Source organism: Triticum urartu, chromosome 7A, assembly GCF_056163025.1.
Source record: "Triticum urartu cultivar PI428250 chromosome 7A, HENAU_Tu73, whole genome shotgun sequence".
NCBI lineage: Eukaryota > Viridiplantae > Streptophyta > Magnoliopsida > Poales > Poaceae > Triticum > Triticum urartu.
The window spans coordinates 233,066,308-233,138,396 of NC_141879.1; the positions used below are offsets into that span (position 1 = coordinate 233,066,308).

The 72,089-nt window shown below is 44.7% G+C and overlaps 3 protein-coding genes across 4 annotated transcripts; 1 reads left to right on the forward strand and 2 right to left on the reverse strand.

The window, feature by feature from the left end:
• Positions 1-14,395: 14,395 nt before the first annotated feature.
• LOC125520669 (nuclear transcription factor Y subunit C-6) lies at positions 14,396-15,386 on the forward strand. Its single transcript, XM_048685634.2, has one exon. The coding sequence runs from the start codon at positions 14,539-14,541 to the stop codon at positions 15,136-15,138; it is 600 nt and encodes a 199-aa protein (XP_048541591.1). The 5' UTR covers positions 14,396-14,538; the 3' UTR covers positions 15,139-15,386.
• A 2,581-nt stretch (positions 15,387-17,967) lies between these two features.
• On the reverse strand, positions 17,968-19,260 carry LOC125520668 (RNA polymerase II elongation factor). Its single transcript, XM_048685633.2, has 2 exons — positions 18,411-19,260; positions 17,968-18,223 (listed from the first exon to the last, which is right to left on the reverse strand). The coding sequence occupies exon 1, from the start codon at positions 19,118-19,120 to the stop codon at positions 18,434-18,436; it is 687 nt and encodes a 228-aa protein (XP_048541590.1). The 5' UTR covers positions 19,121-19,260; the 3' UTR covers positions 17,968-18,223; positions 18,411-18,433.
• A 4,097-nt stretch (positions 19,261-23,357) lies between these two features.
• Positions 23,358-32,633, reverse strand: PAA1 (P-type ATP-ase 1). Of its 2 annotated transcripts, XM_048690244.2 has the most exons (17): positions 32,049-32,633; positions 31,237-31,290; positions 30,940-31,093; positions 30,441-30,515; positions 30,064-30,341; positions 29,611-29,841; positions 29,048-29,146; positions 28,774-28,923; positions 27,878-28,024; positions 26,715-26,765; positions 26,465-26,637; positions 26,029-26,161; positions 25,577-25,674; positions 25,142-25,379; positions 24,320-24,523; positions 24,108-24,188; positions 23,358-23,939 (listed from the first exon to the last, which is right to left on the reverse strand). In XM_048690244.2, the coding sequence occupies exons 1-17, from the start codon at positions 32,475-32,477 to the stop codon at positions 23,691-23,693; spliced, it is 2,844 nt and encodes a 947-aa protein (XP_048546201.1). In that variant the 5' UTR covers positions 32,478-32,633; the 3' UTR covers positions 23,358-23,690. The 2 variants fall into 2 exon arrangements, with proteins under 2 accessions (XP_048546201.1, XP_087394254.1); XM_087538128.1 differs by lacking the exon at positions 32,049-32,633 and having other exon boundaries at positions 31,196-31,290.
• Between the last annotated feature and the right edge of the window lie 39,456 nt (positions 32,634-72,089).

Below are 72,089 nucleotides of genomic sequence, written 5' to 3' on the forward strand. Positions count from 1 at the left end.
AGGTTCTAGTTATCTACAATCGGACATTAACAAATTCCCATCTGCCCATAACCGCGGGCACGGCTTTCGAAAGTTCAAATCCCTGCAGGGGAGTCCCAACTTAGCCCATGACAAGCTCTCACGGTCAACGAAGGAATAGACCTCCTCCCAAGACGTTCCGATCAGACTCGGTATCTCGGTTCTTCAAGACACTTCGACAGGTTAAAACAAGACCAGCAACACCGCCTGAATGTGCCGACAAATCCCGATAGGAGCTGCACATATCTCTTTCTTAGGGCACAATCGGATAAGCAATCCGTACAACTAAAACCAGCCCTCAAGTTCCCCCGAGGTGGCGCTGCAAGGGGCTCTAGGTTGGACCAACACTCAGAGGAGCACTGGCCCGGGGGGGGGGTTTAAAATAAGATGACCCTCGGGCTCCGGAAACCCAAGGGAAAAAGAGGCTAGGTGGCAAATGGTAAAACCAAGGTTGGGCATTGCTGGAAAATCTTTAATCAAGGCGAACTATCAAGGGGTTCCCATTATAACCCAACCGCGTAAGGAACGCAAAATCCGGGAACATAACACCGATATGACGAAAACTAGGGCGGCAAGAGTGGAACAAAACATTGGGCGAGAGGCCGAGCCTTCCACCCTTTACCAAGTATATAGATGCATTAAGATAACATAGCAATATAATGATATCCCAACAAGTAAATAAAAGTTCCAACAAGGAACGGCCTTCAATCTTCACCTGCAACTAACAACGCTATAAGAGGGGCTGAGCAAAGCGGTAACATAGCCAATCAACGGTTTGCTAGGACATGGTGGGTTAGAGGTTTGACATGGCAAATTTTGGAGGCTTTAAAGCAAGTGGTAGGCATCGTAGCATTGGCATAGCAAAAGAGCGAGCAAACTAGCATAGCAAAGATAGTAGTGATTTCGAGGGTATGATCATCTTGCATGCACAGTTGTCAGAGTTGACTAGATCCTCGAAAGCAAACTCAACGGGCTCCTCGATAGCAAACTCATCTCCCGGCTCTACCCAAACAAGACAAACAAGCAACAAGGACACAATCAACCACGTGCAAGGATCAAACAATATGATGCAATGATGATATGCTATGCGGGATGCGATGCGGGATGCATATGCAAGATATGACAGGAAATGCAAGAACCTGGCCTCAACTTGGAAATCCAATTATGCCACTTGAAAGAAGAGATGAAATTGCTTGAAAACGATATAAAGAACGCCGGAATCGGAGTTACGGTTTGGAAATGGCAAGCGATTCAAAAATGACACTGGTCTGTCATTTACAGCAAGTAGCCATCTAAATGCAACAAAATGAACATGCTACAGCACCCAAACATGATAACAAAATACATGGCAGGGATGCATTAAAGATGCTTAACAAAAGTCTAGCACTGAGCTATGGCCAAATCATCCATTAACAGGTTCAAACAAGCATGGCAAAAATGCATATGGCAAACAGATTTCAGACTTAGTGAAATTAACACTTGTCTGGAATTTCAGATCAGGTAGCACTCTTCGGAGCAACAAAACTACATGCTACAGGACATGAACATGGAAAAGTAAAGCATGGCATGGAGCTACTCAAAGAGCTTAACAGAAGTCCCTTAGTGACCTTGAGCCAAAAGGGATCAGAAAATACAATTGCAAGCATGTGAACATAGCAAAAACATAATCAGATCACAGACTTAGTGAAAACTGGAGCATGCTGAAAACAGATATCAAGTAGGCATGTTTACGAGCTCGATGCACTCACTACGGAGCAAGTCATGACAAGCTAAGCATACACCCATCAATAATACACAAAATGCAAGCTAGACATGGCAAGATCAATAGCATAGCATGCACGGATCAACTACAACATCATCGGCAAAATTGCAAACAAGTTGACAATCTGCCCAGATTCACAAAGTAGCAAAAGTAGAACTCGATTGAATCAAGCTAGGGTGCTCCATAAATGCAAACAAAGACATGTATGGATAGAGCACTACAAGAATAACAAAACATCCTTACTGATCATCCTCAAAAGAGGCACGGATCACTAGGAAACAACATGAACATATGGCCATATGAGATAAACAGCTCAAGGACTTGGTGGAAATGCTAAGTCCCTGAAATCAGAATTACCAAGAGCCTCACTTTGCAAGCTTGTGCTAGTCACCACACACATCACAAAAATACATGGGTTGCACCTCTGGAAAGATGACAAAACCCTTAACAAAACATATGTAGAACTCATGGTCATAACATGCACACAATAATCATGGCAAAAATGGCAAAAAGCTAAATGGAGCAGCAGATTTGACAAATATCTCAAGTAGCCCTCTTCCAACAGCATTTCAGGCATCAAGATGAACTCAAATGAAAATGATGCAATGGAATGAAATGATTTACTCTCTGAGATGAACATTTTGATATGCTATATGCATGAATCGGAGCTACGGACGCAAAGTTACGAGGCTATGAACATCAGCACATGGATCTGGAATTTTCGGGACTTAGAAGAATTTTTACCTCCGGATCTAGGGTTTGACCCGGGCACGCAAAACGAGGTTCGTCGGATCCCTCGCTGGAGAAGCTAGATCTCGCCGGAGGAGAGGGCTCGTCGGCCGGAGAGGGAGGAGGCGGCGAGGGACGGTGAGGTGGCGGTGGTCGGCGCCGAAGAGGGAGGCGCGAGCGGTGGCCGGGCCGGGCGACGGGCGGCGGCGCGCACGCTCCGGCCGGGCGGCGGCGGATGGGCGAAGGCGGCGCGGGCGGCCGGTGGCGAAGGGGGCGGCGGCGCGAGCGGGCGCAGGGCGCGGCCCGGACGCGCGGAGGAGGGGGCCGGCCTCGGGCCGAACGGGCCAGCGGCGGCGGCGGGTGCCACTTGGCGCGCTGCGGTTGGGCAGCGGCGAGGCGGCGGACACGTCCATCGGCGGCAATTTTGTCCGGCTGCGCGCGGAGGATTTTTTTTAGGGTTAGAGGAGGAGGGGATCCGGGATTTTCGAGGAGGACCTTTATATAGGCATAGAGGGAGCTAGGAGAGTCCAAATGAGGTGCGGTTTTTGGCCACGCGATCGTGATCGAACGCTCTAGATGATGGAGAAGGGTTAAGTGGGTTTTGGGCCAAATTGGAGGGGTTTTGGGCTACAACACACACGAGGCCTTTTTGGTCCCTCGGTTAACCGTTGGAGTATCAAACGAAGTCCAAATGGTACGAAACTTGACAGGCGGTCTACCGATAGTAAACCAAGGCCGCTTGGCAAGTCTCGGTTCAATCCGGAAATGTTTAATCCCCACACACGAAAGAAAGCTAGAAATGACCACCGGAGGAGAACGAAGCGCCGGAATGCAAAACGGACAACGGGGAAAATGCTCGAATGCATGAGACGAACACGTATGCAAATGCAATGCACATGATGACATGATATGAGATGCATGACAACGACAACAACACACGGAGACAAAGACCCGAACCCGAGAAAATAAAATAACTTAACGCCGGAAACGGCAAGAGTTGGAGTACAAATTGGGAAAGTTACATCCGGGGTGTTACAACACTCCACCACTACAAAAGGATCTCGTCCCGAGATCTAGGACTGAAAGAACGCCGGGTACTCAGAACGGAGGTGATCCTCGCGTTCCCAGGTAGCTTCACGGTCGGAATGGTGTGACCACTTGACTTTGAGAAATTTGATTGACTTGTTGCGAGTCTTGCGTTCCGTCTCTTCAAGAATAGCAACTGGGTGCTCGCGATAAGAGAGATCTTCTTGGAGCTCAATGTCCTCGAAGTTGATGGTGCGGTCAGGAGTCTTGAAGCATTTTCGGAGCTGAGAGACATGGAACACGTCATGAACATTTGCAAAGTTTGAAGGAAGCTCGAGTTGATAGGGGAGGTCGCCTCTCTTGCTGACAATCTTGAAAGGTCCCACGTATCTGGGGGCAAGCTTCCCTTTGATACCGAAGCGACGAGTACCTTTCATAGGAGAGACGCGGAGATAAACATGATCTCCGATCTCGAAAGCCAAATCATGGTGCTTACTGTCATAGTAGCTCTTCTGACGGGATTGGGCTGCTTTGAGGTTATCACGAATGACTTTGCACATTTCCTCTGCCTCTGTGATTAAGTCATTACCCAAAAGCTGACGTTCACCGGTTTCACACCAGTTGAGAGGGGTACGGCACTTCCTGCCATACAGAATTTCGAATGGGGCCTTGCCCGAACTTGCTTGAAAACTGTTGTTGTAGGAGAATTCAGCATAAGGAAGACAATCCTCCCACTTCATGCCAAAGGAGATCACACAAGCCCTGAGCATATCCTCAAGAATCTGGTTGACACGCTCGACTTGACCGCTAGTTTGAGGATGGAAAGCTGTGCTGAAGCGGATGTTGGTGCCCATGGCCTTCTGAAAAGAATCCCAAAACTTGGATGTAAAGATGCTGCCACGATCTGAAGAGATCACTTGAGGAATACCATGCAGAGAGACAATACGAGAGGTATAGAGTTCCGCCAATTGAGCTGCAGTGATTGACTCTTTGATAGGCAGAAAGTGAGCCACTTTGGTGAGTTTATCGATGACAACGAATATAGCATCATTGCCACGCTTGGACTTTGGAAACCCAGTCACGAAGTCCATTTCAATGTGGTCAAACTTCCATTATAGAATGGCAAGAGGTTGGAGGAGACCTGCTGGCCTTTGGTGTTCTGCCTTCACTCTTCTGCAGACATCACATTCGTTCACGAATTGAGCAATCTCGCGCTTCATTCGAGTCCACCAATAAGCTTGCTTGAGGTCCTGATACATCTTCGTACTCCCAGGGTGGATGGAGAGGAGAGAATTGTGAGCCTCGTTCATGATCACTTTACGGAGGTCACCTTTGGGTACAACAATACGATCCTCGAAGAAGAGAGTGTCCTTGTCATCAAGGCGGTAGCACTTGTACTTGGGTTGACTCTTGGCAATCCCAATCTTCACCTTTTTCACCACAGCATCAAGAAGCTGGGCTTGGTGAATCTGGTCTTCTAAGGTAGGAGAGACTTGAAGGTTGGCGAGGAAACCTTGAGGAACAACTTGCAGATTAAGTTTGCGGAAAGCTTCACAAAGCTCGGGTTGGTAAGGCTTAAGAATCAGACTGTTGCAGTAAGCCTTTCTGCTCAATGCGTCAGCAATCACATTGGCCTTGCCTGGAGTATACTCGATACTCGGATTATACTCTTGAATCATTTTGACCCATCGAGTTTGCCTGAGGTTGAGATTAGGCTGAGTGAAGATGTACTTGAGACTCTTGTGATCAGTGAAAATGTCCACTTTTCTTCCCAATAGAAGATGTCTCCAAGTCAAAAGAGCATGCACAACTGCCGCCAACTCGAGATCATGAGTGGGGTAGTTCTTCTCGTTAGGCTTCAATTGGCGAGAGGTATAAGCAACAACTTTCTTCTCTTGCATCAAAACTGTGCCAAGACCTTGGAGAGAGGCATCACAAAAGACCTCGTATGGCTTGGATTCATCAGGCGGAGTCAGAACTGGAGCAGAGATCAATTTCTCTTTCAAAGTGTTGAAAGCAATGTCACACTCCGGAGACCAAACGTATTTGACGTGCTTCTGGAGAAGATTTGAGAGAGGCTTCGCGATCTTAGAAAAGTTTTCAACGAATCTTCGGCAATAGCTTGCGAGACCGAGGAAGCTACGGAGTTGCTTCACATTCTGAGGAGGTTCCCAATTCACAATTGCAGATACCTTCTCAGGATTTACGGCAATACCCTTGACAGAGATGATATGACCAAGATAAAGAACCTCATCGAGCCAAAATTCACACTTGGAGAACTTGGCGTAGAACTGATGTTCCCTGAGCTTATCAAGAACCAAACGCAAGTGCTTGGCATGATCTTCCTTGTTCTTGGAGAAAACCAGAATGTTGTCGAGATAGACCAAAATGAAGTCATTGGTGTAGGCATTGAAGATGAAGTTCATCATGCGAGAGAACGTCGGAGGAGCGTTAACGAGACCAAAAGACATGACAGTGTATTCATATGAACCATAGCTTGTCCTGAAAGCCGTCTTGGGATATCTTGCTCACGGATTCGAATCTGATGATAACCCATATGGAGATCAAGCTTGGAGAATACTTGGGCAACTTTGAGTTGTTCGAACAGCTCGTTGATGTTAGGAAGTGGGTATTTGTTCTTGATGGTTTTCTTGTTCAATGGACGGTAATCAACACAAAGTCGGTCCGTTCCATCCTTCTTCTTCACAAAAAGAACACCACAACCCCACGGAGAAGAACTAGGCCGGATGAGACCCATTTTCTCTTGAATATCGAGTTGCTTCTTCAGCTCCTTCAACTCTTCAGGTCCGAGCTTGTAAGGACGCTTGCACACAGGTTCTGTGCCAGGCTCAAGATCAATAACGAATTCAACTGGCCGGTGCGGAGGCATTCCTGGAAGCTCTTCTAGAAAGACGTCTTGATATTCGCAAACAACTGGAATTTGAGATATAGCATCCAATTCACCCTTCTCATTGAGAGAAAACAGACGGATAGTATTATCCCGAGCGGCAAAGACAATTACATCCTCAGACGAATGAGTCAATTGAATCTGCCTGGCTGCACAATCAAGCTGAGCCTTGTGCTTAGAGAGCCAATCCATTCCGAGAATAAGATCAATATCCGAGTCACCAAGAACATTTGGAGAGGACAAGAACTTATAGTCACCCAAAGTGATTGTAACATCCGGAACGCATACTCGAGATGTCATTTGACGGGCCGGAGAGACAATAGCCAACGGTTTCGACAACACTTGAGTAACAAAATCATGCTTAGATGCAAAAGGTCTCGAGATGAAACAATGTGATGCACCAGTGTCAAAAAGAACTCTTGCGGGAATATCATTAATAGGAAGGTTACCCATGATGACATCTGATGAATCCTCTGCCTGAGCTGCATTCATCAAGTTGACCTTGGCGTGCTTGGGGTTATGCTTGACCACAGCTGTACTTGCCGATCTGACTGGAGGAGGAGGAGGAAGATGCCTCTGGTTGAAACACTTGTTGGCATAGTGACCCTTCTGTTGGCACTTGTTGCACGTGACCTTTGAAAGCGGACGGTGATATGGAGCACTCAATCTTGGAGCTTGAGACAAAGTCTTGTTCTGAAAGCCAGGGTTGGGTGGGTGGGAAGAACCACTGCCACCTTTGCTCTTCTGCTGATACGGCTGACGGAACGGAGGAGGAGGAAGCCAATACTTCTGCTGCTTGGCCACTTGAGTAGAGGAAGAAGGAGTAACATCTCTGACTCGCTTCTTGGAAGCATCACACCTCAACTGAGCAGCCTCTTGCTTCAATGCCATGTTGTAGAACTCATCGTATCTCAAAGGCTCAAAGAGAACAAGAGCTAGCTGAATTTCTTCTCTGAGACCACCCCTGAACTGATAAATCATGCTCTTCTCATCAGGGACATCCTGCTTAGCAAAGCGGGCGAGCTTCTGAAACAACTTGTTGTAGTCATAGACAGACAAAGAGCCTTGCTTCAGGTTGCGGAATTCCTCACGCTTGCTTTCAACCACGCTCTGAGGAATATGATGAGCTCGGAAATCTCGACGGAATTCATCCCAAGTGATAACACGTCCACCTCTGGAGTCCTTGTACTGCTGGAACCATTATGCAGCTTGATCTTTGAGTTGGAAGGAAGCGAACTTGACAAAGTCCTCAGGCCTGACGTTACTGCACTCGAAATGCTTGCACAGATCCACAAGCCAATCGTCAGCATCGGTTGCCTCAACACAATTGCTGAAAGTCTTTGGCCCGTTAGCAAGGAACTGGTTGAGTGAAGCAAAGTGATTCTGATTGTTGCCTTGATTCCCTTGGTTGCCTTGATTGCGCTCTTGGAGAATTTGCATGATCAACTGTGTGTTTGCATTGGTTGCGGCCATCACAGCTTGCCATGCCTCCGGAGGAGGTGGAGGTGGTGGCGGATTAGGATTCAGAGTCGTGCGCGTTGGAGGAGCCATCCTGAAGAGGTTGACATCCATTAGCACATTGATAGACAAATATTGAAGCTGAATCCAACGGAATGAAAATTGCAACATAAAGTCTTCACATCCGAACAAAATGAACGAATGTAATCCTCTTGAAATGGTCACATATCCATAAATTGAGAAGCCACGTAGAATTAAGGTAGAGAAATAAATCAACAAGGTATGGATCAAGAACGAATACTCGGGAAGAAATCCCCATCTCAAACCAATATCCGTGGAAGAAGAACTAGAGCTACTAGAATTCCCACCTATGAAACTCTCGAACCTTTCCGGTTATGCAATCAGGTGTTGGGGATACAGGGGAAGCATAATATCTCACCCAAACTAGCAAATCCTACATCCAGCTGTATCCATCCTTCAACACATAACCAAGAAACCTTCGGAAACCATCTACCTCAACCTTCGAAAAGCATCCGTTATACAAGTTATGGCGATACTCCCAAACTCCCGCCCCAGTAATGGGTGGCGTCGAGGTTATCTCACCAATGAACTGCATAAAAGAGATTTTCGATGTCGGCGTACTAAACTCAGGTATTCTAGAACTGCAACGATAAAATTATGACGACAACACCTCAGAGCTCAACTCCTCGGGACACTTCCACAAAACCCCTGACAGGAGGCACCAAGACAATGTTCTCATCATAACACCATCGGAACGATTCCAAGATACCCGTGTGATCCTAAAAAAAATTTAGTGAAATTTGAGAAGAGGAGAGTCAAAAATCTACGTCAGGATGCCTTACCAGAGCGATGAGGAGACTGGGAAGTAAAAAGAATTCCTAAACTCTCCGATATATAATTCCTAAATGACTCAAAACATTTTTTTAGACACAACTCGGCCGCTAAAAACGATCAAGCAATGGGGCTCCTAAGGTTGGGGAAGGCTCTGATTACCAACTTGTAACGCCCCGGACACACCCGCCGGTGGTCGTTACTCCTGGCGGGATCTAGACTGGCCCCACAGATCAATACTAGTCTTTTCTGCGCACTTTGTCCTCACTCGTGCGCACCCGGGAGCAACTTCCCGGTCGGTCACCCATCCTGACACTACTCCAAGTTGAGGTGTGGTCGTTACTCCTGGCGGGATCTAGACTGGCCCCACAGATCAATACTAGTCTTTTCTGCTGGTGTGACCGACCGGGAAGTTGCTCCCGGGTGCGCACGAGTGAGGACAAAGTGCGCAGAAAAGACTAGTATTGATCTATGGGGCCAGTCTAGATCCCGCCAGGAGTAACGACCATCGGCGGGTGTGTCCGGGGCGTTACACTATCATAGATCCGAAGGCAAGACATTCGTTGCTAAGAATGGATCCTTTCTAGAGAAGGAGTTTCTCTCAAAAGAATTGAGTGGGAGGAAAGTAGAACTTGATGAGGTAATTGTACCTTCTCCCGAATTGGAAAGTAGTTCATCACAGAAATCAGTTCCGGTGATTCCTACACCAATTAGTGAGGAAGCTAATGATGATGATCATGAAACTTCTGATCAAGTTACTACCGAACCTCGTAGGTCAATCAGAGTAAGATCTGCACCAGAGTGGTACGGTAATCATGTTCTGGAGGTCATGTTACTTGACCATGACGAACGTACGAACTATGAGGAAGCGATGATGAGTCTAGATTCCATGAAATGGCTTGAGGCCATGAAATCTGAGATGGGGTCCATGTATGAGAACAAAGTGTGGACTTTGGTTGACTTGCCCGATGATCGGCAAGCAATAGAAAATAAATGGATCTTCAAGAAGAAGACTGACGCTGACAGTAATGTTACTATCTAGAAAGCTCGACTTGTTGCGAAAGGTTTTTGAAAAGTTCAAGGAGTTGGCTACGATGAGACCTTCTCACCCATAGCGATGCTTAAGTCTTTCCGAATCATGTTAGCAATTTCCGCATTTTATGATTATGAAATTTGGCACCTGGATGTCAAAACTGCATTCCTTAATGGATATCTTAAAGAAGAGTTGTATATGATGCAACCAGAAGGTTTTGTCGATCCTAAAGGTGCTAACAAAGTGTGCAAGCTCAAGCGATCCATTTATGGACTGGTGCAAGCCTCTTAGAGTTGGAATATACGCTTTGATAGTGTGATCAAAGCATATGGTTTTATACAGACTTTTGGAGAAGCCTGTATTTACAAGAAAGTGAGTGGGAGCTCTATAGCATTTCTGATATTATATGTGGATGACATATTGTTGATTGGAAATGATACTGAATTTCTAAATAGCATAAAAGGATACTTGAATAAGAATTTTTCAATGAAAGACCTCGGTGAAGCTGCTTATATATTGGGCATCAAGATCCATAGAGATAGATCAAGACGCCTAATTGGACTTTCACAAAGCACATACCTTGATAAAGTTTTGAAGAAGTTCAAAATGGACCAGTCAAAGAAAGGGTTCGTGCCTATGTTGCAAGGTGTGAAGTTGAGTCAGACTCAATGCCCGACCACTACAGAGGATAGAGAGAAAATGAAAGTCATTCCCTATGCCTCAGCCATAGGTTCTATCATGTATACAATGCTATGTACCAGACCTGATGTGTGCCTTGCTATTAGTTTAGCAGGGAGGTACCAAAGTAATCCAGGAGTGGATCACTGGACAGCGGTCAAGAGCATCCTGAAATACCTAAAAAGGACTAAGGATATGTTTCTCGTTTATGGAGGTGACAAAGAGCTCGTCGTAAACGGTTACGTCGATGCAAGCTTTGACACTGATCCGGATGACTCTAAGTCACAAACTAGATACGTATTTATATTGAATGGTGGAGCTATCAGTTGGTGCAGTTCCAAGTAGAGCGTTGTGGCGGGATCTACGTGTGAAGCGGAGTACATAGCTGCTTCGGAAGCAGCAAATGAAGGAGTCTGGATGAAGTAGTTCATATCCGATCTAGGTGTAATACCTAGTGCATCAGGTCCAATGAAAATCTTTTGTGACAATACTGGAGCAATTGCCTTGGCGAAGGAATCCAGATTTCACAAGAGAACGAAACACGTCAAGAGACGCTTCAATTCCATCCGCGATCAAGTCAAGGAGGGAGACATAGAGATTTGCAAGATACATACGGATTTGAATGTTGCAGACCCGTTGACTAAGCCTGCCTCACGAGAAAAACATGATCAGCACCAAGACTCCATCGGTGTTAGAATCATTACAATGTAATCTAGATTATTGACTCTAGTGCAAGTGGGAGACTGAAGGAAATATGCCCTAGAGGCAATAATAAAGTTGTTATTTATACTTCCTTATATCATGATAAATGTTTATTATTCATGCTAGAATTGTATTAATCGTAAACTTAGTACATGTGTGAATACATAGACAAACAAAGTGTCCCTAGTATGCCTCTTGTAGACTAGCTCGTTAATCAAAGATGGTCAAGTTTCCTGACCACAGACATGTGTTGTCATTTGATGAACGGGATCACATCATTAGAGAATGATGTGATGGACAAGACCCATCTGTTAGCTTAGCATAATGATCATTTAGTTTTATTGCTATTGCTTTCATCATGACTTATACATGTTCCTCTGACTATGAGATTATGCAACTCCCAAATACCAGAGGAACACCTTGTGTGCTATCAAACGTCACAACGTAACTGGGTGATTATAAAGATGCTCTATAGATATCTCCGATGGTATTTGATTGAGTTGGCATAGATCGAGATTAGGATTTGTCACTCCGTGTATCGGAGAGGTATCTCTGGGCCCTCTCGGTAATGCACATCACTATGAGCCTTGCAAGCAATGTGTCTAAAGATTTAGTCACGGGATGATGCATTACGGAATGAGTAAAGAGACTTGCCGGTAACGAGATTGAAATAGGTATGATGATACCGACGATCGAATCTCGAGTAAGTAACATACCGATGACAAAGGGAACAACGTATGTTGTTATGCGGTTTGACCGATAAAGATCTTCGTAGAATATGTAGGAGCCAATATGAGCATCCAGGTTCCGCTATTGGTTATTGACCGGAGATGTGTCTCGGTCATGTCTACATAGTTCTCGAACCCGTAGGGTCCGCACGCTTAATGTTCAATGACGATTTGTATTATGAGTTATGTGATTTGATGAACCGAAATTTGTCCGAAGTCCCGGATGAGATCACGGACATGGCGAGGAGTCTCGAAATGGTCAAGACATAAAGATTGATATATTGGAAGGTTATGTTTGGACACCGGAATGGTTTCGGAAAGGTTCGGGCATTTTCTGGAGTACTGGGAGATACCGGACCCCCACCCCCCGGGAGTTAATGGGCCTTCATGGGCCCTAGTGGAGAGAGGAGGCGTCGGCCAGGTGGTGGCGCCCCCCCCCCAAGCCCGAACCGAATTGGACTAGGGTTGGGGGGCAGCCCCCTTTCCTTCTCTCCTCTTCCTCATTCCCTCCTTCTCTTAGTGGGAATAGGAAAGGGGGGCCGAATCCTACTTGGACCGGGAGTCCAAGTAGGACTCCCCCCCTTGGCACGCCCCCTCTAGGGCGGCCTCCTCTTCCCCCCTCCTTTATATACGTGGGAGGGTGGCACCCCAAAGGCACACCAAGTCTTCTCTTAGTCGTGTGCGGTGCCCTCCTCCACAGTTACACGCCTCGGTCATATCGTCGTAGTGCTTAGGCGAAGCCCTGCACCGGTAACTTCATCATCACCATCGCCACGCCGTTGTGCTGACAGAACTCTCCCTCGTCCTCAACTGGATCAAGAGATCGAGGGACGTCATCAAGCTGAACGTGTGCTGAACGCGGAGGTGCCGTACATTCGGTGCTTGGGCCGGTTGGATCGCGAAGATGTTCGACTACATCAACTGTGTTACTGAACGCTTCCGCTTTCGGTCTACGAGGGTACGTGGACACACTCTCCCCACTCGTTGCTATACTTCTCCTAGATAGATTTTGCTTGATCGTAGAATTTTTTTTGAAATACTACGTTCCCCAACAAATCCACATTCATAGGTCCCCTTCGTAGCTTTTCCAATTCTTTTTAAGTTTTTTAATTCTCTGTTTCGGTCCTCTCAAAGTCTCCCTGTCCCAATTATGCAAATCTGTCTGTACCGCTCGAGTACGATCAGTGAGGCTTGGCCCAATACCCATATTTTTTTTGCCTTTTCCCATGTTGTACGGATAGTTTCTATAATCGTCTCCTCTTTGAGCCATCGTGCTTCAAACTGTCTCACTAGTCCCCTTGGGCTATTAAAAATATTGCCGTCATAATACTCTGTATCCAGGACGAGTGGGCGATGATCGGAATGAACATGTTCCTCGTTAATAATTGCAGCCTGAGGGAATTTATTCGCTCATTCCACATTGCACACCGCATGGTCGAGCCTCTCCCCAGTATCGCCTCTCCTCCAAGTGAAAGGATCACCAATGCATCCCATATCTTCAAGACCGCACTCCGCTAGACAATTACAAAAATCTCTCATATAGCATTCGGTCTCGCATTACCACCCTCCTTTTCTGATGAGAGTAAAATTTCATTGAAATCCCCTAGTATCACCCAGGGGTGATTTCCCATATTATGTAAATTTCGAATATTGTCCCAAGATAACTTGCGCTCTCTCCAACCCGGGTGGCCATAAAAACCCGTAAACTGCCAATATACATTATCATTATCATTCATAAAAATAATATCAATAAAATGAGACGACACATAGTTCAAAACAACTTTATTCAACTTATTATAAAACAAGACTAGGCCACCATCCCGACCATCACTCTCCACTACAATCATCAACTCAAAAGATAGAAAACGACGCAGCTCATCGGCCTTACATTTATTCAAGTGTGATTCAGAGAGAAAAATCAAGCCTGCTTTCATCCGCCCTTGGAGTTCCAAGAGCTCACGAACTGCCGTGGGGGAGAGCATACCACGACAGTTCCATCCTAGGATCCTCATTTGGCCCGGCGGCCCCCCTCCTTGGAGGCCGCCTATGCGCCATCATCTCCAACCGACTCCCTCCTCTGCTGTATGTAAGCATCTTCCTCCTTTTTCTCGTTCGCTACATGTGTAATAACCTCATCCCCATCCTTCCTAGTTTCAACTCTACCCATACAAATTCTCTTAAAGGAAACACTCATCTCACCATACAACATACGTTCTAGTTTTCCATCTCTCTCTCAAAAGAAAAGTTTAAATCACTACCCGTTGGTGTCAAGATAGACTAAATTACCAACATTTTGACCCGAAGGCATCTAGGTGACGCTCGCTGTCATCTTAGTCAGCGTTAATGCGATGTTGACACCAGATATTTAACCCTGTACTGACGCCACGGCCCCTACCACTCCTTGAAAATGAAATGGCGAGCCGTCGTTAGCCCGCCACGCAGACACGCACACACACGCACGGCCTCGTCTTAATCTCGAGATTAAACCGGAAAGCAAACTCTAATAAATCCTCCACCCCCGGATCGACAGCCTCTGCATCGGCAGGCAGCAGCAAAACAACAGCCCAATCGAGGGTCACTCCACACCACACCACCACTCTCTTCCCCCAATCCCCCGCTCCTCCTCCCCGAAACCCTAGCTGGAATGGAGGCCAAATCCACCACCCCTCCGCCGCCGGGCCCCGTGCTGGGCGCGCCCGTCGGCTACCCGCCGGCCACCGTCTACCCGGCCGCCCCGCCCCCCGGCTACCCGCACGCGCCGGCCCTCTACGCGCCCCAGCCGCCCCCCGCCGCCGTCGCCGCCGCGTCGCAGCAGACCGCCGCGCAGCAGCAGCAGCAGCTGCAGGTGTTCTGGGCGGAGCAGTACCGCGAGATCGAGGCCACCACCGACTTCAAGAACCACAACCTGCCCCTCGCCCGCATCAAGAAGATCATGAAGGCCGACGAGGACGTCCGCATGATCGCCGCCGAGGCGCCCGTCGTCTTCGCCCGGGCCTGCGAGATGTTCATCCTCGAGCTCACCCACCGCGGCTGGGCGCACGCCGAGGAGAACAAGCGCCGCACGCTGCAGAAGTCCGACATCGCCGCCGCCATCGCCCGCACCGAGGTCTTCGACTTCCTGGTGGACATCGTGCCGCGGGACGAGGCCAAGGACGCCGAGGCGGCCGTCGCCGCCGGGATGCCCCACCCCGCCGCCGGCATGCCCGCCGCCGACATGGGGTACTACTACGTCCCGCAGCAGTAACGCCTGCAGTATGTTACAGCGGACTTAAGTTGCATCTAAGATTGTGCTGTTGATTTAGTGCTCTCCTATGTTTGTTTGTTCACCGCTGAATAATTAAGATGTTGTCATCATTTGAGGGGCCTCCTCTATGTTATAAGTGATTCGATCCAAGAAGAATCGGTGTAGGTTCTTCTGATCGAGGCAGGCCGTATGATGCTCATGCATGTCTAACTGATAAGATAATTTATCTCGTGGCATTTCTCTGATTACTTTTGTTCATCGTAATTTGCAGTGAAATGGTTTGATTGATGTATAATCCATGTAACTATTAGTTGTATTTTAGGCATTTAGGTTGCACAATCAAATATTACAACAACTATGGGCCAAGTGTTCGTATAACTTCTAGCTTTTATGTGCATGTTTAATTGGTACAACCTTTGCTATATATTCAGATAATTCAGATACATGCTTCTTTGGTAAGTGGATACTACCAAGGGCGTAACACCGTTCCCTGTATGATGTAAAATTTAGTCATGCATATGTGACTGTCTCTGATGTCATATGGCCGTAGGGACTGAAATTGAAGTTTTGATAGTTCAATGTGATTCTTGTTGTTATTTGCAAAACCAGTAACACATCATAGGAATGGGGAATTTGCAATGCAAACTCCTGACATTTTCTTTGGTTTAACAATATATACATTCCTTTATTCTCTTTGAGGTCCTAATTCCTCAAGGCACTTTGGTTAAAGATGGATTAGTTATGAGTAACTTTTTTTAAACTAGAAAAATATAATGTTTTAGATACCAAATAGCTTTGCGTGTTCATTCTCTTATACTACTCCTTTCGTTTCTAAATATAAGTCTTTTTAGAGTTTTCAATACGAGTTACATACGGATGTATAAAGTATAGACATATTTTGAAATGTAGATTCACTCATTTTGCTCTGTATGTAGTCTATATTGGAATCTCTAAAAAGACTTATATTTAGGAATGGAGGGAGTATTATGTTGGGCTCAGTATGGTATCCAGCGACTGTGAATTGGACTACTTGTGCTGCAGCCTGCAGCGACATTTAAGTTAACTGCCCAGTTAACTACTACTCGGCACTTGACCAAATCAAATACCCCCTTTGTGGCCAATTAACTGGGCCAGTCGATTAATCGATCTGGCAGCTGATTAAAGGCTGAAATTTCAGATGGACCGATTAACTGGCAGAGGAAGATGTGTATGTTGTTGTGATGCTACTGGTTGGCTATCTGCATTGCTGCTATGTCCTCTCCTCTGTGTAGACTACTACCACTGCAAGTGTTGCATCTTTGAAAATAAATTCGGATGATATGGGGTGGCCTAGGGTATATAAGATATCAAGATATGCACTCCTTCTGATCCATAATAATATAGAGAATGAACAACTAATGTTGATTGAAGGGAGTAGCAAACTTTGGGAAATGATTGTTTGCCAAAGACAATTTTGCTGTGCATCAGATTTGTTCTGTTGTGGAGTTATTGAAGCTTGCTTGCTTTTGCTCGGAAAATATATGCTAAAATCAGAATTTTGAAGTTGGATTGCAGGGGGAATTGTGTGTCACGGATTTCTTTACCAAATGGCTCTTTCAGTCTTTGCTTTAGAAAACTGATTACATTTGCAGATGTCATGTTTTGTACAGAGATTCAATCTACTTCATATGCCTGAAGAAGGATAGCATCAATCTGACTATTTGTTTAGTGCTTCATATGCCTGAACCAAAGGATTGCATCAACCTGACTATATTTTCTTTAAGTTTGACATGCATAAATGGAAACGACCTTTTTTTCTTTTCGGGTGTTAAAAACAACAGTTGAAGAACTGAAGAAGTAAAAGAGCCCCAACAGTGGACAAACTTTTCATACTAGCCGTGAAGTCAGAATGGCCAAATTAGCATTTCACTCTGCGTTGCAGCTAATACTGATGAATCATTCAAAGAAGCTTCGAACTGTTACAAAGAGTCACAAGCTTTAAACCCTTTCAACATCTCTGGGGAGAGAAAATTAATGTGGATTATCTCTAATCATCAAGCAGAGAAACAGTGATCTGCACGATGCAAACAAGACTTATGTTCTTGTTTCGTCCGAATCAGCTCACCACGAAGCTTTGTGACCTTGAAATTAGGAAAGCAGAATTTGTCACGGATCAAGAACAACGTTTTAGGCACCGAGCATTTCAATCATCAAAAATCTTTGTATGCACTCCCTTGCCACTCTGGGTGGTCTGATGTTAGAAGTTAGAACAACAATCCGGTTTGGTATAGATTGTGAAGAAAGTATCGGGTGTGAACCATGTTATGGTGAAGATTATGTTGAAACCATGTTTAAAAGTTAAACAAAATTGTACCCGAAAAAATACAGATGCTAGGAGGGTGATGTTCTAGAAGTATGCAAAATTTCAAGGTTCGGTCCTAAATCATTCTGTAGATATGTGAAAATATAAATTCATCAATAATATAAACGTTTTCTGTGTGATTTTTGCGCAGTTTTCACAGGTTTCCACTCCAAGTTGGTTTCCCCAAAATATTTTCTCTAGATAGTCTGCGATGACTCCTAGGATTCCAGTAACGGTGTGCAGGCTAGAATCAGCACACCAAGAAAAAGCCTACAAATGCATATAATAGTGTAATGACGCAATCACGGTGACAATAAGCTTCGACAACAGAACAACCACAACGAGTGCACAGATCATCCAACATATTCTTTCATAGTTTTGTAATCATCAAAACAACAGGTTTGCAGGGAGAATTGGGTTGTCCCTTGCCGGTTCAACCATAACAATGTATAAATCCGTAGTTCCGTAGTTGAAGAGCACATGGAGACTTTCAACCATACAATGTACTCCCTCTGTAAATTAATATAAAAACGTTTAGATCACTATAAGCTGCTATGAATGGGTCATACAAATAAGCTTTGAATCGTTACAAAGAGTACATCTGGGGGCGGAGAAAAAAATGTTGGAAATTCTCTGATCATCGGAGCACAAGCAGTGTTCTGTCTATGCAAATAACACCATGAAGCCTGCGGCGCTAGAAGCACATCGTTTCCTCCGAATCAATTCACCAGGAAGCCTACGACCCTAGAATTAGAGAAGCATTATTTTGTTGTAGATCAGAACAAATTTCAAGCGCCGAAAATTTCAGTCATAACAAATCTGCTGGCGTGGGGATTAGTCATGAATTTTCAGAAGATCTGATCCACAGGGAGTAAACAGGAGGGTTTTTTTTTTTTTTTTGCGGGTCACACAGGAGGTAAATTCAACTCACTGAAAACTCGAATCGGCTGTGTCCTAGGCGCACAGGATGAGCTTGCCGGAGGGCAAGGCTACGGCGGCGACGGCGAGGAGGCAGGCGGTGACGACGTTCCGGTAGCACCACCGGAGCGGGCCCCACGCCCCCGCGCCCTCGACGCTGGCGCAGTTGGTCCTCGTCACCCCGCACTGCGGCTCCTTGGACAGGTCGAAGGACGCGCCCTTCATGCGCAGCTCCTGCACGCACCGCGCGAGGGCCCGGGCGTCGCCGCGCTCCCGCCGCAGCCGCCGCGCCGCGCGCCAGTAGGCGCAGACGCGGAGCTGCACGGCCGCGGCGAGCGCGAGGGAGGCGGCCAGCGAGAGGGACGACGGCGCCCACCACCTCCTGCAGGCGCGCGACGGGGCGCCGCCCGCAACGGAGGCGGCGAAGAGGAGCGCGAGGGAGAGGCCGTGGAGGGCGAGGAAGGCCGCGCAGAGGTAGAAGGCGTCCCGGCGCGCCGCGTCCATGACCGCCTCGAGCGCGCACGCGCGGCGGTTCAGGCGGGACTCCTCCCGCTGCCACAGCTTGAGCAGCAGCAGGTGGCCGCCGCTGTCGGCGATCTCGCCCAGCGGGTGGTGCCCCGACGCCGCCTTGCCGGGGAAAGCGCCGCTGGCTGGCTCCGCTCCGTCGCCGGTGACCGGGATCTCCACGACGTGGGCGTCGTTTCTGGTGGGCTCCGCCGCCATTGGAAGTTGCGTTCTGAATTGGAAGGTTTCGAGTTGATGTGAGATCGGGCTCGGGAGGCAGAAATGGAAAGGGGGGGAGTAGGAGCGTGATGATCCGGTGTTGGGTAGTCGCGCTCGCGCGGCTTAAGGAAGGAAGGGAAGGGGTGGTGTGCGTCCAACGGTCGGGTACTTTAGTGAGGCAGGCAACGGTCGAATTTTCGCTGGGCCTCACGGTGATGGCCCATTCACATCATCAATGAGATCCTCATTTTTGTCTCAAAAAAAAATCAATGAGATCCTCATTTTGCTAAAACAAAAATCAATGAGATCCTAAAAAAGTTAGAAAACTCAAATAAAAAATCATCCATGATTATTAAGTAAAAGACAATATCGGCGATGGTTGTTGTTCTGGTGCGCTGGTCCTATAGGACCTTAGTACGACGACTTCCTGACTGTCTACTACAACAAGGTCTGTCCGGCTCCGATGAGGGAGGGGCGATGACGGCGGCGCGCCTTCGGCTCGCTTCAATGCTTGTAGTCGTCACTAGGTGATCTATGGACCTGGATGTATTTTTTACTTCTGGTGTTCTTTGTACTATCTTGACAGTTGATGAATAGATTGAAAGTTTTCCTTGCAAAAAAAAGTTGTCCCGAAAGTAGGGCGACCTTTCTCAGATTGTCTAAGTTTAGGTCTGCCAGGGCCAATATGCCCCATATTATATTGCAATTGATAAAATACCCCATCTTTGCTCTATACCGTGCCCAGCGACGGAGGCTCCACTGAGGTGAGTTGGTGAACTTGAGATTTGCTTAATTTTATGATGTGTTTTCGATGTGTTGGGACTTGAAACCTTCATCTATGTGTTGGAACTTGAGATTTACTTTGTGATGTGTTGCTCTATTTTGCTATGTAGAATGAAAAATCAGAACCCGGGGACATCTGATAAAAATGGAACGATACATGTAATGGAAAACTTTATCTATTTTGTGTGACTAGTGTGTCAAACTTGTTGGACAACAAGAATGTATGCCATTTTCTCTGCTATAGTTGCTTAAATTGTCTGAAGTTTGAACAGTACACTATGAATATACTTGATTTTTTTTGTAAATTTTTCAGGTTTTTCTGGGTAGTTCAAATGTTTGCCCAAACTTTGGACAAACTCGGACTAAAATTTCAAATCTTGTTTCTCTCTGCCCCTTGTCCAGAATTGGTTGAAATCTGAACAGCGTACTAAGAATATATTTGATTTTTTGTAAAAAAATATACATTTTTTTCTGGATTGTTCAAATTTTCGCCCAAAATTTGGGATCTTGTTTTCTCTTTGCTCCTTTTCCATAATTGGCTGAAATTTGAATAGTAGACTACTATGATTATATACTTATTTTCTGTAATATTACCGGATTTTTATGGAAAAGTTAGTTTTTTTGACAAAATTTGAAAAAACAAATTGCGATGCATACAAGATTGCACGGGTTACTAACATTTTGTTTTTTATCAGGGGTATTTTGGTCTTTTACACCCACTCATTTACGTCGTACTAGCAAGATGACCGTGCATTGCACGGAACATCAAGATGCATTTTTTTACAAAACACCTGTTGTGATTGACCCATGCATGAGTAATCCCATGTGTAAAAACTAATGATATCTTGAGAATTTTATTGGAAAAATGGTATCTCGAGAATTTCATTGAAAAAATAAAAGATGAGAGATAAGGTGAGGAGGAGTGGGGCGTGGCGGTGACTGGTGGTCGGACTGGGCGGAGGCATGAGGATGGACGGCGCCGGCAGGCGGCAGCGGCCACCATGCTTGATTGTTCCAGAGAGATCCTTTTTTAATTGCTCGGCAATGAGGTTGTGGGAGATAAGGATGAACGAGGCAAGGCCTTATCTGTAAATGTGGAGAGAGATGCGGGTATTTTTTGTAAAATTGTCATAGTATGCTTTCTATCCGTCAGATATAGATCGGACGGTTTATATTACAAGATGGCACACACCATCATCACCAACTCGGTTTTTTATAAGAGTAGAGATGGTAAAGAGACATCATCAAGTTAAGTGTGTGCTATTTCTGTCAAGAGGCAAAGCAAAGATGGCTCATTTTACCAATTGCAATGTAAGATGGCCCACGTAGAGCAAAGGTAGGTCATGATCAATAAGCTCAAATTTATAAGCCTCTTATGTATATTTTCAAAAAAAAAGGGGATTGACTAGCTCACACACCCACGATTATGACGATTATTTTACCCTTCTAACCAATAGAAGGTGAAGAGCAGACTCATATAGCACTCGTGTATGTTCCCCACCCAGAGACTAGGGAGAGGGGAGGGGGAGGGGTGTACCATGTCCTATCCTCTTATCATTACTATCATAGTCAACCCCATCGATGTTCTTGGGAAGGTCATAACAATGTGGTACTTATCTTCTCGTATAGATCACATATCTCAATGAGAAACCTCACTCGAGGTTATAGTTGTGTTTGAGCACAGCATCCCATGTACATAGAATGCATGTGCAAGAGCATCTCCAACAACAACCCTATAATTGATGACCCAAAACTGGCTTTAGGTGTGGAGAGAGAAGATTTGGGTTCAACAGAAAAATTTCTGCTCTTTCAGCAGATCTAAAATTATTTTTTGGTACCGTAGAATTTGAAACATGAACAAGCATAATAAATTCATTGCATATTTTAAGTTCTAGAATGAAATGTTGCACATTAAACATGAAACGACAAACTTAAACACTGGCACTTTCATAGATCCCTAGCACTACATTGTGATAGACCTAGCTCTACTCCTAATTGTAGTAGTTGTCTAATTCCTCGTCGGAGATGTCAATCACCCCTCCGCTGGAAGGGCTGGCCTCGTGGTCATTGGCGGTAGACCTACTCCACGTCTTCATCTCCTCCTCATCGAAGAGCTCGGCCTCCAATAATTTGTTGCGCTCCGCCTCCCTCGACTCGCAGAATGCAGTGTTGTTGATTGTGGAGCTGTGAATCAGCCTCAATGAGGTTCTCTACATAGACCTCATAGTTGGCCTCGGCCTTGCGTTGCTCCCTGGCCCAGCGGTGCTCCTTCCTCGTCACGGGAGACGGCCCTAATGGAAGGGGCGAGAAAATCCGCATCCAAGTAGAATTTTTGGTGTACATCATGAGAAACCTCTTCTGATGTTATATTTGTGCTTGAACACGGAATCCCCATATAAATAGAATGCATGTGTAACATGTTGGGAAGCCGCCAGGTGATAACTAGATGGAGCTCGATGCGCTCGAGTTGTTTGTTAATCTGGTGTGGCTCAACCATGTAACAATGCCTTGTTAAAGGTAGATTAGTTTTTTTTACGGGAAAGTAATTTTATTCATCAAATGACAGCCAGATCGTTTACAATCAAGAATGAAATGAAATCAAGGAGGTATTATCCCAAATAGACGGGGATTTAGAAATATAACAGGATTTAGCCAGACAATCTGCAACTTCATTAGCCTCCCTCTTGCAAGGTTAAAAGTGGATTGGTTCATTGCACGCACACATATGGTTAGCGTGGGGGAGATCTAGGCAATGGCAATAGGGGCATGTGCAATGCAAGGTGCTTATGTAGGCGTGCTTAAGAAGATGGAATATTGCCACATCAGTGAGCACTAATGTAAATTGCATCTACTGTAGTGCAAGCTCCCCTTCGTAGGTACTTGGATGATCTATTGCACTAATTACCACAAGTTAAATGCACAAGCATCGTTGCCAAATCAAGCACCAAATCCTTCAATATAAGCAAAAGTTTTATCCAGCGTGGCAATAAAATGCAATAAAATTGCTTCTTTATCCTGCTAAGCACATTGCATGCTCCCTCGAACGTGCAACATGCCGCCGTGCAAGGTTTCACTAGTAATAAAATAGGTTAAAATTGACAATTGAACATTCTTCAAAAGTAACTCACTGATTCTACATCAGATATACTCCCTCCGTTCCAAAATAGATGACTCAACTTTATACTAACTTTAGTACAAAGTTGGGTCATCTATTTTAGAACGGAGGGAGTATGTCTTAAAACCTTTGTCGATTAAAAAGGTTTAAGGTAATTCCACCTCAAGTGATTAATAATCGACATTTCTAAGCACATATGATCTATATTGGCTGTTTACGACCTCGACAATTTGCCATGTATGACTAGGTGGGATAGGTAGAATAGAATTCGATTTTCCTACAACATGTCTAATTTTGACAATTTTTATGCATTGAATTTGCAATATCCGCACACCACAATTAAATTGGGCACAATATTACTACTGCACTGATCAACCAGTGAACTTTGTATTGTAATTTTGACCAATATCATGGTGAGCTTGTGATGTTCATCCACGCACAACAATTAATTAAATTTGTGTGTCGAAAGTATGGTACCCTGTTAATAAGACCCAAGATCCGCCACTGGTTCAAGGACTTCTACATCACATAATGTTTCAGACTCTTGGTGATTACTGCATCAACTCTTGGTGCTTACAGTGTTATTAGTGTTTTCACTCACCTGTGGCTATGTGACTGAGCTATAATCAAATGTTCGTGGAGTAATAAGTATGTCATCACTTCAAACTTCAGTCAGGTACTCCTCCATTTTGATGGATAACTTTGCTCTACCTCATCAGCTCCGTCTGACACACCAGAAATGGTGTTGTGAGGCTTTTGTCTGCTCTGAACATGATGCCTTGAACTCATCCTCGCCCTCAAAAGCAAGGAATTGGCCATCACGCTGACTGAACTAAAACCCATCAGTGCTCCAGCTATCGACGGGGTCAGCATCGTACCCGTCACGGGCAGCAATGCTCCAGCAGCAACGGGTAGCCCAACCTGCAAAGTATCGCATCATAACGAGGCCTCGCAAGCAGGATTCTGAGCAGGCATATATTTTTAATCTAAATGTAACTTCTTTAAAACTGAGGTCCAACATTATCCTGGCAGTTGATAACTTATGAAACACATGAGCAAGGCATAAAGAGACAAGAAAGGGAAACATACAATGTTATACAGAAAAGCCCACCAAAGATTTTGCTTCACTGTTCTCATGGTTTCTTTACTTAACTCTAAAGCATCAACAAGCTGCATCAAAGACCCATCAGCGCAGTTTATTAGAAAAAAGAAAGATGGTACTAGCACAAAGAGGGAAGTAAAGTTCAATGAATTTGGCAATGGTGTCAGTGAGTAACTCCAAGCTGTCGTGAATGAATTACCTGAGATAACCTATTACCCATGAGAACAACTGAAGATACATCACTAGCTGCACCAACACCCCCACCCATTGCGATTCCAACATCAGCTAAAGCTAGGGCTGCAGCATCATTGATGCCATCACCAACCATCGCAACTAACTTGTGCTCCTTTTGAAGTTCAGATATGAACTTCTTTTTCTCATGTGGTTTAACTTCAGAAATCACCTGATACCATTTAATTATGTACACAAGTAAATCACACTGAAAAGGTAACAAAGGATAAACAAATCATGGTAAGAAAAGAATCCTAATGAATGAAAGAAACGTTTTTTCATGCTTCCCATTGTGGCTGAAATGGTTTCAATCATAGATCTTTATGTTCGCTTAATAGTGCATGGGGATGAGAAATTGCTAATACCAGATGAAATCAATTTACATATTAAAGCCTTTCAGCTTGCTGTAAGATTTCCATGCATAATTAAAAGCATGAATCCATTTCCTACAAAGATACATAATAATATCATAACTTTATGACAAATGTTAATTATTATTTTTACGAAAAGTTGAACAGTGGTATTTACCATCTGAATTCATATTTTCAGGTAAATTAATAGGCAGAAAATTTATGCAGCATTAGGCTTCTAAAATTAATGATAAAACAGCACTACCGGTGCACCTTCTAAGATGTACTATATAAATTGCATATTTGAAGTCAGACAACATGTTCATTCTCATACTTTGATGTCATATAGGAGTACTACAGAAGTTTGTTGTTTTACTACAGGAACTATTCACCAGAAAAGAAATGTCCACATCGGTAAAGCAAAATTTAGTTGATATTACCTTGTCTAACTGAATGCCAACAACTGAAGCAACATTCATAGCAGCACTCTCCTTGTCCCCAGATAACATATACACACTAATTCCTTGCTTAGACAGGGCACTGATAACTTGATGAGAATCTTCTCTGATCTTGTCCTCGAAACAAATAAGACCAGCTAGAGTACCGTCAACTGCTACATATGCAACAGACTGACCAAAACTTTCTGCTTCATGAAATGGGTCACGAACAACACCATGCCTGAGATATTGTCAAAACAATTGTTTACTAGTGAGCACAGTTCCTCGGTGCAACATAACAATTACACATGGAGCTAGTGTAATGGAGCAGAAAATTGATGCAATAATCCAAACAAAGTTGTATAGCTAGAATGAGGAAAGGTATATGTCCCTAGTACAAGTCTTAGCACAACAATTGAATAAATAATTCAAGTGTACCTCCTAATCCAGTCTAATGTCCCAACCGAAACCTGTTTCTCACCAATCGTAGCCACAGCACCAGACCCTGGTTCTTCCATAAAGGACCCATCCTTTGCCTGTAACGATATACATGGGAAAATGGCGAGCATATAAACACAGTAAAATCTGCAACTCTAATGGGGAATAAACTGTGCCATGAAACAGAAATGTCAATTAGGTGATCTCATTTTATCATAAAAGCACTATTGAGCAGAATATGTCAATTATCAAGTTAAATGGCAAAGGGTGCAAGATGTTTGTTTTCTTTCAACTCTGGTGCAAGGGTGGTTATGGACCTAATGAGATTCAGCCATGGTCTGAATTCAGGTAGCAGAACAGTTATCCTACAACAGCCGTTTTAGTGTACCGAGGCAATTGGCACACTGAGGTCATTTTATCTCAGACTTGTTGAGCATTTCTGCTGTGAGTACCTTCATATTGATGCAATTGGCAGCCTGGGCAGCTTCCATGATCGCTTTTCCAAGTGGATGGTTTGTATTTGATTCTACTCCAGCAGCCAAACTAAGAATGTCACCTTCTGTCCATTCATTGTTCCAGTAATCTCTGATGACAAAATATGGTTTATCAACAGGAAGATCAGGGAAATAAACTTCACTTCTGCTGCTGAGGGTGCATGAAGTGCATAAGTCACACATACGATTTAGAAAAAAAAACGCTATCCATGGAAATACATTGCAAATTTCAGGGTGTCCCATCCTATGTGCAGCTATGTTTTGCAGTGAGTTCCAGTTAAATGGGAAGTAAAAAGTAACGCATAAAAATTCTAAATTATAACCAAGTACAGCTTTGAGGAAAGTAATTAGATACAACATACAAATTCAGTAAACAGAATCAGAACCACTTAACTTTGTATTTACACCTCCCTCGCTGTGAGAAGCTATTACTTTTGTCACTACAGGTTTCCCAATTGTTAAAGTTCCGGTCTTATCAAACACAATGGCATCAACTTCCGCGAATTTCTCCAAAACATCCCCACCACGTAAAAGAAGTCCTCTCGTTGCACCTAACGAAGTACCAACCTGGAAATAGTATATATGAATAATTGTTGACAGAACGTTTATTCAGGCAAAAGGGGCCATATCCTTTAGTTCCATACCAGCACTGCAGTGGGTGTGGCAAGACCAAGAGCACATGGGCAAGCAATTACCTACACATGAAGATCAATACCGTTAACTGTTCAGAAAGTAGGGCACATTGTAGGCAAGGAGAAGTTAAATTAGAAAAAAATCTATCCTCAGCCCTGAACTATGGTATTTGGTCTGACTAGAACACTTTAATATAAAACCTTCTGTAATAGACCCTGAACTTTCTAGAGTCATTTGTCCTAACTGGTTTTCGATGGTGGTTATGTATTCTGGGGGTTTCTAAAAATGTGAACAATCATTGGTGTAAAGGATGTTAGAAAGTGAGAACCTGCAAATTTTCAGCCAAAGATACAACCATTTGTGTCATGAACAAAAGAGGGAAAGATATATCGATCCATCTCGTCTTTTTGGTATAGGATACAAATGATCATATTCTGTGATGCAAATTTTCAGCTCCTTATTTTATCAGTTATTCATTCCCTACACCTTCGAAATGTTTCACATTTTTCTGGAAAACACAAAAAGACGAGAACATCTATCTTGTTTTTTGTACATGGCAGAAAAACATGCACATTTTTTTATGAAACTTTGCAGATTCTCATTTTATAGTATTCCATTCCATTGCACCTAAAAAAGTTATTTCAAGTTTACTATAAACAATGTTATAGTCTAGGGTTGAAATTGGACCAAACAATATATTTCAAGGTTCATGGTCATTAACATAAATGAAAACCATAATTTAACATTTAAAATTGTTGGTGAGTTGTATAGACATATGAGAGGTACATAGATTTCTGACAGCTACACCTGTGCAACTCAAGTCTTCTTAACACTTAAGATGATAAAAGTATGGGACTAAAAGCATGATTAATCCAGTTACACCCAATGATCTTATTTCCTTTATAAGAAACCTTTTTTAAAAGTTCAATCTTGAAATGAACCTACACTTATTCAACATCCCTGCATTTCAAACAAACATGGCTGTTTTTCATGTCATTTATTTTGTAAGCTCAATAACTGAATTTGGAATTAGACCATTTTTTCTCTCAAGACAACACCATTCAAAGGAGTTTGCAGTTTACACTACCATATGCTACTTTAAGCAAAACATTACTCTTTATTCAAAGTAAATAGACAGGATAAGACTGTTAAACATGTGTTTCTTGGATCATACCAGAACACTGCAAGAAAGCTGCAAAGCCAGAGACATTGCACTTCCCTGCTGGATAGCAGCAGGTACAAATTGTGAACCAAAAATACTCCAGAACATAAAGGTAGCAGAAGAAAGCGCCATAACGCCATATGTAAAGTTCCCGGCAACCTGTTATGTAATAATAAAATGATTGACACAATTAATCATAGTAATACAGTATAGCCTAAACCTATAACTAATTCAGGTTATGATATGGTAAGTGGATGAAAATATCTCTAAGATTGTTGTAACTGATCAAAGATCCGTCAGCAGTGACCAGGACAAAGACAGTAGAGGACGGTGTAACAAATGCCCTATGCGGAAACATACAAAAGAGCTAATGCTAATTATCTAAGACCCCGTTCCCAACACGGGACAAAATCAAGGTTCCTATTGGGTTCAGACCGTTTGCTGTGGTATTCCTGTATTATAAACAGACCTTAATAAAAAATGGAATCAATATTTCGAGTGATCAGGAACTTAAAAGTAGAATACAGCAGTAAGTGCACACATCATCTGAACCAAGAAACGTTTTGAACATATGTCTAAGTGCTAAACAGGCTCAAGTATCTACTGGAAGATACATTTTTACTAAATTGCTAATTACAATCTTGCCTAGGTCAAATAAAAATTGCAGAAAGTAGTCAATGACCCATATTCCGTAATTATTTAGTCCACGCAAAGGGTCCATGTGTGGAACTCGTGCGCTAAACTGAACATCGCATCCACATACAAAATGTTTATGTGTACATAATTGCATTGGACATAATGATAAAATAGAACAATTCAGCATTATATCAGACATTAACACTAAATTAGTAGTAGTTCTCGTAGAGTTGGTCCCAGAGTCTCAGTTCCAAATGTGATGACAAATATACCTTGTCAGCTAATCGCTGAACAGGGGCTTCCCTTGTCTGTGCTTCTTCCACTAAGTGAAGTATGTCAGACATGACAGTCTCACCGCCAGGTCGTCGAACTTCAACTGTCAGTTTACCGTTTAAGTTAATGCTTCCCGCTGATACTTCTGCCTAACAAAGGAAAAAAGAATCAACACCATACTAATGCTAATTTTCAGATATTACCTGAATTCAGTGAGCCAGAAGGAACCAATATCTCCACATAAGACAATATTAGGTGGTTCAGAAAACATACCCCTGCAATCTTAGTTACCGGCATAGGTTCACCTGTCAAACTTGACTCGTCAACTGTACTTCTTCCAGCTTTCACAAGTCCATCGGCTGGAATGCGGTCCTGGACAGTGCACGATAGCAAACATTATACTAATAGGATAATAGCATGCGATCATACACGAGCTACCCATAATGGCTATAATCGCATAAACAAAGTTCTATGTGGACCTATGACAGGAACATAATATCATGCACTTGTACCTGTATATGTTATTATGTTTACTCATTAACACACAAGCAAATAACGTGCCAAACTTTTATAACTGCGAAGGTAGGAAGCAACAAAACTACTCCCTCCGTTCCCAAATACTTGTCTTTCTAGACATTTCAAATGGTTACAACATACGGATGTATGTAGTCATATTTTAGAGTGTAGATTCACTCATTTTACTTCGTATGTAGTCATTTGTTGAAATTTCTAGAAAGACAAATATTTGGGTATGGAGGGAGTATTACCCATAAAAAAACATGTGTAAACACTTTTATTAATTTGTGTGTTTGTCTGTGTGACTTATATTTACTCACCCCAGGCAGCACTAATATATAGTCCCCAACAGCAAGAGTACCACATGGGACCTCTGTGAATGATGATTGCTCTGCATCATTATCCACCATTAGGCGTGCTTTTGATGGAAGTATATTGAGCAATCCGGTCATATCACTAGCAGCTTTTAACTTCGCCCTCTGCTCAAGATTCTTCCCTAGAAGAACAAAAGCTATCAACATAATTGGTTCCTCAAAAAATGTCTTCCATCCCTGCAAGACAATCAGTTGGTATAAAATAACTACCATAAAATAGAGCAGTTGTACAATTAAATGGAACCTGAATTATGACTTTGCTCAACAACATCTGCAGAGCAGAGACAATGATGCAGTTGTGGTAAGGTCAAATTCCTGGTTCCTATGGTTTGATGTATCTGAGCTCATGCATGCAACTATACAACAATGTAATCCTTCCAGGAAGAAAGTAGGAGGTACCAGCTTTGGAATGAAGGCTGCAACTGAGCTGACAGCAAAAGATGACAGAGCACCTAAACCAACCAACGTATTCATGTTTGGAGAACCCTTGAATAGACTCTTTATTCCATCAATAATTAGTCTTCGTCCAGGCCCAATAAATGTAAATATTGAGAGAGACAAATGGAATCCAGTGGAATGAAACAGGTGCACCAATGGTGCATTAACTCCAAAGAGATGAGAAATATGTCCCAGTAGGCAAACAGCACATAGTGCCCAAGATACAGCAAGTTCTCGACCTAAAATAGAAACCAATGTCATGTTAATCATAGAAAAGACTCAAACTTGGACAAAGATCATAGGGTTGATGTTTAGTTGCCAATGCGAATTAAGTTTACCACTTTGCTTCAGATTTTGCAGTTTTTCGCCCATCTTTCTTTCAAAAACATTCTGTGAACTGACTTTCGAAGAATCTGCAAGTACAATAGACAGTTGCATGAAACTGGATATACTGGCGCCTGGCATTAAAATTTAGAGGGAAATTCAGACATAAACTGGAGGGCAAAGCCGATAAAGTGAATGACAAAGCAATTTCATCTGTCTTGCATTACATAGCATAATGTAACAACAGGACTTTGAGATATATCCAGCTAAACAATAGGCACTGGACCTCTAAAGCACCATTCATAGATCTTGCATATAAAAACCACTGAAATGCTTAAGCAGCATGCTCAGTCAACTTCTATTGAGGAACCTATCCATCAGCAGATTTTGCACATTAGGGACAACTAGCAATTCTCTAAGTTCTAAACCATTGTTCAAACAGTCCTCAACACATCCAATTAAATGGTATTATATCAGCCTCACGACATTACAGTATCAATTGTAACAGTTTACCTCGCTGGCTGGATTTGTACCCACATGTTGTCAACTGGCTAGCGAGCTTCTCACCCAACTGCAGTTTCCAATCCTGTACAGCTCTATCTTCCGGCACAGCCCACACAACTGCCATCTCAGTAGCAAGGTTGACAGTTGCAGACACCACCTGGGGCTGCAAACACAAGCACACTGGCTTAGAAAGACAGCTAGTTGACTAATAAACACCATGCCGGAAAACAGCTCTGAGCCAGTGAGACACGCCGAGGCGACTCACCTCATTCTCTCTTTTTTTTTCTTTTTTTGCGAATAACTCACCTCATTCTCCAAAATGCGTTTAACGCTTGCTGCACATCCCCCACACGACATCCCCTGCAGTCACAAGTTCAAACGCTCAAATGACTAATGTAGTCACAGATTACATAGTACTAGAAGAAAACATAATTCCCATGACAGCTTGAGAAGTTTCACCATGCAACTATAGCATATAGAACTGAAGTACCATTATTACTAGCATAACGGCCGTGCATTGCTACAGAACCACAAATATGATTCAGTCGTATTGGATTAGTAGTTGTTGCTGTTGTTGTATTGGATTAGTACTACTCCCTCTGTTCCAATGAATAAGGCGTACTTCGTTTAATTAAGACAAGATCTTTACCAACAATTACTCTTTTAATATTTGATTTATGTGATACAAAATCACTATCATAACAAAGTACTTTTACATACAAATCTGGTCACACAAATTTCATGTCATATAACCTTGTATTTATGGAGGGTCAAATGCATGTCTTAACAAAACAAAATACGCCTTACTTTTAGGAATTGGGGGGAGTACTGCAGAGAAGAAACCCAATCAAGCAGTCAACACCACACCTGCGTAACTGCCGCGGTGATGGGATCACCATTGCAAGATAGATTTTAATTTTTTTCAAATCGAGGGGTGTGGTAAGTTCTAGATGAATGAGGGAGACTGGGGTGGAGTGAGGGAGTGAACTCACACCACCACCAACTCCAATGAAGAGCAGAGAAGTAAAGACTAGCAGCTACAGTGATTCCATCTAAGGGGGAAATTTTACTGGGACGTGAAGATATGATGTAAGCATTTACAATTCCGACATACATACCCCAACGTCAAGGATTATGGTATCGGCTTCCAGCCCTGCCGCTTCCTCTGCCACCGCCGTCCCCTGGGAAGCACGCGGCCGCTTCCACCCATCGCCGCCTCCATCACCGCCGCCCCCTCCATCTCCATTCCCCCTACCGCACCCGCCACCGGGAGGACCGGTCGACGCAAGGGGGGAAGCCGAGACGCTCGCGAACCAGCGGCGAGGGGAGGCCGGGCCGCGGAGCGCTAGGCGCGCGAGCGAGAGGAGGAGCACGTCGCCGTTCACGGAGCGACGCTGGGCGGAAGCGGCGAAGACAGGGGCGCGGCCGAGTGGGGCCGTGAGGGGGCGGCCGCGGAGGAGGATGTTGTGCGGGGACGTGGCGGGGAACGACCTGGAGCGGGAGGAGATAGCCCTGGAGATGGCGAGGAGGGGCGTGGCCGGGTCCATCCTCCGGAAGCTTCTAGAAGGGTCTACGCAGCGGCGGCAGCATGCGGCGGCTCGGGCACTGCTTTGCTACTGCCGCTGTGTGCGCGGCGGCGTCGAGTGCCGGAGGTAGCGGGGATTGTAGAGTACAGGCCCGTACCCGTACGACGAGGAATTTGGATATTTGCAACTCTGTTTAATGATTGAAAACTCATCAGCGGTCATTGGACTTGTCCACAAATTTCACTTAACTCATCAGCGAAGGCCACATGCATGCTTTTTTTTTTCAAATTTTCAAAAATGTCATAATGTCGTGACAATTCTCCTTTCGCCAAATCCCTAGCCCATGTCCATGTCGTCCGTCGAATATGTCCTGAATCGCATCCTCGTCTGTAGCATTCGCCGCCATCTCCTGAGAAAGGTACAACCTACTGGGGCTCAAAGTAGACACGATGCACGGCACCATCAGTGGTCACCGGAGCCATCGAGTCTGAGAGAGACTGTCATTTTGGTATCCCATTGGAAGGTGGAGGCACAAGAGTCCGGAAGGCGGCACTATGTTTTACTACATCGACAATGCCTAAATCCACGAAATAAGCAAACTCGAGGAACGCAAGGCAAGACCACGGGGATGCTCCGGTTGTATCCCCATGGGAGCCCTCACGGAGGCCTTGCCACAGCAGCCAACGCCGCTTGGGGCCATGAGCAACGCATATACGTGTTTCTCTTCGCCGAGGTAGGCTCCTTTTTCGCTATAAACCATCTCACCTATCCTGAGACGAAGCTCTCGCCCATACCTCGTGGTGACCCTACTGGAGTTGGGTTGCACGCACGAGCGCCAAGATCAGTACATGTGCCACTGCATAGGGATCTACCCAAGCACGCACGCATAAGAGCCCCAGAGTGCCCATCCCGGCGGCAACCATGATGGGCACAACTTTTGCCTTGTTGGCCTCGATTCATCATTGCAACACTGCCCTAACACCATCGTTATCTACAGTCGCGCCTCCACCTCGAACCGGAACCGCCTTCATCGCTCGTTGTCGCCCTACTCATGCAACTACGTTGGGCACGCCACTGCGCATACTCGTCATCCCAGTTGACCGCGAAGAGATCGTACTCCATGGTTGTTGTGGGTTGGGCTTCACGGGGTCGGGGAAGACGGCGCAACTCTCTTGCAGTTACATAGAAGCGTGCTTGATGGATGTTGATACGTCTCAAACGTATCTATAATTTTTGAAGTATTCATGCTATATTTACATCACTTATTTATGATTTTGGCACAATATTCATTTGGACTAACATATTAATCCAGTGCCAAAGGTTTGTTCCTGTTTTCTACTCCCTCCATTCCAAAATATAGTGCGTCCACGCTTCCCGAGGTCCAACTTTGACCATAAATTTAACCAACGAGACCAACTGTGGCGGGAGAAAAAAATTATATAATTGAAAACTTCTTTTGAATACAAATTCACTGGTATAACTTTTGCTCCCACCGCAGTCGGTCTTGTTGGTTAAATGTATGGTTAAAGTTGAAGCACGGGAATAGAGGAAGCACAATATTTTGAAACGGAGGGAGTATTGTTTTGGGTTTCTAGGTGAAAAAATCACGGAGCAAGAATGAGTTGATATTTTTCATGAATTTGTTATGGATAAAAGGCCACGGGGTTGGAGAGATGGAGGCCGGGGGAGCCAGGAGGGCTCCACACGGCTTGTTCATGCTGCCACCCCCTAGGTCACGTCGAGGCCCACGTGGGTGCTCCTTAAGTTGGTTGGGGCTCTTCTTTAGTTGGAAGACAGATCCTAAAATATCAACAAAAAACTTAAATTTCAGCCTGATCAAAGTTACAGATCTCTGGCTATAAAAGAACGGTGCTCAACCTCAGAAAAGTACCGAAAACACAAGACAAAAAGAGAGAGATCCAATCTAGGGAGAGCTTCCTCTCTCCCCGGAGGGCCATGGAAGATGAAGAAGAAGGGGACTTCCCCCTCTCCTTCGGTGGCGCCTGGACACCGCAGGGGGCATCTCCACCATCACCATCACCAACAACTCTCTCTCTCTCTGTTCTCATGGTGATGTGTGAGTAGTCCCCCCTTCGGGATGAGGGTACTCCCCCTCCAGGATAAGGGTACTCCCTCCGTCCGATGAAGAGTGTACATTTGGCTTTAAATTCTGTCCATAAAGAGTGTGCTCCTATCTTCCCAATGTACTTTAAAGTAGAAAACAAGGTTTCTCTCTCATCACTCGGTAATCAAGACCAATAACATTGTACACATGGTCTGCTTAATTTCTACATGCACTTAGCTCATTGGGGGTTGGGTAATTAAAAAGGAGAGAGATAGTGAATTGTAACTTTTCAATGCATTTTTTACTTCACTCCATAATTTGTCCTAAAAAATTTATATGTACATTTTTCACCAAATGGAGGGAGTATGTACTGGTAGGTATGTGTTTGATACCTCTCTCTCCCATGTTTTTGAAAGTTTCTGATCTTGATTGTATCATGAGCTTTATGAATATGGATCATATGTGTTGGGGAACGTTGCATGCAAAACAAAACAAAAATTCTACTCACACGCAAGATCTATCCATGGAGATGCATAGCTACGAGAGGGGGAGAGCATCTTCATACCCTTGAAGATCGCTAAGTGGAATCGTTTATCAATGAGGTTGATGTAGTCGTATACCTTCACGATCCGCCCCGATCAAGTACCGAATGTACGAACCTCCGCGTTCAGCACACGTTCTGCTTGATGACGTCCTTGTCTTCTCGATCCAGCAAGAGAGGCGAAGTAGTAGATGAGTTCCGGCAGCACGACGGCGTGGTGACGGTGGTGGTGAAGAACAATCTACGCAGGCCTTTGCCAAGCACAACAGAAACTATGACGGTGGATAAATTAGAAGGGGCAGGGTTGCCGGCACACGACTTGCTGAATCTTGATCTGTCTTAGGTGCTAGCCCTGCCCTTCTATTTATATGTTGAGCCATGGGGTCGTTTCTTGGAGAAAGAGCCTCCTCAAAGTCGGTTTAGCCCGCAAGGCAAGAGTCCATCTCGGACTCCAGGACCAGATGCCAAGGTCCTTGGCATCTGGCCCCAGGCGCCAGGGTCGCTGACGTCTAGCCCCTTGGCCTCCGCAAAACTCCATTTGCACCTTCCTAAAGCCTCATGGGCGTTACCCCTTGGCCCAAATAAAGTGTTCTCGTACACGACCATTTCGGGAAGCATACGAAACCCTTTCCGGTAAATTTTGGAACCCTTCCAGAGACCAAACACTATTATCCCATATATCAATATTTACCTCCGGACTATTCCGGAGCTCCTTGTCATGTCCGTGATCTCATCCAGTACTCCGAACAACATTTGGTCACCAACATACATAACTCATATAATATTATATCGTCAACGAACGTTAAGCGTGGGGACCCTACGGGTTCGAGAATGATGTAGACATGACCGAGACGCTTCTCCGGTCAATAACCAATAGCGGGACCTGGATGCCCATATTGGTTCCTACATATTCTACGAAGATCTTTATCGGTCGAACCTTTATGACAACATACGTAGTTCCCTTTGTTCGTCGGTATGTTACTTGCCCGAGATTCGATGTCGGTATCTTCATACCTAGTTCAATCTCATTACCGGTAATTCTCTTTACTCGTTCCGTAATACATCATCTTGTAACTAACTCCTTGGTCACTTTGCTTGCAAGTTTCTTGTGATGTTGTATTGCCGAGAGGGCCCAGAGATACCTCTCCATCATACAGAGTGACAAATCCCAGTCTCGATTCATGCCAACTCAACAGACACCTTCGGAGATACCTGTAGAACATCTTTATGATCACCCAGTTACATTGTGACGTTTGATAGCACACAAGGTATTCCTCCGGTATCTGGGAGTTGCATGATCTCATGGTCGAAGGAATATGTATTTGACATTAAGAAAGCAGTGGCAATAAACTGAACGATCATATGCTAAGCTAACGGATGGGTCTTTTCCATCACATCATTCTCCTAATGATGTGATCCCGTTATCAAGCGACAACACATGTCTATGGTTAGGAAACCTTAACCATCTTTTGATCAATGAGCTAGTCTAGTAGAGGCATACTAGGGACTTGGTATTTGCTTATGTATTCACACATGTATTTAAGTTTCCAATCAATACAATTCTAGCATGAATAATAAACCTTTATTATGATTAAGGAAATATAATAATAATAACTTTATTATTGCCTCTAGGGCATATTTCCAACAGTCTCCCACTTGCACTAGAGTCAATAATCTAGATTACATAGTAATGAATCTAACACCCATGGAGTCTTGGTGTTGGTCATGTTTTGCCTGCGGAAGAGGTTTAGTCAACGGGTCTGCCACATTCAGATCTGTATGTACTTTGCAAATTTTTATGTCTCCACCCTTGACCTTTTCACATATGGAGTTGAAGCGTCTCTTGATGTGTTTGATTCTCTTGTGAAACCTGGATTCCTTCGCTAAGGCAATTGCTCTAGTGTTGTCACAAAAGATTGTCATTGTACCTGATGCACTAGGTATTACACCCAGATCGGATATGAACTCCTTCATCCAGACTCCTTCATGTGTTGCCTCTAAAGCAGCTATGTACTCCACTTCACACGTAGATCCTGCCACGACACTCTGCTTGGAACTACATCAACTGATAGCTCCATCATTCAATATAAATACATATCCGGTTTATGACTTAGAGTCATCCGGATCTGTGTCGAAGCTAGCATTGACGTAACCTTTTGCGATGAGCTCTTTGTCACCTTCATAAACGAGAAACGTATCCATGGTCCTTTTCAGGTACTTCGGGATGTTCTTGACTACTGTCCAGTGATCCACTCCTGGATTACTTTGGTACCTCCCTGCCAAACTTATGGCAAGGCACACATTAGATCTGGTACACGGCATGACATACATAATAGAACCTATGGCTAAGGCATAGGGAATGACTTTCATTTTCTCTCTATCTTCTGTCATGGTCAGACTTTGAGTCTGGCTCAATTTCACACCTTGCAACACAGGAAAGAACCCTTTCTTTGATTGGTCCATTTTGAACTTCTTCAGAACTTTGTCAAGGTATGTGCTTTGTGAAAGTCCTATTAGGCATCTCGATCTATCCCTATAGATCTTGATGCCCAATATATAAGCAGCTTCACTGAGGTCTTTCATTGAAAAACTCTTATTCAAGTATCCTTTTATGATATCAAGAAATTTTATATCATTTCCAATCAGCAATATGTCATCCACATATAATATCAGAAATTAATGCTACAGAGCTCCCACTCACTTTCTTGTAAATATAGGCTTCACCGTAAGTCTGTATAAAACCATATGCTTTGATCACCTCATCAAAGCGTATATTCCAACTCTGAGATGCTTGCACCAGTCCATAGATGGATCGCTGGAGCTTGCCCACTTTGTTAGCACCTTTAGGATCGACAAAACCTTCTGGTTGCATCATATACAACTCTTCTTTAATAAACTCATTAAGGAATGTAGTTTTAATGTCCATTTGCCAGATTTCATAATCATAAAATGCGGCAATTGCTAACATGATTCGGATAGACTTAAGCATCTCTATGGGTGAGAAAGTCTCATTGTAGTCAACCCTTTGAACTTGTCGAAAACCTTTTGCGACAAGTCAAGCTTAGTAAACAGTGATATTACCATCAGCGTCCGTCTTCTTCTTGAAGATCCATTTATTCTCAATGGCTTGCCGATCATCGAGCAAGTCCACCAAAGTCCACACTTTGTTCTCATACATGGATCCTATCTCAGATTTCATGGCCTCAAGCCATTTATCGGAATCTGGGTTCATCATAGCTTCTTCATAGTTCATAGGTTCTGTTGGGGAACGTAGCATGCAATTTCAAAAAAAAATACTACGATCATGCAAGATCTATCTAGGAGATGGATAGCAACGAGAGGGGGAGAGTGTGTCACATACCCTCATAGACCGAAAGCGGAAGCGTTAGTTTAACGCGGTTGATGTAGTTGAACGTCTTCTCGATTCAACCGATCAAGTACTGAACGTACGGCACCTCCGAGTTCTGCACACGTTCAGCTCGATGACGTCCCCCGAACTCTTGATCCAGCAAAGTGTCGAGGGAGAGTTTCATCAGCACGATGGTGTGGTGACAGTGATGGTGAAGTGATCCGCGCAGGGCTTTGCCTAAGCACTACGACAATATGACCGGAGGCGTAAACTGTGGAGGGGAGCGCCGCACACGGCTAACAATGTTGTTGTGTGTTCTAGCGGTGCCCCCCCCCTCATATATATAGGTTGGAGGGGAGGAGAGGCAGCCAAGGGGGCGCCCCAAGTAGGAGGAATCCTACTTGGGCACCTCCCAATTCGGCCTCCCCCCTTTCCTATTCCTATTCGGAGTAGGAAGGGAAGAGGGGGAAGGGGGAATCCTATTCCCTTTTTCCTTTCCTCCCTCCCCTTTCCTTCTCCAATTTGGCCAGCCCATATGGGAGGAGTGCACCAGCCCTTTGTGGCTGTTGTGTTTCCCCCCTCCCATAAGACCCATATAGTTTGCCGAGGGTAGCCCGGAACCCCTTCCGGTGACCCGATACGTACCCGGTACCCTCGGAACACTTCCGGTGTCCAAATACTATCGTCCTATATATGAATCTTTACCTCTCAATCATTTCGAGACTCCTCATCATGTTCGTGATATCATCTGGGACTCTGAACAACATTCCGTCACCAAATCACATAACTCATATAATACAAAATCGTCATTGAACGTTAAGCATGCGGACCCTACGGGTTCGAGAACTATGTAGACATGACCGAGACACCTCTCCGGTCAATAACCAATGGTGGAACCTGGATGCTCATATTGGTTCCCACGTATTCTATGAAGATCTTTATCGGTCGTGCCGTAATGACAACATACGTTATCCCCTTTGTCATTGGTATGTTACTTGCCCGAGATTCGATCATCAGTATGTTCATACCTAGTTCAATCTCGTTATCAGCAAGTCTCTTTACTCGTTCCGTAATGCATCATCCCGCAACTAACTCATTAGTCACATTGCTTGCAAGGCTTATTATCGGTGTCAAAACCGGCGGATCTCGGGTAGGGGGTCCCGAACTGTGCGTCTAGGCCGGATGGTAACAGGAGGCAGGGGACACAATGTTTTACCCAGGTTCGGGCCCTCTTGATGGAGGTAAAACCCTATGTCCTGCTCGATTAATATTGATGATATGGGTAGTACAAGAGTAGATCTACCACGAGATCAGAGTGGCTAAACCCTAGAAGCTAGCCTATGGTATGATTGTATGTTATGGTTGTTGTTCCCTACAGACTAAAACCCTTCGGTTTATATAGACACCGGAGAGGGTTAGGGTTACGCAAGGTCGGTTACAAAGGAGGAGATATCCATATCCGTATTGCCTAGCTTGCCTTCCACGCCAAGTAGAGTCCCACCCGGACACGAGACGAAGTCTTCAATCTTGTATCTTCATAGTCTAACAGTCCGGCCAATGGAGATAGTCCGGCTGTACGGAGACCCCCTAATCCAGGACTCCCTCAGTAGCCCCTGAACCAGACTTCAATGACGATGAGTCCGGCGTGCAGTATTGTCTTCGGCATTGCAAGGCGGGTTCCTTCTCTGAATACATCACAGAAGAATTTGAATACGAGGATAGTGTCCGACCCTGCAAAATAAGTTCCACATACCACCGTAGAGAGAATAATATTTTCGCAAATCTAATTTGCTAACTTGTTTTGACAGCATGACGTCATGTCATGGCCCGGTGATTATTCGAACCGTTTCTTTTAACTAGGCCCGCAAATAACGCGAGGCAGTTTTTTGACACGTCTTGTCAAAGCAGAGATCGTGTCCCCTTATCACGGGATTCTCATCAATACGGGCGTGGGTAACCCAACCGCGCCATCGATTACGGCGCTTGGGGGATAAGCTATTTTTACCAGGCTAGTGGGGACGCTTAGTTTCGTCCGCCCATATAAAGGGATAAGGATTTACCTTTTCATCCACGCCTTCTTCCCCCCTTTGCTCATCCGGTTTCGCACACTCGAGCTCTAACGCCCAAGTCCGCACTTCCCACCTCAACCTTCTCCAACCATGTCCGGAGCGGGAGGCAGGTGGATGGTCTTTGAAAGAACATGAGGTGCCCCCATGTTTGGTTTTGGAAATTGATGACAATCTCTATGGACTAATGGTTGCCTTGAGTTATATTTGAAGGTTTTGTCCATAGGCTTTTCTTGGAGTACATGTGTTGGTTTCAAGAAAAGTTTGTGTCGACCAAGGTGCTATTCAAGGAATTATCCAAAGATTGGTCATTTGAGAGTTGAGCTTATTGCAAGCATGTCTTGAAGAAGAAGATTGTGTGATCATTCATGTTTACCTTCAAGACATCATCCAAACGAAGAGAGTTGGAAAGATTCAAGGTTGATCAAGACTAAGTCAAGAGTGAATCAAGTTGATCAACTCACAAAGCATAGAAGATGTACCGAGAGGGATCAAGTGATCCCATGGTTTGGTAAGCATTGTCCATTGTGCTTTGTGTACTAACCCATGGTCTATGTGAGAGTTCTACGTGGGGTTAGGTACATGTTCATGGGCTTGTGTCAAGAGGAAGATATCTCTCAACCCATGGAGAGGATGACATCAAGTGGTGATCATCATCAAGATTGCCGTGTGCAAGTTCAAGTGGATCATCGCGAAGAGATCAAGTGCTTGAAGCTTGCCGGCCATTGTGGTGACAATGGACTTGTGAAGATGTGCCGAAGAGTGGCTCACCCATAGTGGTCTATGGGGGAGCAATCATCTAGTCTTCATCGTGCCAACACAATCAAGAAAGGTGGTCCAACTTGAGGAAGTCAAGATCGTCATCATCTAGCTCAAGTGGACCATGTGCAAGGCAAAGGTTTGCCCTTGATAGGTTTTCTATTTTACCGGTCTCATGATGGTAGTTGGGAGACCGGGTTATAGGATCGATTGCCGTACTATCAAGGGGGGCTCTCGATGAGTAGCTTGATCGTATCGTTCGTAGAGAGCTCAAACCATTGCATCCTTGCATCATCTTTCTTGGTTCTTGTTTGATTCTCTTTGTGAGTCTTAGAGCTTATGGTCATCTTGATGACAAGCTTGAGTTCATCGAAAATGGAGTTCACATGCTTCTTCTATGATGTTTTCGATGTTGGAGGTTTTGCCGATTCTTCTCGGTTGGAGGTTTCACTCCTCTTTTTGTTGGCATTCCTCCCCTGCCTCTTCTTACTATAACCAGTCGCTGTTTTGATGCTACTCGTCGTGAGTTTGCTCAATTCGGAGCTCATATGCAGAAGTTATGGCAGTTCTGATTTTCTTGAGTGTGGTTTTTGTCAGGGTCCCAGCGGTAGTACCGCGGTACCCAGCGGTAGTACCGCTGAGGAGTCACAAGCGGCAATACCGCTCCGCAGCGGTAGTACCGCGGGCCACAGCGGTAGTACCGCTCCTCGGAGCGGTAGTACCGCTTGATGGTCTCAGCAGTAGTACCGTTGCGGCTCCGTGCTCCTCCCGCCTCGACTCGAGTGCGCTTTCTCTCGTGTCGGGTTTTGCGGCACTTGCTGTGGTAGTAGTGGCGGTAGTACCGCTTATTAGCGGTAGTACCGCCCTGCCTCCATGGTAGTATCGCTCTGGGTCCCAGCCCCAGCCCCTTTTCTTCTGGCGCGACAGTACCGCTGAAGGGGAGCGGTAGTACCGCTTATGAGCGGTAGTACCGCCCTGCCTCCGCGGTAGTACCGCTCTCTGCGGGGCTGAGTGGGGATAACGGTTGGATTTTCCCCCTCCTATAAAAGGGGGTCTTCTTCCCCTTTGAACCTGATCTCTTTTGAGCTCGTGTTCTTCCCCCATTGTTGACCTTCTTCGAGCTTGCTAACTCTCAATACCTCCATGGATTCTTGCTAGTTTTTGAGGGAAAAGAGAGAGGAGATCTAGATCCACATTTCCACCAATCACTTTCTCCTCTATGTGAGGGGAACCCCTTGGATCTAGATCTTGGAGTTCTTGGTGTTCTCTTTCTTGTTCTTCCTCTCATTTTCCTCCCTAGCATTAGTTGCTTCGGTGGGATTTGAGAGATAAGGACTTGGGCACTCCGTGTGCCCTTGCCATTGCATTTGGTGCATCGGTTTGAGTTCTCCACGTGATACGTGGAAGTTACAAGTTGAGAAGCTTATTACTCTTGGGTGCTTGGTACCCTTGAGCTTGTTCCTCTTGGGTGCTTGGGCGCCCTAGACGGTTGTTGGTGTTCGGAGCTCAATCATTGTGGTGCAAAGCTCCGGGTAAGCATCGGGGTCTCCAATTAGGTTGTGGAGATCGCCCCGAGCAATTTGACGGGTACCGGTGACCGCCCCCAAGGGTTGCCAAAGTGTACGGGTTTGGTGACCGCCCCCAAGGGTTGCCATTTGTACGGGTTCGGTGACCGCCCTCAAGGGTCCCTTAGTGGAATCACGGCATCTTGCATTGTGCGAGAGCGTGAGGAGATTACGGTGGCCCTAGTGGCTTCTTGGGGAGCATTGTGCCTCCACACCGCTCCAAACGGAGATTAGCATCCGCAAGGGTGTGAACTTCGGGATACATCATCGTCTCCGCGTGCCTCGGTTATCTCTTACCCGAGCCCCTTTACTTATGCACTTTACGTGTGATAGCCAAATTGTTTCTTGTCATATATCTTGCTATCACATAGTTGCTTATCTTGCTTAGCATAAGTTGTTGGTGCACATAGGTGAGCCTAGTTGTTTTAGGTTTTGTGCTTGACAAATTAACCGCTAGGTTTATTCCGCATTTGCTCAAGCCTAAACCGTAATTATTTTAAAACGCCTATTCACCCCCCCTCTAGGCGACATCCACGATCTTTCAATTGGTATTAGAGCCTCGTCTCTCTTTATAGGGCTTAATCGCCTAGAGAGTAAGGATGTCAACTAGGGGATTAGGATTCTCTGACACTCTTAGTTTCGATGGCACAAATTTTGATGTTTGGGTAATTCGCATGCTTAATCTCTTTAGGGTCATGGACCCAAATTTAGAGCGAATTGTAGATATGGGTTTTTTCTCCTCCGAAGGATCCCCAAAGATTATCTTTAGAGGATGAGAAAAACTCTTATCTCAATGCTCAAGCTTCTAATGTGCTTTTCAATGCTTTGAGCAATATAGTTATATTTCAACTCATGCCGTTCCGGGATGCTCATGAGTTGTGGACGAAGCTTCAAGATAAATATGGAGTGTCCAAGATTTGTGGGGATGATTGTTCTCCCTCCACCTCCGGTCGTATAGTCTTCTCAACTTCTTCTACTTCACCCACATGTGGTTTGCCACAAGGTAATGATATGGTGAGTAGTGTTGGTCATTGCAATGATGATAGTATGTTTATTATGGATGATCCTTCATCACTATCTTATTGCAATGCTCCTTCTTTGGGCTTTAACACTTCGAGCACTCCAAATGTCTCACATGCTTGTGTTGATAGTTCTTGCATATCATGTAGAAATTGCTTGACTAAATCTCATGATGATATGCTTGCTATGCCTTGTTGCCATGATAAAAATGTATCTATTTTCTCGAGTTGTTGTGCTAACAATGTAGAGGAAACCCAACACTCCATGGAACAAGATGTGGTTTTAAATGGTGCTTCAAGGGATCCTACATCATCATCTATTGCTTTTTGCCTTATGGCTAAGGCTTCAAAGGTATCTCCTACTTTGAAACCCAATATGTCTCTTGATGATGATGTTGATGCTAATGATGATGAGGATAATGATGAAGAGAATGATAATGTTTCCTCCTTAAAAATTAAGGGGGAAATAGTTTTTAAAGCTCTTCATAAAAATAAAATTGCTCGTTCCAACTTCATGGAAATCATGTCCATTGCCATTGAGGGCAAGAAGTATATTGATGAGTTGGAATCTCGTCTTGAGGAGCATGAGGTCACCATTGATAAAATGGAAGGTTATGAGCGTGATTACGCTAATGAAATTGCGGACCTCTCTCAAGCTCTTGAACTTGAACAAACCACCAAGGAATCTCTTGAGGAGACTTTTGCTCTAGAATTATCTAGAGTGAGGGAATCTCGTGATAGAGCTCTTGAGGTGGCCAATGATTTTGAAACTAAAAATGAGGAGCTTGAAGTTGCGCATGCTAAACTCCTTGAGGACTTTGAGCACCTCGAAAATGGCTCAAGGGTCATTAAGAGTGAGCTCATCAAACTCACCGAGTCTCATGCTCAACTTAAAGCTTCGTATTCTAAAAAGCTTGCCAAGTTGTCTTCTCCTCTTGTTGCTAATGATGATGCTTGTGCTACTAACTCTATCTCTTGTGAAGCATCCATATTGAAGGAGAATGTTGAGCTAAGGGCTCAACTTGAGTTGCTATCTAGCAATTATGGAATGTTGGAAGAAAATTATGTAAAGCTCACAAGCTCTCATGATGATCTCCTAGTATCCCATAATGTGCTAAAATTAGCTCATGAGGCCATGCTTGCTAAGGTAACATCTAGTGAGCCTCATGCGGATACTAGCACTACTTCTAGTCAAAATGCTATATTACCATGTGCTAGTCCTTGTAATTCATCTACTCACAATGTTGGTACATCTTGTGATGAATTGCTTTTCTTGCCTTGTTGCTCTAACGATGAAGCTTATACTTCCTCTAGTACTTGTGTTGAGACTAACCATGTAGAGGAAATCAAAGAGCTCAAGGCCCAAGTCACTTCTTTGAAGAAAGACTTGGAAAAGAGTCATGAAGGGAAATCCACACTCAACAATATCTTGAGTGTGCAAAAATCCCCAAATGACAAAGGTGGACTTGGATTCAACTCCAATAAGAAGAAGAAGTCCAAGATGATCAAGAAGAAGGGCCAAGAACAAGTCAAGAACTCGGCCAAGATTATTTGCTTCAAGTGCAAAGTAGAAGGGCATCATGTTAGATCTTGCCCATTGAAGAAGAAGCCCATTAGTGACAAGCAACAAGGGAAGCGGCCACAAGTTCACTCTCATTCTCAACCTCAAGTTGAAGAAAGGCCTCTTCCCAAAAGGACTCAAGCTAATGCTTCTCAAGTTGAGAAATCAAGTGAGAAGAAAATGAAGAGTAGACGTTGCTACCTATGTCGCGAGAAAGGTCACCTCGCTTCTTCATGCACTAGTGGTAACTTATCCAACCCAATTATTATTGATGATGTCTATTCTCTTGGGAAGGATAAGGTTGGCAATGTGGTTGCCAAGTTTGTTGGTACTCAAAGTGGTTTGAAGCAAAGAACCATTTGGGTAGCCAAGCCTATTGTGACTAACCTCTTAGGACCCAACTTGGTTGGGGACCAACAAGCTCAAACTTGATCAATAGGTGATGTTGGAGGTCATTGGAGACTTGGCTATATTATGAAGAATTAAGGGGACTTCATCATACTTATTGTCTCAAGCCAAGTCATTCGGATTATCAAGTTTCTATCTTATATCCAATGTTTCTCCTTGCGGTAACTCGTGCTTAAATTGTTTACATTGAAAGTTACTTGCCCCTTTGCATGTTTGGCTTTGTTCCTTGCATGTGTTTGTATATGTTGTGCTTCCAACTTGTGTGTTGGTTTGGACATCATGTACGTGTGTGTCGTGCGTAGAGCCTTTATGCTTCTTCTTGTATCTTAGTTGGCTCTTGTGAGAGATTAATGGAATATCCCGTTATGGGGGAGTAATGTGCTTTGTGCACCTCACAATCCTATAAATGTGTGTACATGAGGAATACCATTTAGTATTGATATTACAAGAATATCTAGTTGCTATGTGGTATGTCTCCTCATGAGAAATTCAAATTCTAAATAGTCCATTAATTATCTCTTGTTGGTTCCTCTTATTGCCTCTTGTTAAAGTCTTTAATTGGTATCACATTATGGGGGAGTAATATGCTACGTGTATATTACTAGCCTAGAAAATGTGTACATTTGAGATATTGTCATCTAGAGTTGATATTGTAAATTATCTTGTTCCTAGGTGGCATGCTAGCTCTACAAGTTGCAATTTGCTTTTTGTTGGTGTGAAGATGATGTCGGATATCCTTGCTATCTACCACTGGGAATTATTTCTGTTTACTTCTTGTCTTTTGACAATTGGTACTCACTTTTGTGGTAGATTTTATTGATCATCTTTACATTGGCTTTTGCTTTTTATTTGCCCTTTCTCTTGCCAAGGTTTGTATCAACTCCCTTTGTCTTCCATACCACTTGTGGATCTTGTGTATTTCTTGATCTTGTCTAGTGTTTTCTAGATATAGTGAAAGTGGTGATCCCACCTTGTGCATTTTGTATTCAAATGCAAATTCTCTATAATGCACTAGTCTTGGGGGAGCTATCCTATTTTCTATAAAACACTCATCTTGTGATCCTTATCAAGTGTGTGTTTGTGGAAGGCAAGTCGTTTCTTTTTGGTGCTTTGTGCCATCATGAAACTTTGTAGAGAGCTTGGTTTGTTTGGAACCATCCTCTCTTTTGGGAGTTTGATGTCTCTTCTTTGTGTATATCAATGGATATCTCATTCCTTGTTGTATCCATTATGGATATCCTCCAAGTGATGATTTATTCATTTGGTATCTTTTCTTCGCTTGGTTTTTCTTTGTCTTTTGGTCTTAGTTCTTGAAAGTCTTGAGCATGCATATTAACTTCGTGTAGTATCTTTGGCATGCTTTCTTTCTTTGACCCAATATATAGGGGGAACTCCACCAAGTCTCAAAATTGGATGAGATGTGCATGAAATTCATTTTCATATCTATATGCACATATTTATGTGGAGTTTGTCCTATGTGTTGTTGGTTCTCTAACTCTTTGGTCCCAATGAGGTTGGGTACCATTTTGTTTGTGTTGTTGTTCTAGGAACAAGTGGAGATGCATTGGATGCTCGGCTCACTCACAAGGAAGGAGTTGTCACCATGTGCTTATTGGAGTCAAGCTAGGATGATCAATGAACTACATTGTACCTTCTATTGGTATCTACTACATCCTTCCAATGTTATCTCGGTAACAAGTATCTTCATATACTTCATGCACACATTCCTTGCATCAACCTTGTAGGTTGTATCATGGCATGTTATCCATTCTTTCTTGTGATACTTGTTTCCTTTCTCAAAGCATCCCAACAATGATGTCTTGTTGCTAGTTGTGATGTCTTTGATGTTCGTGTGGTTGGAATTCATTTATATGCAATAAGACCATATCTAGCCTTGTGCCATGCTCTCAAGCAAATATCTTATTGGTATATGTATGACTTCCTTTTGGATATCTTGTTCCTTCATGTTGTAACTATTTAGGGTGTACATCCTTCTTTGTAGATATATCGTCTACCTAGAACCTTATACACTTGAGAGAAATTACATCTCTAGATGATATCCTTTCTTTCACGTCCACCGTGTCTTTCTTATGTTATTTCTTTGGTGGCTCCGTGAAAGCTTTTGCCTTGAGTGCGTGTCTTATCTCGTTGCATCTTGATGCACTCTTGTGTGGTGAAGATTACTTTCCTCTTGCTTATCTTTACGAGGCTTTGCTATCTTTGGTATCCCTCGTCTTGATGAGGCTTTCATCTTCTATCTTCACCACAGGTTGTCACAAGCATAGGTTCTTTATATGCTTATTAGTAAGCTTGTGAACCCATTTACTTGTTGTGTGTGGGAATGATAGGCCTTGCACCGTGTTGCCTCATTCTTTCAAGACTTTATTGATGCTTAATGCTCATCCGTACATTAGTCTTCTCAAGTGCATTGCCTTGACTCACACACATCATTTTGGTTGAGCCCATTCTTAAGTTGCCTCTTTTACTTGTTGCTCAACCATGTGTTTCTTGCAAGTACTAGGCTTAGTTTCCTATATGCTCACTTGCACTTGTTGTAAGTTTCTATTGATTTTGGGGAGCTATGATCCTATTTTGTGCACTTTGTATCCAAATACAAAAATTCTTGAGGTGCACAAATCATGGGGAGCTTCTCTAGGTTCTTTAGAACACTTCTCTGCTCTTATCATAATATCTTTCTTTCTTGTGGCTCGTAGGACCATTGGCCTAGTTGGTTCAATTGGTATCTTTTGATAGCTTGCTTCAATTGGTATCTTTTGATCGCTTGATTGCTTGTGTCTCTGTCGATTATGTCTTTGTGGCATATCTTCCTTTAGCAATCTTTGGGCCTCAATATCGTTTGTCTTCCTCCAAGTATTTACCGTTGGATATGTGTATTGCATTCCACTCTCTTGTTGAGAAATACACAACTTATGGAGGAACTCAATCTATATTGGCCTTCTAAGCTTTTCGCCCATTTTGGCAATCGATGCCAATGGGGGAGAAGTTTCAGAGAGTTTTGTGGAGGTTTCGGAGAGTTTTGTGGAGAAGTCTTTGGAGCTTTCTCCTTGCTTTGGTTTTGTTCCTAAGCATTTGCATCTCATACGCATGCATTATTGGTTGTTGCATTGCATGGTGTTGCATAATTCCTTGTATTAAACTCTCTTGAAAGTGATTGTCATCAATTACCAAAATGGGGGAGATTGAAAGAACATGCGGTGCCCCCATGTTTGGTTTTGGAAATTGATGACAATCTCTATGGACTAATGGTTGCCTTGAGTTATATTTGAAGGTTTTGTCCATAGGCTTTTCTTGGAGTACATGTGTTGGTTTCAAGAAAAGTTTGTGTCGACCAAGGTGCTATTCAAGGAATTATCCAAAGATTGGTCATTTGAGAGTTGAGCTTATTGCAAGCATGTCTTGAAGAAGAAGATTATGTGATCATTCATGTTTACCTTCAAGACATCATCCAAACGAAGAGAGTTGGAAAGATTCAAGGTTGATCAAGACTAAGTCAAGAGTGAATCAAGTTGATCAACTCACAAAGCATAGAAGATGTACCGAGAGGGATCAAGTGATCCCATGGTTTGGTAAGCATTGTCCATTGTGCTTTGTGTACTAACCCATGGTCTATGTGAGAGTTCTACGTGGGGTTAGGTACATGTTCATGGGCTTGTGTCAAGAGGAAGATATCTCTCAACCCATGGCGAGGATGACATCAAGTGGTGATCGTCATCAAGATTGCCGTGTGCAAGTTCAAGTGGATCATCGCGAAGAGATAAAGTGCTTGAAGCTTGCCGGCCATTGTGGTGACAATGGACTTGTGAAGATGTGCCGAAGAGTGGCTCACCCATAGTGGTCTATGGGGGAGCAATCATCTAGTCTTCATCGTGCCAACACAATCAAGAAAGGTGGTCCAACTTGAGGAAGTAAAGATCGTCATCATCTAGCTCAAGTGGACCATGTGCAAGGCAAAGGTTTGCCCTTGATAGGTTTTCTATTTTACCGGTCTCATGATGGTAGTTGGGAGACCGGGTTATAGGATCGATTGCCGTACTATCAAGGGGGGCTCTCGATGAGTAGCTTGATTGTATCGTTCGTAGAGAGCTCAAACCATTGCATCCTTGCATCATCTTTCTTGGTTCTTGTTTGGTTCTCTTTGTGAGTCTTAGAGCTTATGGTCATCTTGATGACAAGCTTGAGTTCATCGAAAACGGAGTTCGCATGCTTCTTCTATGATGTTTTCGATGTTGGAGGTTTTGCCGGTTCTTCTCGGTTGGAGGTTTCACTCCTCTTTTTGTTGGCATTCCTCCCCTGCCTCTTCTTACTATAACCAGTCGCTGTTTTGATGCTACTCGTCGTGAGTTTGCTCAATTCGGAGCTCATATGCAGAAGTTATGGCAGTTCTGATTTTCTTGAGTGTGGTTTTTGTCAGGGTCCCAGCGGTAGTACCGTGGTACCCAGCGGTAGTACCGCTGAGGAGTCACAAGCGGCAGTACCGCTCCGCAGCGGTAGTACCGCGGGCCACAGCGGTAGTACCGCTTGATGGTCTCAGCAGTAGTACCGTTGCGGCTCCGTGCTCCTACCGCCTCGACTCGAGTGCGCTTTTTCTCGTGTCGGGTTTGGCGGCACTTGCTGCGGTAGTAGTGGCGGTAGTACCACTTATTAGCGGTAGTACCGCCCTGCCTCGACGGTAGTATCGCTCTGGGTCCCAGCCCCAGCCCCTTTTCTTCTGGCGCGGCAGTACCACTGAAGGGGAGCGGTAGTACCGCTTATGAGCGGCAGTACCGCCCTACCTCCGCGGTAGTACCGCTCTCTGCGGGGCTGAGTGGGGGATAACGGTTGGATTTTCCCCCTCCTATAAAAGGGGGTCTTCTTCCCCTTTGAACCTGATCTCTTTTGAGCTCGTGTTCTTCCCCCATTGTTGACCTTCTTCGAGCTTGCTAACTATCAATACCTCCATGAATTCTTGCTAGTTTTTGAGGGAAAAGAGAGAGGAGATCTAGATCCATATTTCGACCAATCACTTTCTCCTCTATGTGAGGGGAACCCCTTGGATCTAGATCTTGGAGTTCTTGGTGTTCTCTTTCTTGTTCTTCCTCTCATTTTCCTCCCTAGCATTAGTTGCTTCGGTGGGATTTGAGAGAGAAGGACTTGGGCACTCCGTGTGCCCTTGCCATTGCATTTGGTGCATCGGTTTGAGTTCTCCACGTGATACGTGGAAGTTACAAGTTGAGAAGCTTATTACTCTTGGGTGCTCGGTACCCTTGAGCTTGTTCCTCTTGGGTGCTTGGGCGCCCTAGACGGTTGTTGGTGTTCGGAGCTCAATCATTGTGGTGCAAAGCTCCGGGTAAGCATCGAGGTCTCCAATTAGGTTGTGGAGATCGCCCCGAGCAATTTGACGGGTACCGGTGACCGCCCCCAAGGGTTGCCAAAGTGTACGGGTTCGGTGACCGCCCCCAAGGGTTGCCATTTGTACGGGTTCGGTGACCGCCCTCAAGGGTCCCTTAGTGGAATCACGGCATCTTGCATTGTGCGAGAGCGTGAGGAGATTACGGTGGCCCTAGTGGCTTCTTGGGGAGCATTGTGCCTCCACACCGCTCCAAACGGAGATTAGCATCCGCAAGGGTGTGAACTTCGGGATACATCATCGTCTCCGCGTGCCTCGGTTATCTCTTACCCGAGCCCCTTTACTTATGCACTTTACTTTGTGATAGGCAAATTGTTTCTTGTCATATATCTTGCTATCACATAGTTGCTTATCTTGCTTAGCATAAGTTGTTGGTGCACATAGGTGAGCCTAGTTGTTTTAGGTTTTGTGCTTGACAAATTAACCGCTAGGTTTATTCCGCATTTGTTCAAGCCTAAACCGTAATTATTTTAAAACTCCTATTCAACTCCCCCCTCTAGGCGACATCCACGATCTTTCAGTCTCCTCCGTCACGGAGGGAGACATCAAGAAGCTGCGCGGAGCTGGATACTTAGCCGCAAATATCGCGCATCGGCTGCCTGCTGCGGGGCAGATCGTCCCTACCCTGGAACCTCACGAGAGGGTAGTCTTCCTCCACCACTTCCTCCGCGGATTGGGGTTTCCCCTCCATCCATTCGTCCATGGTCTCATGTTCTACTACGGGCTGGACTTTCATGATCTAGCCCCGAACTTCGTACTCAACATTTCGGCGTTCATCGTCGTGTGTGAGGCTTTCCTCCGCATCCGGCCCCACTTCGGCTTGTGGTTAAAGACCTTCAATATCAAGCCGAAGGTGGTACAAGGCCAACAAGCAGAATGCGGCGGAGCCATGGTGGGCAAGATGCCCAACGTTATATGGCTTGAAGGCTCCTTCGTGGAGACAATAAAGGGATGGCAATCGGCGTGGTTCTACATCACCGAGCCGCGCGACGCCAAATGGGTGGCAGCCCCCGAGTTTCGATCCGTATTCCCTACACGGCTCACTTCCTGGAAAGAGAAGGGCTTGTCGTGGGGTTCATCAGTGGAGCTGGATGAACTCCAGAAATGTATCCGGAGTATGGCAAGCAAGAAGCTCAAGCTTGTCAACATAGTCCAGGTCATGCTCATCCGCCGGATCCTCCCATGTCAACAACGGGATTTTAACTTGTGGGAGTTCGACCCGGCCCGGCACCAGACTCTGAGCGAGCTCTTTGATATGACGCACAAGGACGTCTGGAAGGTGTTGTTCAAGGGCGCCGAGGTCCCTCCTTGTCTCGCCGAGGACCACAGACTAAGCGCAAAGCGCCTAGCGCGTTTGGTGAGTTCAATACGTCCCGTAGGACATTTATTTCCCCTAGCTTAATCATGTGCGGGGTCTAATCTCCATGCCTTTGACAGGACTGGGTGGAGACGTCGGGGCATATTAACTGTCCGGCCCCTTTGCCTGAAGACACTGCGGGTGCTCTCCTGACGGAGATGTTGACTCCAGCTCCTTACAAGGTGCCAGAGAAGACCAAGAAGGCCAAGGGAACCCGAAAGAGTTCCCGGTGCCAGGTGTTATCGCGCTCATCATCCGATAACTCTGCGGCACACTCCTCCCCCAAAGACGAGGAGGAAGAAGAAGATGCTCCCACTCCAGGCGGGGGAGACAAGAAAAGGAAGGTCGTCCCGACTGGGGGGGGGGGGCGAAGGGTCCAAGAAGGGAAGGACTCTCCTTCCGGACAGCTCCACCGCCGCCGATGAAGACGAAGACGAGTGGTTGCCCAGGGCCAAGCCCCTGGGGAGATCGTAAGTATTCGGATACCAGAGTAACTCGTAGCATTCCTTTGTCGCACTGCTTTCCCTAACGCCGAACATGATTATGAAGGCCGCCACGAGCCAACATCGATGTATCATCGGATGGCTCCCTGGGCTCGTGGGACATGGATAGCGATCCAGTCCCAACCGCCACCTCCCCTCATCCTGCGGACGATGTCGAGGTGTTGTCTCATGAGGCACCGGGTCGAGGGGAGACAATCCCGAAGGCGCCTCAAGGCGGCCTCCCGGACTCCGGGAGCCGAGGGGACAAGGCCCCTGAGAGCTCCGAGTTTGGCCCTCAGCCGAACACCGCCCCGGAACCTCCAGTGGTTCTGGGCTCGGGCAGGCGGCCTCCATCCAAGAGGGGCAAGACAGCTGTGCCGGTGACCTCTGTCCATCCAGAGGCGCCGGACAATCTGCTGGAAGCGCTTCGCAGCACTTCCATCGACGAGGGGCACCGTACTATTATGAGTGCGATGGGCCAGAAGGTTCAGTCCGCCAAGAGCGGATTGACTGAAGCCTGTGCCAGCCTTCTAACAGGCTTTGAGGTAAGTGTTTTAAAATGTGGTAGAAATATTACCGCAGAGATAGTAGCCCCTGATGCTTTGTTCGGTGTTCACAAAGAAAAGCCGAACAGAGGATCAAATATTATCGCAGGAGTCTAATATAAGTATGTCAATATGCATATGCAGGCTTCGTTGCTGGCGTCTGCCGCACTGACTGCGGAGGTCACTGTACTGAAGCAGGACCTCGAGGGGTCCAGGAAAGAGCTCGGCCTTGCCAAGAGGCAGCTCGAGGAGAACAAGGGTAAGTAATACCCTGTCTATAGATATGTATATATATATATAAAAAGACGCGATTGCAAAATGACAGGATCATTGTATATTTGCCAGGGGCCACGACAGAGGTGGCGACCCTGAAGCAAGCGCTAACCAAGGCCGAAGATAAAGCGGCCAAGGAGCGCACCGAGCGGGAGAAGCACGAGGCTCGGGTGGGCGAGGTGCAGTAAGAGCTCCGGGCTCTCGTGGCGAAGCATGAGGCGTTGGAGCTTGACTCAAAGACGCGGGAGTCTGAGCTTGCCGCGGCCCTCGAGAGCGTAAAAAGTGCCAAGGCCGAAGCCCAAAAGGCTCTCCAGGAGATCGACGCAATGAAGAAGATAGCAGCGGGTAAGGCTTTCTATATGCAAAGCAAGCATGTAAAAGTAAATTACCGATTACTTACCCGAATCCGGAGCTCTCCAGGAGCATTCGCAGATTTTCCCCGCAGCGTGTCCGATGTCACATAATTTTACCAAGCCGAGGATGGAAGCTCAACGGAGAAGCTGTTCTGGTCTCAGTATGCTGAGGTCGAACACCCGGTGCCAATGAGCGACCAGCTGAAGCAGATGGTCGAGCTACATAAGGCGGCTGATCGGGCCATGAAGAGCTTTATAGTCCGGCTGTGGCCTGGCGACGCCCTTCCGAACAGCTTCTTCGGCCTAGTGAGGCGGCTTGTGGATGCCTGCCCGTGGCTGGAGGTCGTCAAGCGATCTGTCTGCATTGAAGGTGCACGCCGGGCTTTCTCCCGTGTGAAATTGTAGTGGGTCAAGCTAGACGCCATGAAGCTTATCAAGGAGGGGCCGCCGGAGGGCAAGGAGCACCGCCACCCCGAGATGTACTACGAGGGTGTTCTGCCGGGTGCCCGTCTCATAGCGGACGAGTGTTCAAAAGATGTAATATTTGAGTGAGACTTGCTCGTTTTATCCTGTATTTATGAAAACTTGTTTCATATGCGCTATGCAACGCTTGTTTGAATTTAAAATATTACCTTCTGTTTGGCTGTTTATCCAATCTGAGAGATGGCTAGTCCTCGGCTTCTGCCCCCATGCCACGAGTGCCGGGGTGTTCGGGATAAACCTGAGCACTCTTGTTCCCATGTTTGGGTCCTTCGAGGGAGGTGCTCAGCACAGCGAACAAGGCAACCGGACTAATAATGCTTTATCACTCTCACTTAGCCATAGAATTCTATAATTTTAAATTTCAGCGAAGCCCCTGGTATTCGGAAGGCCGAATTTGGGGCGCGATACATGCCTGTAAGCCGGACGGAGCCGGCCCCTCGCCCTAAGCGGCATAAGTCTTTAGGGACTCGAAAACCTCGCCGAACAGCGACCAGTCTCTCACCTTATCATGACAGTCAGTTTTAGCTTTCTCTACCGAGGTGCTGAACCCAGCAGAACCGGGGCACAATCGCAGTAGTTCTCCTAGCGCTACCTTAGCCGATAGAGCGGAACGTAAGGTACCAAAACATAGGAGCCGGGCAAACCCAACATTTGACCAAAGACATGATTCGGAGCTGATGCATATAATGCTATAAGTTCGGGGTGCCGCACTTGTGAAAGTGTTCGGACTTTTCACACCGTATTGTGGGGTACGTAAGCCCCTGGTGTATTGGCCGTACCAAAGTGTACGGTTGCAAGGCGTCATTAATGAACACATGGATATATATATAACAAGAATGCAATAATAGTCGTAATGTCATGCATTGTTTATTCAAAAAATTGTGTTAAAGCAGAGTGATACAGATAGTGCGATAAGCAAAGAGTAGGACTATGTCCCTTCCAAGGGCAAGCCGAGGAATGATATTAAATTGAATATTTCGCTTGTTACTGTAATCCACCTGGGAATTCCGTGGTATGACGTAGTTGTCTGCCTCCTTGGTTGCTGCATCATGTGTTCGGCAATAGTGCTGCCGGACAGTGTTTCCAGAGATTAAGGTCCTAAAAAAAGAGAAAATAACCAAACAGGAAGCCCCTAGTGCGGTTTAAGCCGCGCCTTGGGGCGTGCCGCAGTTGTGCCCCCCTCCCCACCTGTGCCCATGGTATTTTTAATGCGTAATTATGTACGCGCGTCACGAGTTTCGCCGTTGGGCTGGGATTGGGGTGGCCGCCGTATTGCTACGCGAGCTCAGATCGCGCCAGGCGGTCTATTTGCCGATTACTCCGAGCGCGCTTGAAGGTGTCCGGGCTTTGAAGCGCCGAACTGGCTGATTGCCTTGAGAGGCTGCTTTGCACTTCTGCTGCGAGGGCCGCGGTGTGCTCCTTTGTTTGAAAAGAGCGCTCTATGTTTCCATTGACTGTAATAACTCCGCGAGGTCCCGGCATCTTGAGCTTGAGGTATGCATAATGCGGTACCGCATTGAATCTAGCAAATGCGGTTCGTCCGAGCAGCGTGTGATAACCACTGCGGAACGGGACTATATCGAAGATTAACTCTTCTCTTCGAAAGTTATCCGGGGATCCGAAGACCACTTCCAGTGTAATTGAGCCTGTGCAATGGGCCTCTACACCTGGAATGACGCCTTTAAAGGTCGTTTTTGTGGGTTTGATCCTTGAGGGGTCTATACCCATTTTGCGCACTGTGTCCTGATATAGCAGGTTCAGGCTGCTGCCGCCATCCATAAGGACTCGAATGAGGTGAAATCCGTCAATGATTGTGTCTAGGACCAGTGCGGCGAATCCGCCATGACGGATACTAGTGGGGTGGTCCCTGCTATCGAAGGTGATCGGACAGGAGGACCAAGGATTGAACTTTGGGGCTACTAGCTCCAACGCATATACGTCCCTGAGCGCACGCTTCCACTCCCTCTTGGGGATGTGGGTTGCGTATATCATGTTCACCGTCCGCACTTGTGGGGGAAACCTCTTCTGTCCTCCGATGTGTGGCTGTCGGGGCTCCTCCTCGTCATCGCTATGCGGCCCCTTGTCCTTGTTTTTGGCAATTAACTTGCCGGCCTGTTTGAACACCCAACAATCCCTGTTGGTGTGATTGGCTGGCTTGTCTGGGGTGTCGTGTATTTGACACGAGTGATCGAGTATACGGTCCAAGCTGGACGGACCCGGCGTACTTTGTTTGAATGGCTTTTTCCGCTGACCGGGTTTAGAGCCTTTGAATCCGGCATTGACTGCCGTATCCTCGGTATTTTCGCTGTTAATGCGGTGCTTATGTTTGTTGTGACGTGACCTGCTATTGCCGTCCTTGGTATCCAAGGTACCATGGTTCTTTGATATGTTATTACTGCGAGCCAGCTAGCTGTCTTCTCCCGCACAAAAGCGGGTCATGAGCGTCGTGAGAGCTGCCATAGATTTCGGCTTTTCCTGACCAAGGTGCCGGGCTAGCCACTCGTCTCGGATGTTGTGTTTGAAAGCTGCTAAGGCCTCTGTATCCGGACAGTCGGCGATTTGATTTTTCTTTGTAAGGAACCGAGTCCAGAATTGCCTGGCCGACTCTTCTGGCTGCTGAATTATGTGGCTCAAGTCATCGGCGTCTGGTGGTCGCACATAAGTGCCCTGAAAGTTGTCGAGGAATGCGGCCTCCAGATCTTCACAACAGCTAATGGAGTCCACTGGCAAGCTGTTAAGCCAATGACGCGCTGGTCCTTTGAGCTTTAGTGGGAGGTATTTGATGGCGTGTAAGTCATCACCGCGGGCCATGTGGATGTGGAGGAGGAAATCCTCGATCCATACTGCGGGGTCTGTTGTGCCGTCGTATGATTCAATATTTACAGGTTTGAAACCTTCTGGGAATTGATGATCCATTACTTCGTCTGTGAAGCATAAGGGGTGTGTGGCACCTCTGTATTGGGCTATATCGCGACGCAGCCCGAATGGGTCTTGCCCGCTGTGTTCGGCCCGGCCGAATTTGCTTTTACTGTATCCGGCGTGACGTTTGTCGTCTTGCAGAGTGGTGCGCCCTCGTGATCCGTAGATCGATCTTACATGCTTTGCTTTGTCCTCCAATATGTCTCGCAGGTCTGGCGTATCTCCCCATGCCTTTTTATTTGAATGGCGTCGGGGTGGAGGCTGAGTTTTTGGCTGGAATGCCTCTCTATCGCACCCATGAGGTGGCCGATCAGCCGTATCATACGCTTCTTCCTCCAGTCGGGGTAGTAACCTGCACTTTGGGTAATTCTTGGAAGGGCGCTCGAGTTTATATTCCTCGGCTGCGAGGACTTCAGTCCATCTGTCAGCTAGCAGATCTTGATCAACTTAAAGCTGCTGCTGCTTTTTCTTCAGGCTATTTGCCGTGGCCATAAGCCGGCGCTTGAAGCGCTCTTGTTCGACGGGATCCTCTGGTCCGGCGAATTCATTGTCGCCGAGGCTTGCCTCGTCTTAGGAGGGGGCATGTAATTGTCATCCTCTTCCTCTCCATCTGCCGCTCTCTCAGGAGAGCTGGCTCCTCCATCCTCCTGCTCTGAATCTTGCTGGAGGGGATTGTTGTTGTCTTCGGCACTATCCGGAGTGTTATTATCTCCTGTGCCGGTATCACCACTTTTGCTTTGGCGGGACTTAGAGCGGCGCCGCTGATGTCGGCGCTTGGGTTGCTTCTTGGAGGGGTCATCCTCCGCTATCTCGTCGCCATTGCCTTCTTTGGGTGTATCCACCATGTATATGTCATATGGCGAGGTGGCTTTCCAGTGCCCTATATGCGCTGGTTCATGTTCGTCTCCTACATCGTCATCCATACCGTCGATGTCTTCGGAGTCGAAGTCGAGCATGTCGGTTAAATCATCGACAGTGGCTACGAAGTGGGTGGTGGGTGGGTGTCGAATTTCTTTGTCGTCCGCATCCCAATCCTGTTGGCCATAGTTCGGCCGGGGCTCTCCTGACAAAGAGAGAGACCTTAGCGAATTCAGAATGTCGCCGAAGGGCGAGTGCTGAAAGATATCCGCGGCGGTGAATTCCATGATCGGCGACCAATCGGATTCGATTGGCAGGGGCGCAGACGATTCGGAGTCCGGAAAAGAGTCCGGCACCTTGGAGTCACAGGCTTCGCAGAGGATTAGGCTGGTGTTCGGCTCGATCGCCGTTGAGACTGCAGCCCCTGAGGCGGTGTCTAGCCACCCGTCCTCAATTGGCGCAGTTGGCTCCGAGCTAAGGGTCGGAGCTGAGGCGGGCGCGGCCTCTGGGGTACTGTTCGGCGACAGAGCTAGGTCATACCCATCGTGACAGTGCAGCGCGCCCGGCTGTGGCTCGAATCCGTCGAAGATCAAGTCTCCGCGGATGTCGGCCGTGTAGTTCAAACTTCCAAATCTGACCTGATGGCCAGGGGCGTAGCTTTCAATCTGCTCCAGATGGCCAAGCGAATTAGCCCGTAGTGCAAAGCCACCGGACACGAAGATCTGTCCGGGGAGAAAGGTCTCACCCTGGACCGCATCATTGTTGATGATTGGAGGAGCCATCGGGCCTAAAGGTGACGACACAGAGGAACTCTCAATGAAAACACCAATGTCGGTGTCAAAACCGGTGGATCTCGGGTAGGGGTCCCGAACTGTGCGTCTAGGCCGGATGGTAATAGGAGGTAGGGGACACAATGTTTTACCCAGGTTCGGGCCCTCTTGATGGAGGTAAAACCCTACGTCCTGCTCGATTAATATTGATGATATGGGTAGTACAAGAGTAGATCTACCACGAGATCAGAGAGGCTAAACCCTAGAAGCTAGCCTATGGTATGATTGTATGTTATGGTTGTTGTTCCCTACGGACTAAAACCCTTCGTTTTATATAGACACTGGAGAGGGTTAGGGTTACACAAGGTCGGTTACAAAGGAGGAGATATCCATATTCATATTGCCTAGCTTGCCTTCCACGCCAAGTAGAGTCCCACCCGGACACAAGACGAAGTCTTCAATCTTGTATCTTCATAGTCTAATAGTCCGGCCAATGGAGATAGTCCGGCTATCCGGAGACCCCCTAATCCAGGACTCCCTCACTTATCATGATGTGCATTACCGAGAGGGCCCAGAGATACCTCTCCGATACTCGGAGTGACAAATCCTAATCTCGATCTATGCCAACCCAACAAATCCCTTCGGAGATACCTGTAGATCATCTTTATGATCACCCATTTATGTTGTGACGTTTGATAGCTGACGATGTCCTGGACTAGGGGGGTATTCCTCCGGCATTCAGGAGTTGCATAATCTCATAGTCAAAGGAATATGTATAAGTCATGAAGAAACCAATAGCAATAAAACTTAACGATCATTATGCTAAGCTAACGGATGGGTCTTGTCCATCACATCATTCTCCTAATGATGTGACCCCGTTCATAAAATGACAACACATGTCTATGGTTAGGAAACTTAACCATCTTTGATTAACGAGCTAGTCTAGTAGAGGCTTACTAGGGACACAGTGTTTTGTCAATGTATCCACACATGTATCAAGTTTCCGGTTAATACAATTATAGCATGAATAATAAACATTTATCATGATATAAGGAAATATAAAATAAAAACTTTATTATTGCCTCTAGGGCATATTTCCTTCAGTATCCCACTTGCACTAGAGTCAATAATCTAGTTCACATCGCCATGTGATTTAACACTAATAGTTCACATCTTTATGTGATTAACACCCATAGTTCACATCGCCATGTGACCAACACCCAAAGGGTTTACTAGAGTCAACAATCTAGTTCAAATCGCTATGTGATTAACACCCAAAGAGTACTAAGGTGTGATCATGTTTTTCTTGTGAGAGAAGTTTAGTCAATGGATGTGCCACATTCAGATCCGTATGTATTTTGTAAATTTTCTATGTCTACAATGCTCTGCATGGAGCTACTCTAGCTAATTGCTCCCACTTTTAATATGTATCCAAATTGAGACTCAGAGTCATCTGGACCGGTGTAAAAGCTTGCATCGACGTAACTCTTTACGACGAACTCTTTATCACCTCCATAACCGAGAAATATTTCCTTGGTACTCTAAGGATAATTTTGACCGCTGTCTAGTGATCTACTCCTGGATCACTATTGGTACCTCCCTGCCAGACTTATGGCAAGGCACATAATAGGTTTGGTACACAGCATGGCATACTTTATAGAAACTATAATTGAAGCATATGGAATGACTTTCATTCTCTCTATATATTCTTCTGTGGTTCGGTTTTGAGTCTTACTCAACTTCACACCTTGTAACACATGTAAGAACCCTTTCTTTGACTAATCCATTTTGAACTCCTTCAAAATCTTGTGAAGGTATGTGCTTTGTGAAAGTCCTATCAAGCGTCTTGATCTATCTCTATAGATCTTGATGCTCAATATATAAGTAGCTTCACTGAGGTCTTTTATTGAAAAAATCTTATTCAAGTATTCTTTTATGCTATCCAGAAATTCTATATCATTCCCGATCAACAATATGTCATCCACATATAATATCAGAGCTCCCACTCACTTTCTTGTAAATACAGGCTTCACCATAAGTCTGTATAAAACCATATGTTTTAATCACCTTATCAAAGCGTATATTCCAACTCCGAGATGCTTGCACCAGTTCCATAGATGGATCGCTGGAGCTTGCACACTGTGTTAGAACCTTTAGGATCGACAAAACCTTTGGTTGCATCATATACAACTCTTCTTTAAGAAATCCATTAAGGAATGCAGTTTTGATATCCATTTTCCAGATTTCATAAAATGTGGAAATTGCTAACATGATTCAGACAGACTTAAGCATCGCTACGAGTGAGAAAATCTCATCGTAGTCAACACCTTGAACTTGTTGAAAACATTTTGCGACAATTCAAGCTTTGTAGATAGTAACACTACCATCAGCGTCCGTCTTCCTCGTGGAGATCCATTTATTCTCAATGGCTTGCTGATCATCGGGCAAGTCCACCGAAGTCCACACTTTGTTCTCATACATGGATCCTATCTCAGATTTCACGGTCTCGAGCCATTTTGCGGAATCTGGGCTCATCAACGCTTCCTCATAGTTCGTAGGTTCGTCATGGTCTAGTAACATGACTTTGAGAACAGGGTTACCGTACCACTCTAGTGCGGAACATGCTCTGGTTGACCTACGAGGTTCAATAGTAACTTGATTTGAAGTTTCATGATCATTATCATTAGCTTCCTCTCTTGTTGGTGCATGCATCATGGAAATGGTTTTCCATGATGAGCAACTTTCCAATTCGAGAGAAGGTACAATTACCTCATCAAGTTCTACTTTCCTCCCACTCACTTCTTTCGAGAGAAACTCCTTCTCTAGAAAGGATCCATTCTTAGCAACTAAGATCTTGCCTTCGGATCTGTGATAGAAGGTATACCAAACAATTTCTTTTGGGTATCCTATGAAGACACACTTCTCCAATTTGGGTTTGAGCTTATCAGGCTAAAACTTTTTCACATAAGTATCGCGACCCCAAACTTTAAGAAACGACAACTTAGGTTTCTTTCCAAAGCATAGTTCATACGGTGTCATCTCAACGGATTTAGATGGTGCCTTATTTAACGTGAATGCAGCTATCTCTAATGCATAACCCCAAAACGATAGTGGTAAGTCGGTAAGAGACATCATAGATCGTACCGTATCTAATAAAGTGCGGTTATGACGTTCGGACACACCATTACGCTGTGGTGTTCCAGGTGGCGTGAGTTGTGAAACTATTCCACATTATTTTAAATGAAGGCCAAACTCGTAACTCAAATATTCGCCTCCGTGATCAGATCGTAGAAACTTTATTTTCTTGTTACGATGATTCTCCACTTCACTCTGAAATTCTTTGAACTTTTCAAACTTTTAGACTTGTGTTTCATTAAGTAGATATACCCATATCTGCTCAAATCATCAGTGAAGATCAGATAATAACGATACCTGCCGCGAGCTTCAACACTCATTGGACTACATACATCGGTATGTATTATTTCCAATAAGTCATTAGCTCGCTCCATTGTTCCGGAGAACAAAGTTTTAGTCATCTTGCCCATGAGGCATGGTTCGCAAGCATCAAATGATTCATAATCAAGTGATTCCAAAAGCCCATCTGCATGGAGTTTCTTCATGCGTTTTACACCAATATGACCTAAATGGTAGTGCCATGAATATGTTGCACTATCCTTATCAACTTTGCATCTTTTGGCATCAATATTATGAATATGTGTATTACTATGATCGATATTCAATAAACCATTCACATTGGGTGTATGACCATAGAAGGTTTTATTCATATAAACAGAACAACAATTATTCTGTGACTTAAATGAATAACCTATTGCAATAAACATGATCTAATCATATTAATGCTCAATGCAAACACCAAATAACATTTATTTAGGTTTAATTCTAATCCCAAAGGTAGAGGGAGTGTGTGGTGGTGATCGTATCAACCTTGGAATTACTTCGAACACACATCGTCACCTCGTCCTTAACTAGTCTCTGTTTATTTTGCAACTCCTATTTCGAGTTACTACTCTTAGCAACTGAACCAGTATCAAATACCGAGGGGTTGCTATAAACACTAGTAAAGTACACATTAGTAACATGTATATCAAATATGTTGGGGAACACAGTATTTCAAAAATTTACATACGATCACGCAAGATCTATCTAGGAGATGCATAGCAACGAGAGGGCAGAGTGTGTCTACGTACCCTCGTAGCCTGAAAGCGGAAGCGTTTAGTAACGCGGTTGATGTAGTCGAACGTCTTCGTGATCCATGATGTCTACTACACAATTTTATTCTTGTAGACGTTGTTGGGCCTCCAAGTGCATAGGTTTGTAGGACAGTAGCAAATTTCCCTCAAGTGGATGACCTAAGGTTTATCAATGTGTGGGAGGCGTAGGATGAAGATGGTCTCTCTCAAACAACCCTGCAACCAAATAACAAAGAGTCTCTTGTGTCCCCGACACACCCAATACAATGGTAAATTGTATAGGTGCACTAGTTCGGCGAAGAGATGGTGATACAAGTGCAATATGGAAGGTAGATATAGGTTTTTGTAATCTAAAAATATAAAAACAGCAAGGTAACTAATGATAAAAGTGAGCGAAAACAGTATTGCAATGCGTTGAAACAAGGTCTAGGGTTCATACTTTCACTAGTGCAAGTTCTCTCAACAATAATAACATAATTGGATCATATAACTATCCCTCAATATGCAACAAAGAGTCACTCCAAAGTAACTAATAGCGGAGAACAGACGAAGAGATTATTGTAGGGTACGAAACCACCTCAAAGTTCTCCTTTCTGATCGATCTATTCAAGAGTCCGTAGTAAAAGAACACAAAGCTATTCTTTCCGTTCGATCTATCCTAGAGTTCGTACTAGAATAACACCTTAAGACACAAATCAACCAAAACCCTAATGTCACCTAGATATTCCAATGTCACCTCAAGTATCCGTGGGTATGATTATACGATATGCATCACACAATCTCAGATTCATCTATTCAAACAACACAAAGAACTTCAAAGAGTGCCCCAAAGTTTCTACCGGAGAGTCAAGACGAAAACATGTGCCAACCCCTATGCATAAGTTCACAAGGTCACAGAACTCACAAGTTGATCACCAAAACATACATGAAGTGGATCACGTGAATATCCCATTGTCACCACAGATAAGCACATGCAAGACATACATCAAGTGTTCTCAAATCCTTAAAGACTCAATCTGAAAAGATAACTTCAAAGGGAAAACTCAACCCATTATAAGAGAGTAGAGGGGGAGAAACATCATAAGATCCAACTATAATAGCAAAGCTCGCGATACAACAACATCGTGCCAAATCAAGAACACGAGAGAGAGGGAGAGATCAAACACATAGCTACTAGTACATACCCTCAGCCCCGAGGGTGAACTACTCCCTCCTCGTCATGGAAAGCGCCGAGATGATGAAGATGGCCACCGGAGAGGGATTCCCCCCCTCCGGCAGGGTGCCAGAATGGGTCTAGATTGGTTTTCGGTGGCTACAGAGGATTGCGTTGGCGGAACTCCCGATCTAGGTTTCTTTCTGGAAGTTTGGGGTTATATAAGAGGCGTTAGTGTCGGGAACAAGTCAGGGGGGTCCACGAGGTGGCCACGAGGTAGGGGCGTGCCCAGGGGGTAGGGCGCACCCCCCACCCTCGTGGGTGCCCCGGGACTCCTCTGGCCCATCTCTAATACTCCGTGGGCTTCTTCTGGTCCAAAAACAATCTCCGCAAATTTTCAGGTCAATTGGGCTCCATTTGATATTCCTTTTTTGCAAAACTCAAAAACAAGGAAAAAACAAAAACTGGCACTGGGCTCTAGGTTAGTCCCAAAAATCATATAAAATAGCATATAAATGCATATAAAACATCCTAGATGGATAATGTAATAGCATGGAACAATAAAAATTATAGATACGTTGGAGACGTATCAAGCATCCCCAAGCTTAATTCCTGCTCGTCCTCGAGTAGGTAAATGATAAAACAAAATTTTTGATGTGGAATGCTACCTAACATATTCATCAATGTAATCTTCTCCATTGTGGCAAGAATATTCAGATCCAATAAGATTCAAGACAAAAGTTTAATATTGACATAATAATAATAATAATACTTCAAGCATACTAACCAAGCAATCATGTCTTCTCAAAATAACATGGCCAAAGAAAGTTCATCCCTACAAAATCATATAGTCTGGCTATGCTCTATCTTCATCACACAAAATATTTAAATCATGCACAACCCCGATGACAAGCCAAGCAATTGTTTCATACTTTTGATGCTCTCAAACTTTTTCAATCTTCACGCAATACATGAGCGTGAGCCATGGACATAGCACTATAGGTGGAATAGAATGGTGGTTGTGGAGAAGACAAAAAGGAGAAGATAGTCTGACATCAACTAGGCGTATCCACGGGCTATGGAGATGCCCATCAATAGATATCAATGTGAGTGAGTAGGGATTTCCATGCAACGGATGCACTAGAGCTATAAGTGTATGAAAGCTCAACAAAAGAAACTAAGTGGGTGTGCATCCAACTTGCTTGCTCACGAAGACCTAGGGCATTTTGAGGAATCCCATCATTGGAATATACAAGCCAAGTTCTATAATGAAAGATTCTCACTAGTATATGAAAGTGACAACATAGGAGACTCTCTATCATGAAGATCATGGTGCTACTTTGAAGCACAAGTGTGGTAAAAGGATAGTAGCATTGTCCCTTCTCTCTTTTTCTCTCATTTTTTATTTTTATTTTTATTTTTTATTTGGGCCTTTTCTCTTTTTTATAGACTCTTTTGTTTCATCCGGAGTCTCATCCCGACTTGTGGGGGAATCATAGTCTCCATTATCCTTTCCTCACATGCGGTAATGCTCTAATAACGATGATCATCACACTTTTATTTACTTACAACTCAAGAATTACAATTCGATACTTAGAACAAAATATGACTCTATGTGAATGCCTCCGGCGGTGTACCGGGATGTGCAATGAATCAAGAGTGACATGTATGAAAAATTATGAATGGTGGCTTTGCCACAAATACGATGTCAACTACATGATCATGCCAAGCAATATGACAATGGTGGAGCGTGTCATAATAAATGGAACGGTGGAAAGTTGCATGGCAATATACCTCGGAATGGCAATGGAAATGCCATAATATATAGGTATGGTGGCTGTTTTGAGGAAGGTAAATGGTGGGTTTATGGCACCGGCGAAAGTTGCGCGGTACTAGAGAGGCTAGCAATGGTGGAAGGGTGAGAGATTGAGAGTGCGTATAATCCATGGACTCAACATTAGTCATAAAGAACTCACATACTTATTGCAAAAATCTATTAGTTATCGAAACAAAGTACTATGTGCATGCTCCTAGGGGGATAGATTGGTAGGAAAAGACCATCGCTCGTCCCCGACCGCCACTCATAGGGAAGGCAATCAAAAAAATAAATCATGCTCCGACTTCATCACATAACGGTTCACCATACGTGCATGCTACGGGAATCACAAACTTTAACACAGTATCTCTCAAATTCACAACTACTCAACTAGCATGACTCTAATATCACCATCTTTATATCTCAAAACAACTATCAAGTACCAAACTTCTCATAGTAGTCAATGCACTCTATATGAAAGTTTTTATTATACCCATCTTGGATGCCCATCATATTAGGACTAGTTTCATAACCAAAGAAAATTACCATGCTGTTTAAGACTCTCAAAATAATATAAGTGAAGCATGAGAGTTCATCTATTTCTTCAAAATAAAACCATAGCCATGCTCTAAAAAGATATAAGTGAAGCACTAGAGCAAATGACAAACTACTCCAAAAGATATAAGTGAAGATCAATGAGTAGTTGGATAATTATGTAACTATGTGAAGACTCTCTAACATTTAAGAATTTAAGATCTTGGTATTTTATTCAAACAGCAGGCAAAACAAAATAAAATAAAATGATGCTCCAAGCAAAACACATACCATGTGGTGAATAAAAATATAGCTCCAAGTAAAGTTACCGATGAACGAAGACGAAAGAGGGGATGCCATCCAGGGTATCCCCAAGCTTAGGCTCTTGGTTGTACTTGAATATTACCTTGGGGTGCCTTGGGCATCCCCAAGATTAGGTTCTTGCCACTACTTATTCCATAGTCCATCGAATCTTTACCCAAAACTTGAAAACTTCACAACACAAAACTCAATAGAAGACTCGTAAGCTCCGTTAGTATAAGAAATAAATCACCACTTAGGTGCTGTTGTGAACTCATTCTAAATTCATATTGGTGTAATATCTACTGTATTCCAGCTTCTCTATGGTTCATACCCTCCGATGCTACTCATAGATTCATCAAAATAAGCAAACAACACAATGAAAACATAATCTGTCAAAAATAGAACAGTCTGTATTAATCTGGAGATTTCGAATACTTCTGTAACTCCAAAAATTCTGAAAAATTAGGAAGACCAGGACAATTTGTATAATGATCTACTACAGTTGGAATTGGTATTTTATCGCTCTCTGGTAAAAAATGAAAATTATTTTCGTGAGCGCATACTTTCTGTTTCTGTCAGCAAGATCAAACAATAATCACCCAAGAAGATCCTAAAGGCTCTACTTGGCACAAACACTAATTAAAACATAAAACAACATCTAACTAGAGTCTAGATAGATTATTTATTACTAAACAGGAGCAAAAGGCAAAGAACAAAAATAAAATTGGGTTGCCTCCCAACAAGCGCTATCGTTTAACGCCCCTAGCTAGGCATGATGATTTCAATGATGCTCACATCAAAGATAAGAATTGAAACATAAAGAGAGCATCATGAAGAATATGACTAACACATTTACGTCTAACCCACTTCCTATGCATAGGGATTTTGTGAGCAAACAATTTATGGGAACAATAATCAACTAGCATAGGAAAGCAAAACAAGCATAACTTCAAGATTTTAAGCACATAGAGAGGAAACTTGATATTATTGCAATTCCTACAAGCATATATTAACTCATAAAAAATTTCAGTAGCATCATGAATGAATTCAACAATATAACCATCACATAAAGCATTATTTCCATGATCCCCAAGCATAGAGAATTTACTACTCTCAACATAAGCAAAATTCTTCTCATTCGGAATAGTGGGAGTATCATAAGAAAATCGAATACTATAAATTGTTTTCATCTTAAATGAGTAATGCTCAGAAAAAGGCTAATCATAATCATGAAAAGTTTTGTAAATATAATCATCACTACTTTTTATAACATAAGTATCATCACAATAATCATCATAAGTAGCAACTTTGTTCTCATCATAATCAATTGAAACCTCTTCCAAGATAGTGGAATCATTACTAAATAAAGTCATGACCTCTCCAAATCCACTTTCATAATTATCACAATAAGATTCAACACTCTCCAAAATAATCTGATCATTACTTCCTAAAGTTGACACTCTTCCAAACCCAGTTTGATTAATATAACCATCATAAATAGGAGGCATGCTATCATCATAATAAATTTGCTCATCAAAACTTGGGAGGCTAAAAATATCATCTTCATTAAACATAGCATCCCCAAGCTTGGGACAAACATTAATTGCGGCAAATAAATTCTCAAACATGTCATTCTCATCAAACATAGCATCCCCAAGCTTGGGCCTTTTCATATCATAAGCATAATCACTCTCATCATTAATAGTATGGATAACACCAATAGTATAGAAATTATCATCATCACAATGAGTAATAGGAGCAACATCATTTGGGAGGGATACCTTTTTACCTTTGCTTCTCCGTCTTTTCTTTTTCTTCTTCACATTATGTGTGGGTTTCATCCTCTTTTTGGAGCTCCTTATTAATGAGATTGGTCGAATAGAAGGCTCCTCCTCGTTACCTGATTCATCGTAAGAAATAATCGGAGGACATTGGGAAGTCTATTCCCTTTCATTAGTATTTTCTTCATCTTCTATTTGTTTTCTTGTCTTTATGTAATTGGCAATATAAGGATTTTCAAAGCAATTCACCGCACAATACACATAAATTTCCTCTAGATCAAAATCAAGAACTTTATCAAGGACAAATTCTGGAATATCCTTAGTTATACGTTTCATTTCTTCATAACCCACAAGCAAACTAAGTTCATTATGATGTGCAAGGGAAATCAAGTCATCACAATTTTTGGACAAGATTCGATCATGAAACAATTTGCATTGGAGATTTAAATGATCACGTTCATTGCAAAGTTCACAAGGATGGGAAAGAAATTTTAAATTTTCAGCACAAACATTTAGCCTCTCTTGCAACCATTTAGTTTCTAAATACTTATGCCTCTTGCAAAATCTATCTTCCCTATTTGGTGTGTGCTTGCAAGCTCTATGCACTCCACAAAAATTGACATGCTTATAAGAAACATTCTCATCATGACTAGTGCAATCATCTTTCGTACTATGGGTATTCAAAGAGTTCATACCAACAACATTGCAATCATGCTCATCATTCAAATATTTAGTACCAAACATTTAATGCATTCTTCTTCTAACACTTGAGCACAATTTTCCTTTCCATCATTTTCACGAAAGGTATTAAAAATATGCAGCATATGAGGCACCCTCAATTCCATTTTTTGTAGTTTTCTTTTATAAACTAAAGTAGTGATAAAACAATAAACTAAAAGATTCGATTGCAAGATGTAAAGATATACCTTCAAGCGCTAACCACCCCGGCAACGGCGCCAGAAAAGAGCTTGATGTCTACTACACAACCTTCTTCTTGTATACTGAGGGAGTCCTGGATTAGGGGGTGTCCGGATGGCCGGACTATACCTTCAGCCGGACTCCTGGACTATGAAGATACAAGATTGAAGACTTCGTCCCGTGTCCGGAAGGGACTTTCCTTGGCGTGGAAGGCAAGCTTGGCGATACGGATATACAGATCTCCTACCATTGTAACCGACTCTATGTAACCCTAACCCTCTCCGGTGTCTATATAAACCAGAGGGTTTTAGTCCATAGGACAAGATACAGAACAACAGTCATACCATAGGCTAGCTTCTAGGGTTTAGCCTCTCCGATCTCGTGGTAGATCTACTCTTGTACTACCCATATCATCAATATTAATCAAGCAGGACGTAGGGTTTTACCTCCATCAAGAGGGCCCGAACCTGGGTAAAACTTCGTGTCCCTTGCCTCCTGTTACCATCCGGCCTAGACGCACAGTTCGGGACCCCCTACCCGAGATCCACCAGTTTTGACACCGACATTGGTGCTTTCATTGAGAGTTCCTCTGTGTCGTCGCCGTTAGGCTTGATGGCTCCTACGATCATCAATAGCGATGCAGTCCGGGGTGAGACCTTCCTCCCCGGACAGATCTTTGTCTTCGGCGACTTCGCACTGCGGGCCAATTCACTTGGCCATCTGGAGCAGATCGAAAGCTATGCCCCTGGCCGTCAGGTCAGATTTGGAAGTTTAAACTACACGGCTGACATCCGCGGGGACTTGATCTTCGACGGACTCGAGCCACTGCCGAGCATGCCGCACTGTCACGACGAGCATGATCTAGCTCTGCCACCGAACAGTGCCCTGGAGGCCGCACCCGCATCGGCTTCGACCCTTAATTCGGAGCCAACTCCGCCGATCGAGGATGGGTGGTTGGACGCCGCCTCGGGGGCTGCGATCCCAACGGCGATCGAGCCGAACACCAGCCCCGCACTCCGCGAGACTCGTGACTCCAAGGAGCCGGACTCCTCTCCAGACTCCGAACCCTCCGCGCCCCTGCCGATCGAATCCGATTGGGCGCTGATCATGGAGTTTACTGCCGCTGACATCTTTCAGCACTCGCCTTTCGGCGATATTCTGAAGATACTAAAGTCTCTCTCTTTATCAGGAGAGCCCTTGCCGGACTGTGGTCAGCAAGGTTGGGATACGAACGATGAAGAAATTCAAAGCCCACCCACCACCCACTTTGTAGCCACTTTCGGCGATTTAACCGACATGCTCGACTTCGACTTCGAAGACATCGACGGTATGGACGCGGATGCAGGAGACGATGAAGAACCAGCGCCTATCAGGCCCTGGAAAGCCACCTCGTCATATGACATATACATGGTGGACACCCCAAAAGAAGGAGATGGCGATGGAACAGCGGAGGATGACCCCTCCAAGAAACAGCCTAAGCGCCGGCGTCAGCGGCGCCACTCAAAATCCCGCCAAAGCAAATACGGTGATTCCAGCACGGGAGATAATAATACTCCGGAGAGTGCCGAAGAAAACCCCCGCCAGCAAGATTCAGCACAGGAGGATGGAGAAGCCGGCCCTCATGAGAGAGCGGTAGACAGAGAGGTCGAGGACGATAACTATACGCCTCCCTCCGAAGACGAGGCAAGCCTCGACGACGACGAATTCGTCGTGCCAGAGGATCCCATCGAGCAAGAGCGTTTTCAACGCAGGCTTATGGCCATGGCAAGAAGCCTCAAGAAAAAATAGCAACAACTTAGAGCTGATCAAGATTTGCTAGTCGACAGATGGACTGAAGTCCTTGCGGCCAAAGAGCATAAACTCGAACGCCCCTCCAAGAGCTACCCAAAGCGCAGGTTGCTACCCCGATTATAGGAGGAAGCACTTAAACCTACATCACCAGCACTTGATACGGCCGACCGGCCACCTCGTGGCCGCGACAGAGAGGCCTCTCGGCCCTCCACTCAAGCCGCACCCCGTACCAAGGCACGGGAAAATGCGCCAGACCTGCGAGATATGTTGGAGGACAAGGCAAGGCAAACAAGATCGATCTATGGATCGCGTGGGCGCCCCACGACTCGAGACGGTAACCGTCACG

What these genes read in the sequence shown, in the direction of transcription:
- LOC125520669 (XM_048685634.2), top strand. Translation starts at nt 14,539, where the DNA reads ATGGAGGCCAAATCCACCACCCCTCCGCCGCCGGGCCCCGTGCTGGGC.
- LOC125520668 (XM_048685633.2), bottom strand. Translation starts at nt 19,120, where the DNA reads ATGGCGGCGGAGCCCACCAGAAACGACGCCCACGTCGTGGAGATCCCG.
- PAA1 (XM_048690244.2), bottom strand. Translation starts at nt 32,477, where the DNA reads ATGGACCCGGCCACGCCCCTCCTCGCCATCTCCAGGGCTATCTCCTCC. An exon ending in CAGCCTTCATTCCAAAGCTG is followed by an intron (nt 29,842 to 30,063) that starts GTACCTCCTACT and finishes ATTGTCTTGCAG; the next exon opens with GGATGGAAGACATTTTTTGA. An exon ending in TTGGCATTCAGTTAGACAAG is followed by an intron (nt 24,524 to 25,141) that starts GTAATATCAACT and finishes AAATGGTATCAG; the next exon opens with GTGATTTCTGAAGTTAAACC.